Genomic DNA, 68,133 nt, shown 5'->3' with positions numbered 1-68,133 from the left:
GCTGGTTTTCAGCCTCCATGTCCTCGTGAGCCACCTTGGGTGACTGAAATAATTCTTCACGAAGCTCGTTTTGGTGTTTGGTTTCGTGCTGCTGCTCGTTCTCGTGGTCGTGATTAGCAGCGCCGTTGTCGTTGTTTTGCTTCTGTGGCGTGTTAGGCTGCGAGCCCGGTATCAAGGACAACAAGGTAGACGCGAGCCGGAAATCCCGCCACTTGCTGTTACCGGTGCCGTTCGATGACATCGATGAGCTGCTTTGCGACGATGATTCCTATCTCATTCGAAGCACACGGATGGAAGACGTGTAGGGTAAGGTGAAATTGGAAGAAGGTGTGGGGCGTCACGAAAAAAACTGAAAGCGCAGCTAACCTAGAGATGTTTGCTCGCGTTGTCGTGACAAGCAAGCTATGTCCACGTGACCCACATACTCACCCCTTTTCTGTTACCCCGGAGGAAGGCAAGTGCAAGCAAGCCAAGCCACTGTTTACTACGAATACGAAGCACCTAAACTGCATGCATAATACACTGGATGTTGTTTTCGATATCGGTGAGAAAGTACTAATTGTTGATTAAGATACAAAGAAAAACTAGTAGTAATACAGCCATGTGCAATGTTGTTTCGACATGTGTCAAGGAAATCTATTTATGTGCGGTTAGTTGTTGTACAGGTCGCTTCATCAAGACCCAAAATATCCATCTACTTCATCTCGCTCATAATATCTCTATGCCCTCAAACAAAACAGTGAATGCAGTCGTTAATCTCGGTGTGGTGGTCCCTCATCTCCAGGAAACCACTGTTCTTCTTGTGGCTCTTCTCCTTCCTTCAACTTCATCGTAATACCTTTTCGGGTTTGCTCCATCTCGTACTGGCCGCCAAGGACTAAATCTTTGGTGACAAGCTCGCGGGTTCGGCCCAAGCTTTCAATGGCGGCAATTCTCTCTATCGTGAGCTCCAAGTGTTTGTCAAAGCCAGGCTCGGAACATATTTCTCTGAACGCGCGATGCATTGGTACGCTGCTTGCTCGAACATCTGCCTGACTTGTGATGCTGAAAAGGTTCAAGCTGTCAAGGTCTCGAATAAAGTCGCATCTCGTCATGATTTGCTGAGCGATATGAAATTTGTACGTTGGGAGCTTATGACCTTCGATCGGGTCAAATGTCTCGTGGTTCGCCATATCGTCTTCTTTGTCGACCAAAGCCTTAGCCAGACTCATAGCAGCAGCCTTGTGGTTAGGTAGTTAGCAAATTGTTTCCTAGTACAGTGATAGTTGTTCCAACTCACAGCCCATTTTTGTTGATCCATGACATCGTCGTCCATCTCCTTACCAAGGATCCAGCATTGGTTGAGAAACCACTTCTTTTCGGTGTCCTTGATACTTTCACAAGTGGCAATCATATCCCTGCTCCGTGCTACCCTATTGAGAAAGCTCAAGCGCCCCCCGACCCTTTCGTAGACATCTTCGAGAATGCTATGATCAATAGCTTCCTTCCAATATTTCTGCCGATACCTCTTGAGAGCCGATATAGCCTGCTGTCTAGGAAGATCGGTAACGGGGAGAACCTCCATTCTAGTAGCCAGCTGTTTCAGACGTTCGTATACCCAGTAATCATCCGAGTTGAAAACCATTGTAACAATATTGGCAGCAGCCCATTGCTCGGCTTTTTGCTGAAGGAGTTCAATCAGATCTCGTCCATCGTCATTATGGCGGAGAAGATGCATCTGGTTTACAATGACCACCAGAGGCTTGCCTCTTTCTCTCCGCTTCGTCATAGCCACCTTTTCCAACTTGTTCAGAGCACGTTCGATATCCAGCAGAGCCGTAGTCTCGCGAGGGCCTCTCTCACTGAAATACCCACCAATATAATCCTCATGGTACTCATAGTCAAGGGCTTTGCCAAGACGAATGCGGAAGATCTCAAGGTCTGCGTGCGCTTCAAACATAGCAACACCGTCGCCGTCGTTTTTTCGCATGGCATCGATAAGCATACTGCTTTTCCCACATCCTTTCTCGCCTATCAAAAGGTGGTAGTGTCCTGCGACGCTTCCCATGACGATGGCGTCAACACGCTCCTGCTCGGGGCGAAATATCCAGTGTTCGTTGCTACCACCAGGTTTATGAGGAACATCTTTCCCGATCGCAGCCAAGTCGAGGACCGGGTCACCTGGCTCAAAAGCATGTGTCATCTTCTGAATGACGAGCCATTTATAGGACTTGTGGTAGATGTAACCTGCAGCAGCGAAACCCAAGCCCAAAACCAGTATGGAAGCGAAGGTTGTGGCCGCGGATTCACCCATTTTAGTAAGAAGTGAAGGCTCTGATGAAGGTCTATGACCTTTTTGGCCCTCGGCATCACAGCTACGAGTATCATCTATTTTAGAAACATTAGTAATGGTTCGGGTCCAGTTTCGACTGTAAGGAGTGGCTCAATAAATGAAGGTTTCCCTCCTGACTAAATACTGTGTTTAGGGACATATCTTTCGTCAGGAAACCGATCGCGTGCACGATGTTTGGGTGCTGGATCTTGAACCAGTGAAACGCTTTTTTGCCTTAAGGACAGATGGAACAATTGACCAACTTGCCGGGTTACAATGCGAATGAGAAGTGTTGGATACATACCTCTCCTTTTGTTAGATTGGGTTGAGAACCGGAGCTTGTCATTGCTGACAATGCTGGGATTTCTGTTCGGGCCCCAATGCCGAACCTGAAGACCAGCTGAACGTGCCAAGTTCCAGGAGCTGACAGGCTGGCTGAGGTGACGCACCAGGCGTCCTGAATGTCGGAGGATCATATTTGTTGACATGTAGTGAATATTAGTACTAAGGGGATAAATATTAGGTCCACAAATCAATTGACGTGGGAATTGAAGTTATTCAAAGCTACAACGATGCCAAAGAACAAAGGAGAGGATGAAAAGAAGGGAGTTGGAATTGGAATTGAGAGGTTGATTCGTGGCACCAAACAGAAACAATTTGGGAACCAATTCAGGTCAGGTCAAGTCAAGCTTGTCAAGCTTGGCTTGGTCCCGACTAGAAAACAAAGTTAGCTTCGGTTCCTCACAGTGACAGTTAGCTGCCCTGAAACTGGCCGCGATTGGCCTTGGCACTCAAATTTAACCAGATCCTCGGCGACAGCTTCGAGAGCTCCCCTGTAATTTCAGCGAGAGGGTCCGCTATACTTGGCGCTAGTCTAAAAATCGATGCAATCTTAGTGGAGAATGCAGGAGGCCTCGTCAATTGAATGGAGACTGGCACTCAGCAGGCCAGGGGTTGCGGTTGCCCGGGGTTTGAGATGCATGTCACCGTAGTTCTTGGTTCCAAGATGACCTCATGAGCTGCAGTTAACAACTTCGAGACGGTGATCTTATAAAATAGATAATCTGCTCCTACTAAGAACAGGTTTTAACCACCAACAAACTGGCACGCGATTCATAACACTTTCGTGTAGTCACCTCGATTCACACAAGGAAGGCGAGATAGTGAATACCTGCCTCAAAAACGATTCTTGATATTAATCACCCACAATGCAAATGGGCAAACACCAAAACCACAAGTCACCGCTCATAGGCGCGGGGGTGCAAACGCCGTTTGCAATGGCGAGGCTAACTCAAACGCTTAAACAGAGAAACTGCACTGCTGCCTGCAAACTACAAACGCTCCATAGCCAATAACAGACTTTCTCCATGGCGCTTCGTCAACCTCAGTCGTCGGTCACTACGATCCAAACATCGCAGTACCCACATCATGCTTTCCTCGCTGTATGAGACATAGGCCCTTTATTATCAACCATTGCAAAGATGCCGCCCTACGCCGCCGACCTCGAAACCTGGTGGCTAGGGAGTGGTTACCATCTCATCAAAGAGTTGATGAACACCGCGACAAGCGGCCTCGACCCTTGGCAGTGTGGGTTTGCGCCACAGATAAAAAGGCGATTGGTATCATTCGACCAAGATACAGCTACTATAGCTCAAATCAAGAAGGATTGGCCAGCGATCCGTGCAGCCAGAGGTATCGACTACGATGCGAACAGTCGCAAATATGCCAAATACGTCGCTTCCACCATCTTTCGGAAGCCTGAGGACGGAGGCATCAATTTTGACCTCGCAATGAATGGCCTAGGCTACCTCGATGCAATAGAAATCCGCCGCCTTCGTCTCATCGAAGCTATGGATGTTGCCATTCAGGCTGCTTCGGAAACATGGCCCCCAATGCTTCAAGAGCTTGAACGGACGTCCTCTACCAACTTCAAAAGAATGCACGGAGGGCTTAGGATATGCGTAATATATGCTTTACCCCACGAATACAACACAGTAGCTGACAATTTCAGATTCTGACCGAGGAGCTGGCCAAAGATGCCAATCACAGAAAGGAGGCCGCTCAGATCATGGCACTACTCAACGCACTCATGCCCTCAGCTGTGTTTATGGGGCCTGAAGATGATGTAGACCCGACTCCGCATTCATCAGGCGTCCGCGATAGCGTTCGATTCGCAGTTTTTGAACACCTCATTTCCGAGGATTGCTTCACACAGGAGCGTCAGGAGGTCACCAAAATGAAACTGCGTTGCTGGTCTGATATCTCTGATTACACAGGGGTCAGAGACGCCATGGTGCGCTACTGTGAAGAGTTTAAGAAGGTAGAGGAACTCTCTCTAAGGGTTATGAACAAGCTGGAGAAAAGACCAGGTACGGTATCTTATCATGCGGTGTCTGCCGACTCCCCTATGGTGTCCACTACAGACACATCATGCAACTCAGGTCGACAGCGCAATTTTATTCAGGTCGAGAGCACTGTTCTTATGCCGAACGCATCACTTGACAACAAAGGATCTGCAAAAACACCGCCCACGATCCCTCAACCTCCTTTGTCATTTCATCCCCTACTAAGAGGTATGCCCGGGCGAGAACTGAGCGCTGCAAAGACAGACATCGCTCTCCTTGCTAGAGATACCAGCCAACCACCTGTTGCTTGTTATCCTAACGACCTATCCAAAACCTCTTTTTACCAGCACCCCTTAGCCCGGGAGCTCGAGATGACTACACTAGAACAAGTGAAGCTTGGTCTTCTCTTACCCGCAGAACTCGTTGATCATCGAGATTACTAGTATGATGTCGACAGCGAAGATGAGGCAGATGAAGATGTGTCACTGGCTTCCCCCCATGCACCAAATCCTGACAAGCTCAAAATGCATCTTGCACCAGGCGTTTTGGACAAGATCAAAAAGGAAGAGCACTATCAACCTGCCCTGGCAGAAAGCACAAGATTGGAAGACACGCATTTACAACCACTAGACGAGTGCATTTCCAATTCCAACAAAAGCCAGCCAAGCCATGGAAAGCATCCACCGATGTTCACAGGCAACGTCCCGCAATTTGAGCCATTTGCAGGCACAGATCATCAGAAATTAAGCTTTGATGACACCAGTCATGAAGCCTCTTCTGTATCACAGGTTATTGAACAGAGTCCCAGACAGTCTACAGCGCAAGACACCGAAGAGTCGCACAGTCAGCAAGAAGAACCCGAGAGAGAGAACCTCCCTCGACTGGTGTGTAAGCTTGCGAAACCCCGGATCTCGCCCATGGAATACGCTCGCATGTACCTGTTGGAGAAATCTGCAGCCTCTCGCGAGAACCGAGAATGTGAACTTCCGAGACCTGACATGCAGTGGCATTGGACCCCTGGATACAAGAAGTTCCTCATTATTCCTCGAATACCCGAGACGATTCAGCGTGATCTAGTTCCCGGTGATGCCAACTCTGCTCCTAATACAGATGTTGAAGAGTCCAACAGAGGACACAAAGCACCAGAGCCCACTGATGACAAAGACCACTTCGGGCACATGCGTCTATCGCTGCACCTCGGAGAAGCCGTTCTCCTTCCTGTTTTCCCGGGAAGTACAGGTTTCAAGGGGAGCGATGAAGGAATCCCGTATCAAGGATCTAGCAAAGAGACTGAAGCCCCCAATTCTATTGATGCGCGTGAAGGAAAAGATCCAATAATGCAACATCGAGGTAATGTCCACTACTACCATGCGGCCTCAATTTCTACCGTTCGGCACTGACAGAGACAGGACCAGCTGGCGGCAGAGTTGAAGATTGGCGGCCAATGAGCGAATATGAAACGGAAGTAGATGACGAAGAATCGGACACTGCCACGTCAGTTGGTGTTGGTGACAACAAGAGTACAAATCTCAAGCCAAAAAAGGCCACCCAAGGAGATACACCTACACCTACAGCCCCAGCACTCGAGGTTCAAGGCAGGCCTCGTGTTCATATAGCTACAGAAGAACTTGGAGAATGCTCTTCAGGTTCACATAAAAGCTTTGAAACAGCAGCTCGAAACGAATTTCCGGGCCAAGCTGACGTGAAGGCTGAGGATGATGCTGGAAACCTCACCCTCTCGGGACAACTTTCACGTGTCTGTACAAAAGACATGTCAGTTTTGGACTTTGCCACACCGAGAACCAAGGGTAAGACGATGGATGACACTTCAAACCATCTGAATACTATTTGTGGGCGTAGTCCGCTTGCTCGCTTTCCTATAGTAGTCCAGCCAACTGACCGATTGACGCCAGGGACTCTTACAAAGCGTGTCGTTGACGGTTCTGGCGGCCAGCTCCTCTCCGAGAACATTCGGCAAGCTCAACTTATTTCCAGTCCCTGGGAAAAGCCCCTCCAGGGACTGAAAGCAGACTTGTGGGATATCGATGCAGAATCAATGTTGTCTGAACTCAAACCAGAGCCGCTACAGATTAACCGACAGAGACCACGCGCGAACACGGATGATGATCGAAGATGGTCGAGAATGTTTAATGGACTGAATGCCGATGTGCCGTCCTCACTTGGGATGATTGGACTCAACACCTCACTCGCCGTGGACCATGAATTCGCTGTTGCCAATGACGACGACGACGACGGTTATACGGCAACGGAAAGCGATCTCACTCCACGTGCTTCGGGGACCGATATCAGGAATGCTGCAAACGCAACTCCAACACCCAGAGGTCTTCAGCGGTCCACTTCGACAATCATCACTCCCACGCAACCCAACAGAAGACTCCATCATCAAGCTTCATACAATTTGGACAATGTAGAGCACTCTGGATTCACGCCTGAACATCGCCGTGAAAGTATCACTTATGGAACATTTCCTAGGTCAGGCGTAATGCTTAATCTCCGGGATACTCAAGCACGCCTCAGATATCCTCTTCACAGCCCCGAGGAAAGCCAACTCAGTAGAAGCTTGGACGACACGACCCCAAAAGCTAAACACCTCAACGGTGCATCTGAAACAGATCGATACAAGCAGAGTTCGATCAAGGAGTGGGTGAAGTCCATTGCAATAACACCACGAAAACCTAAGATTGCGTCACATGCCAGAATTGAAGACCACAGAGATTCTTCTGCATCAGGGGATCAGGTAGCCTCGTATGGTACTTTCGATCAGCAGAATGCTCAGCCTTTTCTGACAACCTCTACACGGGATTTCTCCAAATCTCAAAAGCTCCAAAAGCAGCGATCGAAACCGAAACATACTCCTAGCAGTACACATCCTTTTCCGAAACAAGAAGTTGACACACAAGGCCGAGCTCAATCCCCCGTATCTCCCACGAGAGAACAAGCCTTGGCTCATCGTAGAACGCCGTCCCCATCAGAACAGGGCAGCATTGCCGTTCCGTTGACCCCTTCAGGAATCGGTAGCGTCCTTCGCAGGCGTGTGCGTTCTGGTTACAGCACACCAGGAACACCACGAACACCACGAACTCCGGCTTCACCTCAGTTGGCCTGGCGGCCGTTTGATGATGACCAGCCCGAACCGCCTTGCGTTTCACCTTGGTTATCGAACAATCGTGAAGTGAAGCGGGAGAAGGAGAAGCGAGTAGCGTTCTTCCGTGAAAAGGCAGAACTCGAGCTTGAGGACAAGCAATCTCCCAAGAGATCAGGCCGCAGGAGCTCTTTTGGGAGCACCATTCTTGGAGACCACACGAATCGGGACAATCCAGCGGTGGTCAATCGCATGAGCAATGAAAGTCTTGTTACCTGGACGAACTTCATCCAGGACGCCCCTGAGCCGCTCTTTTCGTCTCCCCCGCCACCTGTGCCACCGCTTCCCACCGAATCTCAGCTGAACATTGCTCTCGGCCGACTTCAGCAACCGCAGACACCATCTCGTGCTGCTTCAGGTGTTGAAACCCTTCCTGTTTCTTCTTACCGGGCCAGGAAGCCTCAAGGACTCAAGGTTGATACGGACTGGGCGCGTAAAGCAGGTCAAGATGAATCACGAACACCGGGTCGACACAGAGGAACGAAACCTGCTAGTGGAAGCAGCAACAGAACTGCACTACGTTTTGATGGTAGAAAGATGGGCCTCGGACAAGCAGAGTCGGAAGAAGAGCGTCAAGGCAGTGGACGGGATGACGAGGTCATATCACGACGCAAGTAAAGTCATGAAGTCGTTTTTTGAGGTTGTATTTCGAGGGCTTAATGTCTACATGTCGCAAGGTTCAGCTATTCTGTACATTAGCTGTAAAGCTGACATCTGAATCACATTGTCAAGGTTCTATACGCATTTGAGAACATGTATGTAGCTATCGCGGCTATTCACCGACCTGAGTCGAATTGAGAACTGATGAGCCAAGACTTGATGATATCAAAACCCTCTGACAAAGGCTGAATCAAACTCTAATGCCACACAACCAAGGGTGGAAGGAAATACACGAGTCACTCTCAGATAGCCCAATGCAACATCAAACGAAGGATCCGAAAGAATGGGACCTGTTGTAATCGATTGCGTAGCCAAGTTGCCAAGATTTCATGGTAGTGCTTGAGACACGTTTCTCGCCATGACACAACCAACATGTACTACCTTGCAGGGTCTTTGTTATCATGAGCTTTCATCAAACACCATTCCCATGAGCACATGTTGCATGCTGGATTCCACGTCAACAACTTTTTTTTATTTATTAAATCGAGAACCAAGTCGTATCATGCATGAATCACGGTGTGCTGCAGAACAGAGCATGAAAGTACGCTAGAGACTACATACTACATCCATCATGCCTGAAGAAGAGGTTCAAGACAAGCAGTGTTGCGACACGTTCACACTGGTGCAGCCACGCTATACCACACCAGGGATGGGACGACACTCGTTCGCTTCATCTCGGCATAAGACACACAGCAGCATGGAGTGGTTTTCCCATGCCAGTGGTTTATCAGAGAGGGAGAGTGCCCAATCGCTTTGCCGATTGAGGATGCGGAATAGTTACTATCTTGGACATGGGGTCCAAAGGTAGTTAGGGCGTTGGGCTTGATAGCAGACCCGTGACGACGCACGAGACTTGGACTCGAGCAACGTCGAATCACCTGCAGGCAGAGGGAACCGAAATCTACGAGATCCCCTTTTAGGGAAGCCATATGGACCAGTCAACTAACGTCTAAAGATTTAATTTAAAGCTGGTGACCAAATGCCGAGCGAGTCAAGAAGCCGAATTCCGGGGAGGTGTGGTAAAGTATGACAGGGATGTTGTGTAATTACTCCAGACCAGGCCAGACAATTGAGGCCAAGAAGAATACCTATGTAGAAAATCTTGTTGCCAAGGTAGCTATTTGATTATGAAAACGTAAACTGCTATACCAGAGGCCATCGCCTAAGGTTGGGTGATGTCGATTGAGTGGGATAGTGCTGCGCTACAGCTGGTAGGGTGGTATTTCCCATTGCAGTCTCCATTGCTCATCTTGATAATGGCGTCGTCTTGTGATGAAGCCATCCACACATATCAAAGGATTGACACACCGCTCCCCACGAAACCCCCCACTAGTCGTCCGCCCATCACTCTTTTGTTTCTCTCATCAACAAACACCATGACACGATTTCGCTTTGCGAAATAACCAGCCCCGCCTTCGAATGGGTATCCGTCGATCATCCCCAGCCTGTGCGTCTGGGGTATGAGATGGCTATGTAATCAATTGACTGCTCTTCATCTTGAACAAGTAAAATATCTCACCTCGGGTTTCGGCTAATGCCCGAGACGCCTTATCTTTATTCAATATTCATTCGAATATAGCCTGTAGCCTTCGTGTCTTCGGACCGTCGGGATTGGTCCTGACATTGCCATTCGACGCGCTGAAAACAACATAGAGGCTATTAAATGCCTTGGCTCTGGTGTGATCTGCACTAAGTCGGCTATTGTATTGCAGCGCTGCTTTGAGAAAGGGTCCTAGCAATCCGCCAGAGCGTTGTTGATATGCCTCAAAAGTATAACTGGACTATTTGCTCCGGTCATGATAGATTTAGTGTGACCCAGTGAAACCGCCAACACCCGGTCGAGGCTTCGAATGCTGGCTGTTCTAGCATGAGACCGACACATTCCAGAATATCCATCGCCTCCTGAATATACCAGTCGTGGAGTGAGTACAATAACCTCCCCACAGCAAAAGCCTCGTAGGCTTAGCTCTTCTCCAATATCTACAGCATGCAAGTGGTGGTTGGTGCATTGAAAATCATAGTCCGTGCATGCCATGTAATGTACGTCGGTTATGCTAATCCCGAGCAACGTTTACCTCGTTCATCTGGATCGTCTTGGCCCTGAGTTCTTGCACAGAAAAGGCGAGCCCAAAATCAGAGACTGGGTAGTCTTGAAAGACTAGCCGGCGATGCCCAAAACTGTCAACGGAATTCGCAAAGGAATTGCAAAGGAATCTGCTCTTGCCCGCTAGCACTTCGTTGCAATTTGCCTATGTGGTCAGCAGTGGAGGATCTCCGAGTCCATGCCTCGAATTGACGCCATGGCGAGCCAAAACTGTAATTCTGCATCTGAGAGGGCCGTTCATTTCCATGTCCCTGCTCTAATTGAAGACCGGCTCACCGCACATCTCAACTTAGGGCCTGGTTCGATTCATGACGATCGTTACCGGCCCGATAACGGGAGATCTGCTAGCGACTAATGTGACCTGAAAACCCCCTTCTAGGGGGATTCTATGCGCACGGGCTCAAGACAGGAGAGCTTCATGTGGGCTTTAATTCCGTGACAAAACGCGTACCAGCGTGTGGCACAGACCCATCATCAATCGCCAAACAAAATAGCTATTTCGGTTGACGATAGCTGGCTGGGCTTATTGGTGAAGTACTGGACCCTGCGTGATAAACGGCGAGCATAATCTTGCGTTCAGCCTGACCCGCCTCCAGGTGTTCTAGCCCGCTCGACCCGTGTGCTTGCTGACGACTAGGCAATAAGAATCCCCAGTTCAGGTGGTCTAGCGGTGTCTTAGTAAGGCCAGCAGGGTACGTGGAGTTATTGCTACGTACTACTTTATAGCTTTGTAGCTGGGTACCGAGATCCAGGTTATTGATAGTAGGAGGGATCGCCAGGGTCCTCACGATACTCGTCTAGGTACGAGATATACTGCACGACAGCACAGTAGTACCCGTTCCAGACTAAGCCAGGTGCAGTACAACTTCATGTGTGTCAATGCTGCATGCCCGGTCGTCCATGCCCTTGCGAAGAATTCGTCGCCTTCTCAAAGTAGATTCGTGATCTCTCAACGCGATCATTCTGCACCAGAAGCACTAGGCGCGCCAGCTGATACCAGGGGTACCAGAATCGACGAGAATATCGCTGTTGTATCTGTAGAAGTCCTTTGCTTAGTGTGATAAGGTCGGTCAAGTCCCTTATTTAGAGCCAACAGATGGCGTTAACGATGACGTTTATTATGCCAGATGCGCACGTTTTCAATTTGTGCTAACGATTTTGGTTGGTCCCATTGATCTATCCAGCTGGTCGGACTAGGGAAAAGACGGGAATCAGTCAGCGGACCGCGTCTCAGCCGGCGCACCGTCGAACTCAATTGTTGGGCATCGTCGAATGTCCCATGTACCAGGGCGGTGTAAAACCAGAGGAATGTTATCAACAGTAGACGTTGGGCAAGAATGCAATATGTCTCCCAAGAAACAACTCAAAGCAAGGTGCTGCTGCGTGTCAGCAATACACTCGGGTCTCCCACAGATATTTAGCTCAGCCATGCTAATCCAGAAAGGGAATGACAACGACATCTTAACCTGAGCAGCGTCGCGTACAATCGCAATGCTGTATCAAGATACTGGTTGACGCGGATACCGAAACTGTTAGTTTATAACCGTATGCTCGACGATCTCCTGAGATTTAGGTTGAGACATTCTGCGGATAAAGATTAAAATTGGTGACGAAACCGTTGTGGCTTCAAACAAATCGCCAAATGATACGTAGAATAGTAACATCAAGCGACGCAAAGGCTTACTTGTTCGGGTAAGCCGAGTCATGTGCACTCACTCACACAAGAAAGGGTCAAGGCGCTTCCAATCGAACGAAAAGGATCAACAAAGTGCTCAACTGATCCAAACAGCACCCAGACTTGCTCTACAAGCTAAGGAAACTTCAATACAGATGTCAGCACAAGGTTTAGGAGTTTCAACGAACTGAAGGCGGGTGCAGGCTGAGTAAAAAGCTCAGCTCGCTCATAAGAGCCAGGGGCTTTGCCAATACTTGTCCCCTCTAATAAGAGTAAGCGGAAACTGCAGTGATTTGACATGTCAGCTTTTGCTTGTTGTGAGAGACTCATTTTCCAGCAACTCCCACTGCTTCCGAAGTACTTGACAATTCGTTTTGGTCGAGGCTAAGCCTTACGTACAAGCTGGTGTGGGGGTAGGTTGGCGGCCGGAATTTACTTTGGGAAGTTGCCAAAAGTTATCGATAGCCTTTCGAATCCACGACAGTCGTGCTAGGCTAGAGAGTGATCGTAGCCAACTATGGTAACGATGTCCTAGAAAATACGTATGTCGAACAGGGGTTCAGGGTGAATCCATTCGTGATGATCGACCAACCTAGACAGGCATTGTCTCAGAGGAGTCATGCTTTGACCACCAAAAGGTCCGTGAGGAGACGGCTGGCTGCGGAGGATGTGAGCTGGGCTGCTCATATCCCTACCCGTTCGGCTACAGAGCACGTACCACAACGTAGAGAGACAGAGTCCCTTTACAAAAAGCAAAACAAGATAGCAAAGAGAGTCGAATATGGCACCAATGTGTTCGTGTAATTGTCCATATAATCCTCAATGATAGAGTTAGTGGTTTTGTATATACGGTTTGTGAAAAAAACTCACCGCCAACTCTATTTCGAGCTCAGACCCTCAAGGTAATAGAGTAGCTGCCCAAGCATTTTCTTTCTGTCAGAGAGCCCAGAATAGGTAGGAATGATTCTAGGCCGTCGATTTCCAGCCTCCAAAATGGCGCGTGCGCTAGCAGCGCATTGCAGTAGTTCAATGCATCTATTCTACTGAGTGATGCCAACATGGAAATACCATGTCAGTCAGCTTGTTCTCGATAGGAAAGGGGGACTAGAGGTTCTCCAGAGACCAGGTGCGGAGATATCATTCAAAGTAGTGCCTCCGCTACTGTATGTATGCAAATTAATGCTAACGATAAATGGGCGAGTCAAATGTGGCAGCCAGGGATGCTACTATAGAGATTCTGCAAGACACTCGAGGCCGATGCATTGGGCTGGCGGTCTGGATCAATAAACCCAGCCAGACCGAGCTATGACCTATTCTTGTCGGCAGCAGGCGTTGCAGTGAGTATCAAACGAGTCGATATACTAGTATTGAGATGATGGTTTTGGATGAAGAAATGCTGGAAGCGAGAGCTGAGTCGCCCAAGCTTACCTACTTGGAATCCCTGAGGTACTCCCACAGTGGGGGTAGGAACGGGCTGTGCTGTGTGTAGGTGAGTGAGAGTACCTTCCCACAACACGACCTACCATGAAGAGGGAAGGGACGGCAGGTGCCCTCTCATGCCTGCCTCATAAGACATTGATCTACATCGTAATTCACGTATTTTGAAATGCTACTGCACGTAAATTCGATCCAATTCATCCGCTGTCAACACTGTCGTCTTTATCCGCCAGAACAACCGCACCTCATTTGTCTTGCTATTGATACAGTCAATGTCAATGTCCTCCTCCTCAACAGCCTCCCCCGCTCCATCATATTTTCACTTGATGCCCAAAAGCAAGTTGGTCCCAATGCTACGGCACAGTATATGCATTTTACACCTCTAGCCATGTTCTGTTCTTGACCTGTCGACTCGGGCAGGTTGAAACTTCTAGTCGCTTGTTCAAGGGATCAACACTGAGACGTCTAATACCCACTAATGTCACCCAACAAGACTTTCACAAACACAAGGGACCTTTGATGATATCATGCTACAGCTTCGCTGCAACGTCGCCCGTTGGAGACTCGGGTTTTTAATACTCCAAAGTTAGTCGGCACTTTGTCGTGTGACTCCGAAGAAACAGATCAACAATGTCGAACCATACATTGTCACTACTGATCCACCTGTTGCATGATGGCACGACTCGCCGCCATTGGTGTTTATAGGGAGAGACGTCAACCTGATCGAGATGCTCGATCGGTGGGTTCTTCTCATATCTCATAGCTGCAGTTGCTCGCAAGTGAAACCCCTGCTCTCGTATCTATTTCGCTGACATATACTCCGTAGGCAGTTATAGTACGATTTTGTCTGCAACACTCTTGTCAATCCAGAATCTAGACAAGGGAAGGTCCCACTCAAGCGGGCCTGCTGCGTACCCTGAAGCACCTCTGTCAGGGCCCTGGAGGCGCTAAATCTACAGAGGGTGGGTTTACCAGGCCATGTCCTTGTCAATCTATCCATGTCCTCCATCGAGGCTTGATGGAGACTTTCGCCAAGATCCAGCATCCTCCACGTCTCATTCACCATGGTCGTTGTCCTAGAGCTGCTAGTCGAGTTAGCCCCCAGTAGTTGGCCCCAGGCATAACAGGGTCTGGAGGTGACCATCTCTGGCATCGCGCGGCCTGAGTGACCCTTGACGGGACCGAACGGTGCATGTTGGTTGAGGGCTGTCAAAGCCCCTGCGAACCCTCTCACCTTGACCTTGACTTGGCCAGTAGACCATGAGGCCAACCTGATCGCTAGTCCGCCGCAACTGTGGGGAGATGGGGTCGACAGGAAAGACAAGCAGAAGCGAAGGGTTCTAGTGCTGTGCTGCATCTTAGAACTCCTCCACACCTTGACTTCCAAATAAGACCTCTCCACCCACATACATAGCCCCTCCATTCTCCTCACCTTTCCCTCCCTTTCATCTTGCGAGTTTGGAGCCGTCGTCTGTCTTGGGCGACTAAACGAGCTTCGATCAACCGTTGGTGTGCTGGCGTCCAAGACTAGTCCACCCTAACGCCCACCGCCACCACCCTCTAGTCTCCACAGCTTCATGCTGGGTCGTCACGTCCAGCTTCTAGTTAGAGACTATACTGCACTGTACTGTCCCATACCATACTCGATCGGCAAGCTATTTGGTTATCTATCTAAGCCGTTACCGCCAGCCTTGAGACGGTCGTTGCAATAGATTGCTCTCCCAACTCTTCTTTCTCATTCCCAGAGGGGCAAGGTCATATTAGTCGCTAAATGGCCCTCGAATATTCATTTGACTTTTCTCGATCTGAAAGGAACATAGCCTGGTGCGACAGACATAACATATCCCCCGAAGAACCAAATAGCATGATGCCACCGTCGCCTTTACCAATGGACTCGCTATGGATGTCCTCTGTGGCAAATCAGCTACAGCCTGGCCAGATATCACCTCTAAGTGTAGGAATGGACAATTCTTCCGCACCAACAATGATTCACTCGGCCTCCTCGTCTTGCGCCGATTCCTGGAGCACGGAGTACGTCGACCGAGATGATGTTGAGATGGACAACAGCTGGGAGCAAGGCTCGGACGACATTCTCACAATCCCAAAGCTGGAACCCATCGAAGATGACATTAATATGGACGACCTCAAAGCTGCTCCCCTTGCGTCAGCTTCCATCGAATCCGCAAGCACCGATCCGAAGCCGAAACGGCCACGAGGACGACCAAGAAAGCACCCCCTGGCAACCGCTGTGAGCACAAGTAAGGTTACCAAAGGTCGATCGAAGACTGGTTGCATTACCTGCCGTAAACGCAAGAAGAAGTGTGATGAAGCTGTAAGTAGTTCCCAGAAAGACTATTGGTGCTACAGGCCAGAACGAATATGCCAGTTCATGTTCATCTTGCTTGGCCAATGTACCAGCATGCTCTTTGAATTTGGGTCAGGCGGCTAACATCAAGTAGAAACCACGATGTATGACATGGAGAAACCAGTCTAACTTGCGCATAAAGTCTAACATTCTATTCCTAGGCATGAATTGTGAGAAGAACGCTGTCGTCTGCGAGGGTTATCATGAGAAACAGATATGGAAAAGTGGCAAAGAAAAGGCCGAAGAAGGTGAGTGCATCGATAGGTCTGCCAGTTCACTTTACTGATCGTTACGCCAGAGCGCTTGCGCCAGAAGTCATTGCCAGTGATCACCATGCAGCCTATATTTCATGGCGTCGAGACAGTGGAGGACAAGGTCTTCTGGAAACACTACATCACCAATCTGAGCAATATCCTAACCGTCGAAGGCGAGGCAAAGAATGCTTTCAAGGACATCATTCTTCACCTTGCCAATCAACATCAAGGGCTGATGCACTCTATTTTGGCTGTCAGCAGCAAACATATTGACTGGGACACTCCATATGGTGCCAAGCTCTTAGCAGATCATCCCCATTCAAGCAGAGAAGCATTGCAACAACGAGCAGATTATCACCACGACGAATCCATGAAACGACTCTACGAGGATATGGGTCGACCCTTGAATAAAGATGATCCCGAGTATAAGACCATTCTATCTGCACGATATGGACAGATGCTCTGTTTGCTTCTTCAGACCAGAGCAGATGGAAACCCTCGAGGTGAACACCGAGTTCACCTTCAAGCTTATCAGACTTTAATTCAACATTCACCCCCTGAGGACCCAGTATTCTATAATTTCATTACCGAGTTCTTTCAGTACCATATCTTTGCCGACGACCTCTTCTGGCATCCCGAAAACATGACAGCCCGATTATCATCGGAAGACTGGGAGCCTGCCGACCCAATCCAACCACCTCGATTATTGGGTGTCGGCGATGGTCTCTTCCAGTACCTTTCCCAGATCACGACCATTCGAAACACGATCCGAGCCAATATAGCAGCTGCCGTCGACCCAGTTGTGGACTACACCAGCTTATACCAGGCTGCTGAAATAGATGCAGCCATCCGTGAGTGGACGCCGAATTGGCCATGGGGCGACAGTCGCGATCGAGTCGGGCTCCTTTACAAGCAAATGATGTGGGTATATCTCTTCCGGACTATCTACCCACCTTCGGTATCCTCGATGCGCCGTTCGACGTTTAGCACATTACCGATTTCAGCTTCAGCTTCGGTTGCGCGTCCACCACCACCACCTCTCAGACGGGCCTCCATGATGGCCACAGTATCAGGGGCCAACGGAACCACGGGGATTTCAGACGTTCACGTGGCTAGCAGCTGTCCAACATCACGCAATCCTTCAAGAACCAGTTCCATGCACGAACAGGACTCATCATGCCAAGAGAGAGCATCTTCACCACCACCAACCCGAAGACCAGCGTATCACGATCGCCGTATCATCCTCGCCGTCGAAGAGTCGCTGTCCCTTCTAGAGTCTTTCAAGCCTTCCGACCCTTCCCAGACTTTGCTCCTGATACCTTGCCTCATTATTGGCACCGCCTGCTTCGAAAAGGCTCAACAAGAACGTGTTCGCAAAGCTGTTAGGGCTGTTCGCGGCTACACAGGTCTTCGTAACTGTGAGCGTGTCATGGAATTGCTTGAAAAAGTATGGGCCTTGATGGAGCAAGGTGACTGGATCTCTGTATGGGACTGGCAGGGCATCGCCCGTCGGATGCGACTGGACTTTACCTGCGCCTGAGTCCACAACAACTATTACGACTGATCGAAATGTTTGCTTTCGTTCCATCTTCAAATTATTAGCATGTTTCCAGGACACAGTACCTCATGCGATTCTTTATTTATTTATATAATATCTCGAAACCAAAGCTCAGAATGACTTTACGGGGAGGCCTTGTCTCGTTTATCATAGCAAGCATACTGTCGACATCAGACCGATAGGAATTGGGTCTGACGATTCGATGGGACAACGGCGTTTGTGTTTAGGCTGGCAGTGTTTATTTTTGCAAGTTGGACCGCTATCTCAGCGAGGGATTAGGCAGGGATGTCTTTTTACTGTTTTTTTGTTTTGTTTTTCTCATGATAACTACCGAACGAAGTGGACGAGGCGTGTTTGCATACTCAGAAGATATGAACAGCATGTATAGAACCCAGCTACAATAGGTACGCTGAAGTGGCGGCTCCCTTTGATTTATATGACAGCAGCTTGCATGAAGCGATGCACAAAGTCCAATGTTTAACGCTTACAATTTGAAACATTACATTTATCATTCAAACTTGGAACAATCATGTGTTACTTTCGATAGCTCAACATGATCCATGAAAGATCTTGCCAGAGATTACGTGGATTGTGCGGATGTTATGAGGGTTCTGACTGGGCAGATATGTCACATTAGTATGTTCAATATTGAGCATCGGGAACCCCTTTTGGTGTGCGAAATTGAATACAAATCAATTTGATAGCGACGTGCATGCATAAATCTAGACAGCATCGGAAAAGCGTATAGTAGCTTAAGGCAGGGTAACATCATTCGACCCGGAAATCAAGACCCTGACAACTTCAAATTCCAAACATGAAATCGCACTGCACAACTCGTGCTTTACACCCTGTCGTACTCATTTGATGTCGCCCTTTTTTATTTTAGTCTTCGCGCTTTTCGCCCTCAAAATAGAACTTGCCCAGCGGCTCATCGCCTCGTCCAGGTCCTACAAGACCGGATGCAGGAGCCCTTGTCTCACCCCTGTCCAACCTCTGCACAATTCTCTCCGCTGCCTCTTGAGCAGCAGCAGTTTGCGCCTGGGATTGTGACGCAGAGACTGGGCCACGGGAGGTTGTGTCAACAAACGAGTCGTTCTCAGTCGCTTGCCCTGGGTTCGGGTCCATTGCAACACCATCCATCATGCGGGCATCACGGCGTTCCTGTAGAGCAGAGGCACTCACAGGAGTGTCACCACCGACATGGGTCTCACGATCACGTCTAATGTCGCTAAGCCCCGAATTGGTTCTCTCCAGACCCCAAGCTTGGGGCGCCGCTCGACGATGATAGATAGGTCCGGATACGGTGCTTCCTGCACCCTCACCAAAGCCCACGAGCGAAGCGGAGCCATCATCGCTCATACGATCGTCATAACCACCAACAGAGCGAGCGGTGGCACCATCAAGATCCTCATCCATAGCATCCGGATAACCGCCCATGCTTGTTACTGACCCGGCTTCACGGTAGTTGGTGTCTGTGCTAAACATATCCTCATCTCGATCTCCAGCAGCAGTACGCGCATCGTCATTATCACCCACATGACTCTCGGTTGCGCTCGCTGTTCCCACGGTACTCATTTTGGTGATGGCCATAGGTTGACCATTGCTATCAAAGTAGGCAGGCGTGAGGTGCTGCGAGGAAGGATAGTTTGGTGGGAATCCAGTCGTTGAAGTAGGAGTGGTCTGTGGTGACGCTGACGAAGCCCCAGGAGCGCTCGCCTGGGGAGGTGCTCGGAGAGTCGAAACCCGCTCCAGACCAGCAAGGCGCGAGATACGGTCGGCACGCTCAGCCTCGAGGCTTTGAGTAGAAGGGTTGTGTTGATGGCCGCGACTGAAGTGGCCCTGGGGGAAGTGGCCACGATGGCCATCCTTGATCGCAGTGGTAGATAGCGCGGAAAGAGAGGTAGTGGTGCTCGTAGGAGTGCCGCTGAAAGTAACGACGGCGTCAGTGTTTAGTGTTCATGTAGAGAAGCGCCATTGACTTTATAGCAAGTCAAATCAAATAGAAAAAGGAATAACACACGGCATCTCTGATGGGGTCTCTGGCCTAGAGCCCGGAGGAGGAAGGTTGATAAAGGTTGGGGTTTGTGTTTGCGCCATGGCGATGGTTGATTGATTCTATCGAAGAAGTATCTAGAGCGCCGATGCTCGAGTTGATTCCCGTTCAGAAGCTAAGAAGCGGGATGGTCGCAAATGAAATTATGTAAAGGTGGTGGTGATACGAGGCAACGTCAGGTATCAAGGGCCTGGCTGTCAAGGGCTGCTCAGGAAGTCTGGATGCTTGTCAATAAGCGTTGCTGCCAAAGCAGAAAGCGTGGAATGAACAGGCGCGCGACAGGTTATATGCGTTGGGAATTGCCGGGTATAGGTGGTTTGTGCTTGTAGGAAGAAGAAATGAATTACTGGCAAGGCGGGAGGATGGGAGAAAGGTGTATCTACATTATCGCAAGCCCATCCCAGCGCAGTTCAGCCCCAGGGTATTAATCCGGCAGAAGGAATGTGAGGCGATTAACCATGACTGGGTCCATAGCTTCTTTCCACAGCTTCACCCACTGAAAGTGCCCTATAAGGCAAGCGCAACAAGCGCTGGAGACGTGCTATTGAAGAGCCCGATGCTAGGCTCAGAGGAATGAGGGGGAGGGGTCAAGTGATTAGGGAGGTGGACATGGGCGAATTATGACGTCGGTTATGGTTGCAGTCATTGGTTATCTCATTGACATCTTCAAACTGGACTTGAGCAACAGCAAACACATGCCTACAGTAGGTCCTATTAAATGTCGATTAATTGGATCTTGGAATAAGCTATTATGTACCCATGATTTGTAGGAGCTTGCACGTGGTTTGGAGGTCTATCAAAGCTTGATATTTGACTTGTTGATATATTGTCTCAGACTTGGAATTCGTTAGTTTTGCTCACAATTCAGTAAAATCAGATCATGGCAAGGAATCACAGGCAACGAATAACTGACTCCTTGTACCCAAAACTCTTATATCTTGATATTGACCCCAATTATTTATATATTACTCCAATGCAATGCTCATCCCAAACGAATTGTCAGATAGGTGGATTATATATTTATATGTCCCCATGAACCTCGCCCCTTGTCAATTTCCCCGTCATTTTTCTTGTCCGAGACAAAGGCTTGTCTGAGCGCCACAAATAGAACGCGCGCCCAACTAGTTACAGGTCCCAAGTCATTCAATCAACATTGCCATTCCATATAGCGCCACAATCATGTGAAATAAAATGAACAAAACAGTTCAACAGCCCAAAGAGAAACGCTTGTGTAGAATAGGGGCTTTACTGGAGCGAACCTGCAAGTGACCCCGTGAGCACGGATACTCTTATAGGAGTGCCATGCCGATAGATGTAATGCCGAGAACCAGAGATAGAACCACGACACCGGGAGTCATAGGCGAAGGAGAGCCGGCATTGATGTCGGGAACGGTAGTCTTGGGCGCAGGAGGGTCCCAGGTGATTGTAGGTCCGTTGCCCTTCTCAGTCGCCGTCTTGGAAGCAGCCTCCTTCTCTCTGGTGTTGGTGCTGGTGTCGGTATCAGACTTATCGCTCTTGGAGTCTTTGTCCTTCTTTCCAGTGGCAGTGGCAGTGGCAGTGGATTCCCCTGTCGCGTCGGCGGTGTTGGACTCGTTGGCAGTTGTCTCGGAGGGCTTGTCGTCGGTAGCCTTGGACTTTTCAACAGCAGTGGTAGACTCCTCGTCCTTTGCGGCAATGACTCCGGTCAGAAGCATAGCGATGGGAAGGATGTGCTTGGAGAAACGCATAGTGTCGGTTGTGGATTCGAGAGCGACGTGAAGCAAATAGTCGTTGAAGAAAGAGCCGATCGGTGGAAGTAATAGGGGATATCGCCAAGGCAACGATCGAAGAAGGAAGGAATGTCAAGTAGATCCCAACTGTCAAAGAAGATGCAAGCGAGAGTCGGTAGACAAAGTTGGTAACACTGACAGGACTAAGAACGAGAGTGAAGAATAGCCAAGAGGAAATTAGTTGGAGATGCAGAAAGCAGATGGAAGACCCGTAAGCGTTGAGAAACTAGGGGGGAACAAGGGAACAACAGTCGGCATGTTAAGCCTTTTTTCCACGCTAAGGAATTATGCACCTAAATTTGGAAATCATAGGGTGCGCTAGTGGAGGTCCACAGTGATCTATCCCGGAGTACTTGGTATGGACAGTTCTGTTGTCGTTCTGTCCGATGCTACAATACATGGACTCGAGGGCATAATGGGATGACAGTGGCAAGAGAGTTAGTTGCTGTTCTTCATTTGAATGTCGGTTCTTCCAAGACAAAGGCTAACATGGTCCAGGATGGAGTGAGTGCTAAGCCAATCCAGTCCAGTCCAATAGACTATTCATCACTTGATTTCTGTAACAGAGGTCAACTGCCGCCATTGTACGGATAGAAGAACCCAGAAAACTGCACGCATATTTAGTCGTTACTCGAGTGATGCTATTGTTTTGTCCAATTTGGATTGCCTTTTTTCCAGCACCGCCTGAACCTCGTATTTCATATGCACGCACCGGCCCCATTACACAGCGAAGTACCTAAACACACAGCACCACCAGCTGACGTACGCGGCCCCTAGCAAGGTCACGCTTCCAATATTTCCCTCGCTTTTTTTTTTACTATAGATCAACATACCATACCAAATATCAAGGAAGGGACGCGGTATTAGGAATGGCTGGGCACCGCATCATTGATATTTCCTATTGCAAATCTCATCCACGCACAAAGTATCATTGCGTTGCGTCTTTAGTGTCTATTGTGAATTTGTGAGACACCCCGGCAACGAGGCTCTGAAGATGCAGCTGAAGCCACTAGCTTAGTAGCGAACGCTATTGGTCACCAATTGATGGAACCAATACTACGTACGCTTGTGAGGCTCTGCGCTATCCCAACCGCAATCCTGCTTGATATAAAGAAATAAACTCGGCTCCATGTAAATGTCTATATTATAATCCAATAGTCGCTTTTCAACTCTTCCTATTATTTTCCCTCCATGTCTTGGATTTATCTCTCGTAAGCCCAGTGGTCATACTTCTCTTCATCCCGGATCGGCTTTCTAAATAGTAAACCTATAACGAGGGCTTTCGTCACCAAGCTCGGCCAACTCATCTTCTCCCATGCCTCGATGTTTCTCATCCATGTGGCCTGCTTGTCGTCGCTCGTTCTCACGTCGGTACCACCACCACATGTATCCATAGATGGCAGTGCCCAACGCGACCATACTGAGCGTCACAGCGTGACCCTTGATGTATCGAGGTCTATCCGAAGCAGGACTTGGCAATGGTTAGTATGGTTCATGCCATCACTTAAAAAGGGTACTTACTAGATGAACGCAGACATGATGCCTGCCGCGTTACCCCATGTCAGCTGCATACCCGTACCTGTAGTACGCTTTCCATAACGAGGTGAGTTTGTAGGCAACTATTCAGGTCAGTCAGACAGTACCGTGACAAATCCGTTCTCTCGACTTACCCAAGCCAGTGGCAAGCCTACAACCACGTATAAACCTCCAGCTACGAGGAAGCAGCCAAAGTAGTGCGCACCAGAAGACACATCTGCCAAAAGAATGGCATATCCAACACAGCTGATGAGTCCAAAAATGACGCAGAAGAGTCCACGGCGCTGCAGCTTATCCGATAGGAATGCCGTGGACATGTATGCCGCTGCGCCGAGGAAATAGCATGGCACGGTAAGAAGCTGCGTCTCTGCAACGGTCCAGTCACCAAGATCCCTGATGATGGTTGGCAAAAATGTAGAGAATCCTGCGAGTTTGTTAGAGTGGGTGTTGACAACCAGGCGAGACGTTCCAACTTACCGTACAACATAGTGTCGACTCCGAACTGCGCAACACAAAACGCCCATACCTTCCAGTCTTTGAAGGCGCACATCATATCCTTCTTGCTAAACTCCCGACTCGACGCTGTATTTCCATACTCGCGTGCATGTCTCATACGCATAAGAGCCTTCTCGCCATCGTCCAAAAAGTACGCCGTCTCCGCATCGTTGGGCAACGCAAAATACGTGACAATGCCGACCAAGAAGCTGGGAATTCCCTCAATGATCATGATCCAACGCCAGCCGCTCATACCACGCACGCCATCCATGTGACCGATTCCGTACGCAAGCAAACCACCGAGAGCACCAGCAACTGCAGCGCTGACGAAAAGGTAGCCTACGCGGAGTGCGAGTTCCCGCTTGGTGTAGAAGAATGTGAGATATACAGTCAGGCCAGGAAAGAGACCAGCTTCCACGACACCTAGGAGTAGACGGCAGGCAAGCAACGCTCCGTATGAGTTGACGAGGCCTGTGAGCGTGGCAATGATTCCCCATGCAGCAGCGATAAAAGCGAGCCATCGGCGTGGAGTGAAGAGCTTGAGAACGAGGTTGGATGGAACCTCGAATAGTAAGTATGTGACGAAGAGAATAGACACGGCAACCTGGAACTGGCTCGACGAAAGGCTGAGATCCTCCTCAAGGCCATATAGTCGAGCGTTGCCAATATTAACTCTGTTTAGTTTCGAATTAGTCATTGCGACTTTTTTGTTAACTATCCTTCAGAGAGCTTCCTGCACGAACCTGTCTAGGAAACTGAAAAGATAGAGGACCATGACAAGAGGAATGATGTAAAAGTCCAACTTGGCAACAAGTCTCTTCTCATCAGCCACCGAGTTGGGATCACACTCATCATTGAGACTGTGACGCCTACTAGGCGTAGTATTCTCGCCGCCGTCCTTGGAGGCCATACTGATTGATAACTTTTCTAGTGGAGTTGTTGAGTAAGTAAATTTGAACAAGGGTGTCCGTCCCGCACAAGACTTACAAAATCTTTTCCCCTCTAATTGATAAATGAAGAGAAAGAGAAACCCAATAAACCTCTGTTTAAAGAAAACAGAAAGTCGAACAACGAAAAAGGTCTCGGACGAGCGCGACGAAAGGGATAAAAGACCGCGCCACTCGTCTGGAACAGAGAAAAAAAAGAGCTAGGCTAAGCTTGGCGCATAAATGACGAGAAAATCCCGATGAGAAACAAAAGTATCAAAAGGTCTCGAGAGCGGCCCGACAAGGGGAGAGAAGATTTCGAATTTGTAAAAAGTATCCGCTAAATCAGCTCATCCGAAACCTGTCCGGTTGCACAAAAGATGAGAATTTTATTCCCCCTCGATCTGGGTGTAACTTTGAGTGTTGCGATAATAGGCTGAGTGATAGTTGAGAAGTGGGACGATGATTGGGCACGTCGTAGATCTGCTCAAGGTCTTGAAGTTAATACTAGGTTCTATATGTACATATTATTCGATTGACAATCTGAGTGTGGCGAACATTGGTTAATAGAAGCTTAATATTAGAGGAGAGGATCATATAACAACTGGTCTAGGTACTTGAAGTATTTTCCATCATGGAATTCAAGGTTGATCTGTCGATGCACGACATCAAGTGGCGTCACCGATAACGGACGTTTAAACTCAACAGTCAATAACGTTGGTTGAACCCGAATAAAGTATTTAAACTAGATTATTCAGCACTACGTAGGCAACGGATGACATGTTCAACGTTGACAAGGTATCTCTGCTGAGTATCGTTAAACTGCATAAATGTTTACCAGGTAGGTAAAACCGAGTACCACAAGCATCCTATCCCACAACCACGGGTCAAATATCATTGTGTTGCATGTAGTAACAGTCAACCGAAGCTTTGGTGACCAATCAGTAACCTCTTTAAATCCCAATTGACTTGAATATCGTTTGATTGATGCATATCTACCTATAATCAACACCTTGAAATCATCCGCAATTCTGTCCTCGCCATAATGGTAGGAGTAGAAGATATACAACGTCATGCAATCAATGGGAGATGTCATCTCCCGCTCTCGTCCGCTCAACCCAAGCTCATAAAACGCAAGGAAAAAAAGTAAATGGGTTCACAGTATGTACAGTATCTGACATTAATTAATCTCCTCTATCTTTAACGCGGAGTCTCATCAACCACCTTCGAGTTTTCTGTCTTTCTTCATTCCATCCAATTCCTTGCCAGTGACCTCTGTGTTAGTCACGTGGCATCATGTTCATTTACCGATAGGGTTGCGCTGGCATCTCGTATACGTGCTCAGGTGGTGCTGTACCACGAGCACTTGAGACTTGGTTGCCATCAATCTCGGCAGCATCGTTTTGATGCCACTTGGTAGCAGCGCTGTCGGATGCCAGCTCAGCTGTATTGGCAGGGCTGTACATCTCAGCAGCGTTGTTGTGTGGCGAGTGGCCGGCAGTGTTGGCGTAGTTGTTCTCAGGGGTGACGGCTGAGAAGGCCTGGTCGCTGCCGGCAGTACGAGAGTAGTTGGTCTCGGGGCTAACAGCCGCGTAGTTACGTCCATACTGCTGGGGCTTGGCGAATCCGGCACGTCCATCGCCAAGGGCAGTACCGCGGTAACCCTCAGACATGGTAGTGTTGCGGCTAGGGGCCAGAGTGGAAGCGGCGGCAGGGGAGGTCTGGGACATGTGGGGGCTGGTACCGACAGCAGCAGCGCCGCCGCCGCCACCACCACGACCTCCAACAGGAACCTCGGATGCGCCAAAGACATCGTCGTACTCAGCCTTGTTCTTGGCGTTGCGGCGCTTGCGGAGGCAGAAGTAGATGAGACCACCGATAACAATTAGACCAGCAACACCGACACCAGCACCGATACCAGCCTTGGCGCCAGTGGAAAGACCGTCATCGTCAGTGCTCTTGCTGCTGTTGTTGTTGTCGTCGGAGCTGGCACCACCAGTACCTGCGGGGCCATACTCTCCCGAGGGAGCAACAGTCGCTGTGCGAACAACTCCAGTAGTCACTCTAGTAGAGGTGATAACAACGGTGCTCGTAGTAGTGACAGTGGTGCTGGCACCAGCCTGGGCGGTCTTGGTAAGGGTCTTGGTAACCTTGGTCTGGCTGCTGATGGTGGAAATGACGGTTCGGGAGATGGTGTTGAAGACGGTGGTGTCGCTACCGTCTCCTTCGGTGACAGTAGTGGTCTCAGTGACGGTGGCACGCTTATGGAGGCCTCGTCGGAAAGCGCGGAGGCCGTACTGATCACGGCGGATCTCAACGTGGAAGTCGTAAGGAACAGAGGTGGTGGTAGGCGCGGCGGGAGCGACGAGCTCAGCGCCTCCGATGGTTCGGGGAGCAAGATCAAGAGCACGCTTCTCGTTGGCCCACTTGGTAGAAGTAACGAATTCCGTCTCGGTCGCGGTCTCAGCGTCGCTGCTAGTAACAGTCGCGGTCTCGAAAGCGGTAGACGTAACGACGACGGTGGATGTGATGGTTTTCATCACGGTCGTCATGCGGCTCACGGTTTTGGCGTCAGCATCTGTAACAGTAACCGTCTTCGTGACAGTAACGTCCCCAGCTGAGGTGGTGCTGGCATCTGTAGTTTCGTCGGCGGTTGTGGGATCCGCGGCAGTAGTGGCATCGTCAGTAGGCTCGGGGGCGGTGGTAGGATCAGCAGCCGTAGTCGCAGCATCTTCGGTTGGCGAAGACTCGGGTGCAGCAGAAGACGCAGGAGCGGAATCGGTTGAGGGCGCGGCGGCAGAGTCGGAGCCAGTGTTTTGACGGACGACCAACCTGGAGGCTTCGGCTCCAACGAGCATGCCCAGAAGCAAGAACTTTCGAAGCTGCATATTGAGAAGTTGTCGATTCAATTAAGCAGGTGATATGGAGGTTGTGGTCTAGTTAATAGGTCGTAGAGATGGATGAAGTTTACCCAGAAGGGTTCGGCTCGACGGAAAGACAAAATCCAATAAGAGAGAAAACAGCAACCGTCTCAGATTTTTTTTAATAAAAAAAAAGTCTCTGATAGGGAGTCGTCGAAAGGAGCAGAGTAGATTTGTCGCTGATTGTCTCGGGCTTGTGCGATGTGGATAAGGAGTTACGCGGCAGCCAGGAACGAATGCGCGTGAAGCAATGACAAAAAAGGCAATGCTTCGATAATAATAAAAAAGAGACAAGGAAATAAAAAAGAAGAAAGCGTTTATGAACGAGTGTGAGAAACGGTAGGTAGGGGTTAGTAAAAGAATACAAGCAGTATTCCAGTGAATAACTCCTCGATCGTGTGTGTTGGGTGAGATGGGAAAAAAGGGAATGGAACGAAGGACGGATGAAGAAGATGGATGGGAGGCGTAGTTAGTCTAGTTGCATTGAGAGTGAGAATTGAATTATGAGCAGTTGGGTCCCTTTGGGTCCCTTGGGGCCCATCCCTGGAAGGAATGGCGCGGGAAGAGCGGATTTGAGCGGCCAGCGAACGAACAGTGGGTGACCACCTACAAGCTCCAGTAGGTCTAGCGGCCACTGCACTACTGCTAGAGAAGAGAAAAAATTACTGCAAGTGCGTCCTCTACGGGGAACGGACTTTTACAGTGACAAGGTATCGTGTACTTTGCGGCAAAGTAGCACGAGCCCCTGCACATCTGTTAGAAACCCAATGCGATAGGGAATTTCTATTGGAGGAGATGCAGGAGAACACGAGACGAGTCGTTGAGAGCCAAGCATTTGTGACAGTTGGTATAGGCGAAGGTTTATGAGATGGATGCAAGTAAAACAACAATTGAAGTTCTATGTTGTGGTTGTGATTAGGTATAACAAACGCAGCCTCATCTTTGTACTCCCATGGTCCCGTCTTGACTTCTCCAAAGTGTAAGTGTCACTGTCACTGCTTCCCGTCCGCTTGTGTTTGCTGGCATGACCTGGACCGGGACAGGGACGGGCAATGATTCATTCACTCATTCATATTGTGTGTACACGTCGAGATACGTACTGTATGTACAACAGAGAGATGAGCACATGTACAAAGACCCCTGACAAGTTTCCTCTTTGCAGACTAGCTCGTTTGTCATGGCGCTGCGCCTCGGCCCCTTTGAGATTACTAGTGTTCTATTTACGAGATGTACGCGAGCTACAAGTATCTTGGACTCTTTTCCAACGGTGGTGTTGATGTTTTTTGACCATGTTCTCCTGCTGATCATGGTTGATCATTTACAGAGCGAGGCAAAAACGTGACCTATGCCCAGAAATGATGTCCGCCTGTAGTTTGCAGATTTTGACGTGTCAAGACACACATGAGATATTTTCTCAATTGCTATGGGTTGGAGACTAAGCATAAACTATCTTGATAGCTACCATCCATCAGGGAAGTGGCGTAGAGAGCTAGAGAGAATCGTTGAAACGTTGCTGAGGGCTGTACAGAACTCTATCTGCCCGTTGATAGGTGGCAGGTAATCTTTAACAACTGTGATCTTCCTTTGAGTGCAGTAGAGTAGAGTAGAGTAGATCAGCAGATCTAGAGTGTCGCTTTGACTCTTTGTGCAGATTCACATCTTTAATTGTCCATTAATGACATCAATTTGCCCGTGGTCAAATGAGCTCGTATCTGCCAGGTTAGACGAGGTCATGCCGGAGCTATGGCTGTCTGGCCGACCTAGAACCACCATAAGTAGCGGGGCAATGTCGGGGCATCGACTCCAGGGCGGTTTAGCTCAGGGTCGGGCCCAAAGTGCCCGATGAGTCTCTATATTGTGCTGAATAATAAGTAATAATGCAGATGCAATTCAATATGAGATGACTTTCTTTATAGCGAAATGCACACCTACCTACCCATTCAAGCTCATCCATCATTCACTGTCACGATATCCCGCCTCACTAACAACCCACGATCTGCAGGGTCTTCTCTAGGCTTATACCAAGACCCAGCCAAGAAAGGCACTTGCCGTACCTACATACGCGAGAATCGATGACATTCAGAAAATCAATTGAAATCAATCCATACGAGCTAGCGAAATTAGTCTCTCCTTCATCACTATTGGAAACAAAAAAATGAAAAGTCGTTCGGTTTCGCATTCTTTCTCTGTGTCAATTCATTTGGATGGTTGCATCGGCCTCACCGTAAGCACCAACGCGCGCTGCTATACTACGGATGCTATGCATTATCAATGGAACATGCACTGCATCCATCCATGTTGGCATACCCTCTTAAAAGCCATTCCCGCTTCTATATCGGTAACTCCCTTTCTTGGCTTCTCACTCATCAGCCACTTTCTGCACTTCGACACGTTGTCATGTGGTGAGACATGCACATATCAGCCGTTGGGTCTGCTTGCATGATCGTGGCGCGTACAGAGTTAAAGAATTCCAAACATTCGTGACTGTACCGAGGGTGGTTTTCAACTCATCAAACATACCTATCTTTCCTGCTATTCACGATCGAGAATGAATCACCCCTCTCTCTCTCTCCCTCGACCGCTATATCTGCAACACTGATCGTCGTCATCTACATCATCCGCAGCCTGTAGGAGTCCTCCATCCTTGGTCATAAGATGTGGCTATAAGTGACTTTCCGTGCATGTGAAACGTTTCAGATGAATTCTGATAAGCAAATTCAGCCATTGTCCAACGTCAGCACTTCCAAACGGTCGGTACTCTACTCTACGGATACTTGCGCCTCCTACGGCAACTTGCAGTTGCGCATGAGGCTGGCAACATTCCTCCGCCCTTCACGAGATCTCGTATAACTAAACAAAGGGCTAGCAAATGCCAGCAACGTACTTGATTGAATGTTCAGAAAATGCTTGCATCATATTGGTTTGGTGAGGTATAATATCTGTTTCTACTGTATTAAAACGACAACGCCAAACAAGACCTCATATTATGACTGGTCCCTCAGAAAAAGTCTACTCAAATGGTTGTCTCGCTTTTGCTATTACAAACCTAACTATCCATCCCCCTAAGCTTAAACAATGGTCATAAATACGCAGGGCTTAGAAGTTCTCCTTGCCCCAGACGAAAGAGAATCTGGACACACGTTAGATAATGATATACAACAACACGAAATGGAATAGACTTACCCAGGCTCAGTATACTTGTTACAATATGTGTGCAGTGAACTTCCAAGTCCCTTGGGACCACAGAAGAACACACCCGCCTCGGCAGGGCTGTGAATCTTCCTGATACCTCTGAAGATCATATCCCAGTTGGGTCGGCCAAAGTTGGTCGGGCTACGAAGACCAGTGATGGTATCCTTGTCGGCGTTGGCGTCGTTGATCATAATGTTTGTCGCATCGTCGGCCTTGATTCTGGCTGTGAGGTACGTGTGAATCTCAATGCGGTGGTCCAGATCCTGAGCTTCGACGGCGAGAAGAAGCGAACGGAACCACTCGAACGAGTCAAAGTCACGGCAAATCCAGAAGAAGTAAACCTTGGACAGCCGTGTCTTCTTCTGGGGGTAGTTCATTCGGTACCAGATGGACTTGAGGATGGAGGCGAAGGGCGTCACACCGATACCGGCACCGACGAGAACAGAGACTTCGTACTTGAAGACATCTTCAGAGGCAGAACCAAAGGGGCCGTCGACATAGACTCTGGGGAGGACACGGCGGATAGCTGGGTCGATTTCGGCCTCGCGACCTGTGAGACCAACAACCTTACTAGCATCGCCAGCATCCTTCTTCTTGCTCCAATCACAACCCAGAGACTTAGCAAGCTCCTTGGTGAAGTCACCGACGCAACGCATGTGGATGGAGATGTAGTCCTCCTCGGGGGCGCTGGTCAGAGTGAAGGGATGATACTGCCAGAGAGACACGGCAGGACAGCAGAGGAAGATGTATTGACCAGCTCGTGTCTTTGTGTGCTCCTTCTTCATCTGGATCTCGCAGACGTTGCTGGGATGCTGGATGACCTTGGAGATGAACGTCCTGTGACGACCTCGAACCTCGCGTGCAATACGCTCGGCCAGGTAGCAGAAACCACTGTACATCCAGAATTGCCAGAAGACTCCAATGGCTGACGATCCAATGCTGGTACAGAAGGGAGCAACGTCAGGCTGGATCATGCAGAAAGCTCCATGAATCGACCAGAAGAAGAAGAAGACGATGAACATGTGGTGAGTGTACCAGAAACGCTCAAAATTTGCTCGTCGGGGCTTCTCCATCGACGTAAGAACCATGCCCATCAGTGCAATGAGCATCACGTAACCTGTCCATCCCGGGCCAGACACAAAGTTGGCAAGTAGCCAGCCGTAGATACCGAGGTTGTACTTGATGGCGACTTGGGCAAAGTTGTTCCAGTGAGCAATGGTGTGGACCCAGGACCAGAAGACGATGGACCAGGCGGTAACGATGTGGAAGGTGATGTTCTTGTCGAACTGGAGGATTCCATTAAGCGGCGTCTGGCGCAGAAGAGAGATGAGAGTTCGGCACACGGGGAAGAGAATAATGGCGACATCGACATGGAGAACCAGCGCGGCTGAACGAGCAATGATGAAAGTGAAGCCAAACGTCTGTCGTGAAGTTTCGAGACTTTCCTTCTGAGCATAGTGCACGCAAGCGAAAGAGAAGATGAGGGCGTGCAGAATCATAAAGACAAAGACGAAGCTTGAATAATGAAGTTAGTAACCCATGTGAACTAGACCATCTTAACCATTCGACATGTGATTCTTGGACTTACAATCTTCGGTAACCCTCGTTGATCATCCAGCGATCAAACTTTTCTCGCGACGACAGTTCCTGTTGCTTCTCCTGGGTCATCTCACCAGAGAGAAGCATGCGCGTGAGGGGAGTCCATCGCGATCGTTCCGACGGTTTCTCGGACCAGTCCTGCATTTGATAGCTCATCTTGAGCGAGACGATGTGGTTGAATCAACCACCGGGGTCGAGTTTTTAACCGTTGTCCTTCGTAGATGATGTGTTGAGTGTTTGATCCAGTCGCGATATCTTCTTTTCTTTTTGACCTCGTTTTACCAGGCTCTTCCAACAATAAATAATAGATTTCAAGCGATCGTGTTGATATTCAGAACCAGCTGAACAGGTGAGTAGATGTAACGGATTCCGGTCGGACGATGAAAAAATGGGGTTTCCCAACAGTATAAACAAGAAGCGAATAGAAAGAAAAATAGTTGCTGTCTAGAGCCTGAAGATTAAACAAACATATAGAGAAGAGATATGCTTATCTCACCGTCACGGCCCAAGCAGTAAGAAAAAAAGAATGAATGGGAGAGAGAACAGGAGGTGGAGGAAAGAGGCAAGGGTTTCTAAGAACTAAGTGAAAGCTCAAACCACGAGAACCCGGGTCTTAGCTGCTGTAATAGTACTACGTAAGTATGTCTTATTTCTACAACCCTTTCCCTTTTCTATGGGATATGCTCCAGGGAATGAGAGGGAAAAAACGGAGTTTGGTGGACGGACTTGATACCAGGCACAGACAGCGAGTGTCCGGGGTTAGCGCTTGGCATGCACCTATAACATTCTAGCGAGAGGCTGTAAGAACTCTCTTCTCCTTGTGAGGATCGAATTTGAGAGTAAAAACACGCCATTCAAGGAGTTGTTCTGTGTCAGGCATGGTTCAACCGAGGGTCCAGAAGTTGGGACTGCATCAGATCAGGGGGCGAACGTGACAAAACACAACCACGAATTTTGGCCTATGGCAACTAGATTTCTGTACAACTTAGATTAACGAGTTGTTCGTCATTCAGTCAAGAATAAAAAAATCCCTTCACAAACTGCAATAATCACCCGATAGCCAGCAAGATGGCATGAGTCTTTTCCTCAAATATCATCAAAAACCCTCAATGATTGGCTGTTATCAGTACCTGGCCACGTCTGGTCTGGTCTGAAACCCCGGTGTTACAGGTTTGACAAGACCTGGCTCTTCCTGGCATGTCGCACCGAGAGTGGAGTCGCACTTCGAAATCTCGACCGATGAGTGGCACGACCAGTGAGGCGCGTAACTATCTCCAGCTGTTCATATCCAGAGATATCCGTACATCCTAAGGACATGTATACTATCCGTAGGGCAAAGATTAATTAATCTATCTGCTTGCAACTTAATTACTTACGCGGGATCGAGAAGCAAGGGCTTAACTTGATCATCTCCATAAGTAGGCGTTGACATCTAGTAATATCCTTGCTAGTGCGAACCCAGAGAGACGCGGAGGCCTGCAGATAGTGGGAGCGGGAACTTCATCTGCATATGACAGCGCCTGGGAGACATCACAAGGCTTAGTTAGTCTCTATGTATGAGAATACGAAAGGGCAATGAACCTAAAGGACCGATCTGTAGCAGCATAGACAGACTGGGTTGCTGCTTTCGTCTCCTACCCTCTCAATAGTTGAGTGTCTTAATCCTACCAGGAGCAAATTAACAGCCGATATCAAAAGTCAAGATGACCTTCCGTATCACATCCAAACAAATTCCAAAATTCTCCGATCCAGAATTGTTTCCAAAGGCCACAACAAGTCTTCGTATCCTCAAACTTGCCTCCCCAAAGTTTTAGAAACATCATGAACAAACCTATGGCCTATACCACCAGCCCGTTGCAGCTTTGTCTCATTGCGTTTCAGTCCCTCACCCAAGACAGTGCCATCTCGGCACTTTTACCGTCTACGTGGGTATCTTCACATCACGTATTCTCACGAATCGTAAACTCAAACCTGGTACTTCTTAGCCAAGAATGTTCTCAGCTCGCTATTGTAACCCTCCATCCCCTACACGTGGCCCAAAACCACTGCGTTTTCGCGTCCAACGACACCAAACAGATCAACCACACAAGCATTGTCGTGGTCCCCACATTGAATCTCGAGACATGTCAGATGCCCAACTCTGGGTCCCTGACCAGTAGCACGCTTCATGTTGCTCTTCTCGTCATCAATCATGACCCTGTCGGCGCCTACTCCCGTGCATCATGGGTGCCAGCTTTCTCCACATAGTATTCTGGCCATTTGCTGGACTCCATTGGGTTACTGTTCGCGCTTGCACATCGATTATTCAGCATGTCACTAACATTCACCGTCTTCACGATGCTTTCACAGACAAGTGATTGTTGGTCAAAGAGACAAATTGTATACGCTGCCTGTTTCTGGATGCCAAAAACACATCGTCAATGCAAACCTAAAATCCAGCTGCATGATATCCCTTAATAACTAGTCTGTTTGTCTGGTGTCTTTCCTCCCTTCAGCGTCGCTTGCTGTCTCGTCAACCGTAGTTGAAGCCTCGATACAGGCAAAAACATCCTTCTAGGTCACGCCGACTAAAGCCATATCGCAACGCCGTGCGAAGCTTCCACTCGATCGTTTCACGTCGCTCATGATGGGGAAAACAAATCGACCCAAGGTCCAACCGCCTTCGTCCATATCGTCATTTAAATGGCGTACTTTCGAGTCCACTCTCGGGCTGTGGCCTCGTATCGGGGTCGGTCAGTCTTGTAGACATGGGCAATCTCGGGCACCAAAGGATCGTCAGGGTTGGGATCCGTTAGCATTGAGCAGATGGACAGAAGAACTAGTTGACGTATTAGTACTCAGTAACTAACCGAAGGGGTTCTCAGCGTGTAAAATACCTTTAGAGATGGTCAGAGCAGGGCTCCACTGGTCACGGAGAATGTCCAAGCAGATACTTCCGTTAGAGTTGATGTTGGGGTGGTAGATGCGTGTGGTGAAGTTGACCTTGGGAGGCTTGAAGGGGTAGTCGGTAGGGAAGTGGATCGCAAGGAAGAAGACACCGCCAGAGTAGGGGGAGTCAGACTAAGATTTCTGGTCAGCGAAAATGTTCCTTTTCGTTTGCTGGTTGAAGATGAGAGTGAGGATACGGATGCACCGGCATGCGGCTGAGGGCTTTGTACCGCCCATAAGCCAGCCATATTGCTGAGCAGCGCATCCTCATACCACGTTTGGGGGAAAGCTTACAGGACCCATGATCGTAGCTTGCCAGTGAAACTATTCATATATGTTAGTCGCGTGATCGAATATGTCCTGCAAGAAGCAGGACGGAGGCTTCCCGCAGCCATGATGACTTTGACAGTCACAGGCTTATCGGTGTAGAGGGGAAGTGCCTACCAAATCCTCGCCAACAGGGCCGGCGGAGCAGGATGAAGGAGGGTCTCTGTGGAACAAAGTCAACATATATTCGTCAAGACGAGATAGTTGTGAGGGCTTCAACGCCATCGAGGGTTTTCGGTATGGTATCGCAGGTCGTCACTCAAGACCCCGCTTACCAAGTTGCCCCCACCTGACGTCTTTGGGCTTCCAGGTTGACCCCTCAGACTTTGTACGAGAGCGAACTTACCGGCCGAGATCAGTCAACTCCTTGTTGATACGCTTAAGAGCCATTTTTGATGTGTAGAATGGGGTATCTAAGATAGGTGTTGCGAGCTATCGCGATCGTTCTAGGGTTGAAATAAAGCGTTAGTCGAGGGGTTGTCAAGACGAGCGGTCGGGAGAGAAAAGGGTATGTAGGATTTGAGGAAACGCACGATAACTATAGAGACCGTCTTGAGATGTAATAAACCAGGAGACAAAGTCGTATCTGGTTATTGATGGAAGGAGGTTTGCTGGATAGTTGAATATGTAAGCGTCAAGAAATTCAGTCAAGGCTGAAAGAGTAGAAGAGGCGGGATTTGGAGGAAGATGGTTCGTTCAGAATGGGGTCGGGCAGGTAGGAAACCTGAGAAGTGGGAGGAGCAGGCAGGAGGGTGGAGGGGGGGGGAACAGGAGCAAGAGGGTCAACAAAGACCGAACGGAAGGAGTGAGTGGCTGCGTTGGCACCTGCCCTGGTAGCCCGGTTGGATTCTGGAAGCCCGAAAAGTCAGGTTTTTCAGGTGCTCGAACGCTGTGACTGGGCCACACCTGGGCCTCAGCCCGCTGAAATGGAGGACACCGCCACTAACTTTTAGGTCGGGGAGCGAATCATTGTTTAGCGGTACCCGAGCACTAACAGCTGGCTACAGATTTTTACGTTGGGCTTTGATAACAGTGGAGGGCATCATAGTAGCAGCCAGCGTGCAGTAGGAGGTAGGCTTGGCTTGGCTGGGTTTCCGACTATCGCCATATCCTTCGCCCGGTTTCGATGGCTTCTAATTATCAAATGCTTATTTACCATGACTGTGTAGCCTGAGGAATGGTCTAGACATCGTCCAAACTACCTACACAGCTGAAGCGGCCAGGCCCAAATTCAGCAGTGGTGAGTAATACTGGATGGACTACTTGTACAGTACCTGGTTATCCAAGTGGCGGCCGAGGTCGGCAACGAAAACCATATTCTTTGCCATGGGGATTCCACATGATTCCGCCATTTTTCCTGCTCATGATTCATTTTACGATGAACCTTAGCACCTGCGTGGTTAAACGCTCTTGTAAATAGGTATGCATACTACACTGTTCTAACGGTCCCCGCTGTGTTTATTTGGCATGGGAATCACAGTAAGAAGTAAAGTGCATAATTGGAGCCTCCCGTGCCTGGACCCGGATGCAAATGCGGCTGCGGACGCCCGAACGGCATCGCCGGTTCGTTCCCTGCATGTGCGGCGTTGGCTTCAAAGCTGTGGATGACATGTCGCCGACGACGTCACTTGGTATGAGCTGCGGTGAGTGTCGAGAGTTTCTCTTTGATAACGAACCAAGTGGGTATTCAACACAAAGCATTGGAGGTCAAAATAAAGGAGGAAAATCAGACGTCCATGTCGGCTAGTGATGCAGCTAGACATGGCCGTTTTTCATGCAGCTCTGTTTGAGAACCATCAAGATGAGAACGTGAATATGTGATTGGACAGTGTACGTTTGCAGATTATGTTTTGATTTCCAAGCATCTATAATACGGGTATGCATATTTATATTCGCCCCCTTACCAATTATTTTGTCGTTTTACACAAACGCTTGGATACCAGTAATGGCTCGACCAAGAATAAGACCTGTGATATCTTTGTAAGCAATTGTCAAAATATCAAATAGAGTAGTCAAACGTACTGTGAATGTCGCTCTGGCCCTCGTATGTCTGAGTCACAAACAGGTTTGCCACATGGCGACCGATCATGTACTCATCGCTCGCCGCATTACCTCCAAAGATCTCCTGGAGGAGACGTGCGTTTCGCAGAGCAGTATCGCAGTTCTGTCGCTTCACCATACTGATCATCTCGGGCGTCGCCTTGCCCTCATCTTTGAGACGCCCAACCTGGATGGCCGCAAGTGTGCCGTAGGCGGCATCTGTTGATGCGTCGGCGAGCTTCTTCTGCACAAGCTGGTACCTGGCAAGAGGGTTGCCCTTGAATTGCTTTCGTTCAAGAGAATATGTTCGAGCGCGGGCGAGACAGTCCTCCAGAGCACCCATGACACCCATTGCAATGCCATATCGAGCATTGTTCAAGCAACTGAAGGGACCCCTGAGGCCCTCGACTTCGGGAAACATGTTGTTTTCTGGTACGGGGCAGTTATCGAGTTGAATCATACCCGTGATGGAAGCACGAAGACCATTCTTATCCTTGATGGCTGGGGTCTCGAGGGTACCTGGTGGGCAGTCCTTGCGCTCTACTAGGAAACCCCGAATCTTGCCAGTTTCTTGTAGCTTTGCCCATACCATCAGCACATCCGCGATGGGACTGTTGGTGATCCATGTCTTTGCGCCGCTTAGAGAGTAGTAGCCCTTCTTAGTCGGATGAGGCTTGGCCACCGTCTCCATGCTTCCGGGGTCGCTACCGTGGTTGGGTTCTGTTAGTCCAAAGGCACCGAGCATCTTGCCTTTGGCCATTTTAGGGAGAAACTTTTCCTTCTGCTCAGAAGATCCATGCTCGTATATACCGCCCATCACCAATGAAGACTGAACGGACATGCCAGATCGGTAGCCGCTGTCGACTCTCTCCACAGCTCTGGTGATCAGACCACCAGCAACAGAAGAAACGCCTGCACAATCATAACCCTCGATTGTGGCACCCAACAGTCCAAGCTCACCCATCTCCTCGAGAATCTTGGGGTCGTAGGATTCGTCGCGGTAGGCCTCTATAAGACATGAACATCAGCGCAGTCCCGATGAAAATCGACTTGCAAGTAACTCACTCAGAACGCGGGGCAATAATTGCTCCTGGCAGTATCTCTCTGCAGTATCTCCAATTGCCCGTTCCTCCTCAGTCAAGAGGTTATTAGAGGCCAAGGGATCCTCCCAGTTAAAGCTCGGTCCTGATGCCGAGGCAAATGTTCGTGTAACGCATGGCCGCAGAGGAGTGGCGGCTCTTTTAGCGCATTGTCTAAGAATAGGGCGAAACATTTTGTAGGAGAGGCTATATGTCGAATTGGTTGATGTTTGCAACCAAACGGGATCGCAGGGCGGGATCGGGTAGTTATTAAAGGTGAAGCAATTCGGGGCTCAAGTTGACTGGTTAAAGGGCGCCGGCAATAGAAGTCCACTTGATGAAGTCATCCGACGCGAACCGGAGCCGGCCCCTCAGTAACTAAAACCCCAGCTTTTGGCTTTTGACCCCGGAACCGAGGTATCCCACAACCCTTCAACTATCACTAATTGGATCAAGTGCATACGAGTGACACTTGAATGCATGAGAAGCATTGCCCTAATTTGGAGGATGTCGGGTCCATAGACAATCTTGCCGATAATTAATTCGGGGTGTGTTGCTTGCATACCGATAAAGTTGAGCTATGCTACGTACCCAATGAATCGAGGAATCCATGTCTCATCCAATGATCGACAAGAGTTGCAGACCAAGCTGGCTCGGATAGGAAACCCCCCTTGACCCCTTGACGTTATGCCTCTTCTGTACCTGACTTTTGTTTCTGTTTGGACTTGGACTTGGATCTGGACCTAGATCTGAATCTGCTTTTTTCTTCGTCTACTCTCGCCATGAGGCTCAGCCGGTCGAGCTCTAATGCCCCCAGGACTACCCCCGCTACAGCCAACTGACGAGTTCCTTGGTGAACTACCGGAGCCGACATGATCGGTACCGATGCTGAATCGTCGGCTGACGAGTAGCCGTCATTTCGATTGGCTTCTGAGTCGCGTGCCCTTCGTCTACGCTCTTTGCCAGCTTGAGATCTGGAATCGTCTGCTGAATCGTCCAGCGAAGAAACGGATAGTGATCGACTTGATCCAAAGGGAGATTCAAAATACGCTTGTCGAAGGCGACCGTCCAGCCTATGCAGCAAACTCGTCGGGGTTGTTGGTTGAGACAAAGGACTGCCTTGGCAAGTGCCGCTGTGAGGGTCTCTGGATGCTGGCGCCGAATGCTGAATAACTCTGGTTTAACAAGAGATCCTGCATAAACTACAGTCAGGTATGCTTACCCACGAGTGACTGTGCCGATAGCCCAGCTCTGGACAAGACTGCATGGCTTGGTCTTGGCTCATCAAATTGAAAGACGGACCATGCAGAGCAACGTCTATCTCTTCAGAACCGCATTCAATCTTCCGCTGCAGTGATTTTGAAGCATTTCGATACCCTGATGCGCGACGGCGTATTCGGCTCACCCCATAGCCAGGTGTAAGGTAGGTGTTGGCTGTATTCGAGGTCTCCGTGGTCGGCTCTAGGTTCTCTGCGCGAGTTGAAGAAGAATTCATATCATCGACGTCGGACCGATTTGAACATCACATACTTGGTAAAGAGATCGTTAAAGGGAGATATGATGGAATGATCAGGTGATAACTAAGGTCGGAATTGGGTGATATCAGGAAATCGAAGGCTTTGCAGTTGGAAACCCCATATCCGTGGTTGACCGCCAATACATCATGCTTTGAGTGCTCCTGCTGTCTATCCTGGGAAAGTGCATCGTCAGTTGCTCCTTGCCATAATCATGATCACGGTAGTTCAAGTCCGTTCCTTATCTTCCTGATTGAATCTTCGGAACGATTACCCGAACCTCCCGCGCAGGATCCGAATCATAAATAGAGGACTGCAAGCAGAAAGAGAACGCGATGGCAAAAATCTCATCTCTCATATGCCTATTGTCTTCCTATAATAGATCGTCAAATCTAAAGGTTCTTATTTTAATAATTGATGACGGAAGGATCGCCGAGACTAACACACATGACCAGGGTCTTCGGGCGTTCGGTACTGAACCAGCTCTCTTTATACGCTCCCTCGATGAAATATGACGAGTTTAATGTCTGCACGCACAGCAAAATGACGGTAAAATCCAACGATGTTATGCAATTGGCTCAAGCCATAAAAATCGTAAGAACACCATCTTTGAAAAGAAGCTCATTTCTAATTACGGATACAGGCTGCCAAAAACAACAGCACCAAACTCCTGCGTGCTTGGTCCTATGCACCACTGGGGATCACAGTAGTGCTCGCTGCCTGTTTTGGGATTGATTCATTATTTCACAAGTTCAATGTTGCATTCCCTGCTTCTGTCACTTGTATGATGTTGCTCTTCGGTGCACTCATCGCCAGTGAGTTATTACTAGGTACTCATAAGACGAGAAAGGTGGTTAATATTATCGATGTACCTGTAAGTCGACGAACATCTCACTTACAATGCAATTGGTTCTGATTTCTCTAGGCTGGTTGGTCACTTCGATGGATGGGCGTCTTTTTTACGCCATCATTCGTCCTTTTGCCTCTGAGTCCGCCCATAGGAATTGTCGAGGTCATGATCATCATTGCAGTTTTCAGTAAGTCTAGAATGTGGACCAAAGTCTTTGCCTATATCTAACTTGTTCAGTTATTGGCTTCTTTGTCATGATGGCTCTGGCAGCCTGGATCACTCGGAGTCTTCAACTTGCCCTCGGTGCCTCAAGGCGTTCCAAGTCTCAGCGTGCTGAAGAGCTCGGTCGTCAGACTCCAGACATTCCGATATCTGAGATTCAGACTCCTGGTATCTCACGCCGTACGAGCATTTCCCATGCTGGCTTGCAGATTCCTCTCATATCTGCATCGGCGCCGGGTTCAGGGCCAACCTCGGCGGCGCCATCCCGTCCTCAGACTCCACCACAGTTACGGCTCCAGGAACATCACTACTCGAATGGCAACGCTCCTGATAATGCAGTTGAATCTCTCAGTATGCCTACCGTCCTTCCACAGATTCCTTTGCCGCCGCCAAAGGCCGAGTTGTGGGCGGCGCGTATTTCAGCAAACATCGATGTAGCGACATTCGTGGGACTGTTCCTCTTTGTTGGTATTCCGCTATATTACTCAACTGGTTACGCCATGCCTATTCATCTGGCTGTCAACGTTCTCGCCTGGTTTAGTGCCATGGCAATTCCTCCCAAGTGGAAACAGTACCTCCATCCAGTCCTTGTATCGTCTCTCGCAACAGTGCTCGTCGTATGGGCACTTGCAGCAATTCGCGGCGATAGCTTGACATCAACCCTTCACGCATACCGCACCGGAGCAAAGTACATAGAGTTATGGCGCCATGCAGCACAGAAGCAAGATCTTCTCCCCGGTGCAGGAGACGTCTTTGGCACTCTTCTCGACGCCAGCATCGTGGCCCTTGCCTTACCCATGTTTCAGTACCGCCGTGAGCTTCGTACGCATTTCATCTCCATCGTCGTGCCAAATGTTGTCATCAGCGTGGGTTCTCTCCTGGCATACCCGCCCTTGTGTTACGCATGCGGCATCTCGGCAGCCCGCAGTCTCGCATTTGCATCACGCAGCCTGACGCTCGCACTCGCCGTCCCCGCGACTGTGAACCTCGGTGGCGATGTCAATACAGCAGCTGCGTTGGCTATCATCAGTGGAATTCTGGGCGCTGTACTTGGAGGGCGTATATTGCGCTGGCTGCAAGTTCCCGAGGATGATTACGTGACTCGTGGAGTCACACTGGGCGTTAACTCGAGCGCCATCGCAACGTCCGTGCTGTTGCGGACTGACCCTCGAGCTGCGGCTTTGTCGAGTTTGTCCATGAGTCTGTTTGGAACAATCACGGTTTTGTTCACTTCGATACCGCCTGCAGCGACATTTGTACGAGGGCTTGTGGGTTTGTGAGTGATCTCGTAAGTCTTGGTCTGTTACTCGGCGCTCGGAGCAGAAATGGGTGGGAACATATAACAAGCATGTTTTCTTTGGCATCGTATCTCAAAATAGGTTAGAAACGATGGTTTTTCTTCTTCATTAGAGGGCTGGAGGAGCGATTCTGGCTATAAGTCTGTATTGGCGTGATTGAATCAAAAGATACAGACGGTTCCGCGCATATGAGAGTCGCTATTTCAATTATCCAAAAAGGAAAATAATAATGCACGACATTACGATCAACGAACCCATGACGATAGTACGATTCCATAACCTCGGTCAATGAACCGACTACCATATAGTGCGCGCGCTACTCATCACATTAGTCGGTTGTACACCGTCGTTTTGCATCAAGGTCCCATGACAAAGACTCCACACGATGTCGTGCCGCGTGGCACATGGGGGAACAAAAAACATGGTTATCGGGAACTCGTTCAACAACGACCATCTTGGGTATAGTAAAGAAAATTACAAAAAAGTGAGCCAGTGTTGTATACCTGTTCCACCGCCGGGGTCATAGACCTCTCCTCCATACTCCATCTAAGTCGCAAACCAAAAATCCAAAGTGGGCATATACCTTGAACGCCGCCGTGAAAATCGTGAGAACATGAGTCGTAAAGCGTGAAAGAGAACCAGATAAGAAAAAACTAGTGTGCGGTATGGTCCCATTCTATGAGTGTCGGCTTTCGGACGGATATAACCATGTCGTGGAAGCTGAGTCCCAAGCCGGACCATTTACCTCAACTCTAGTTCATAGAGCCTGAATGTCATCCTTGCTTGACACGTCAGTCCAGGGGTCTCCTTTTGCCAATAAGGTGTAAGCAGAGCTTACCATTGTATGCCACAGCAAGGTGAGGTACCTTGCAGATAGATGACTTGGAGGGTATGGTCCAATGGATTGGGATAATGCCGCAATGCGTCACTTGCTAAAAGCACGGTTGAGCCTCGTGGTGAGTTGGGTCCTGTGCTCTTTTGCTTCGCTGCAGACGCCGCATTCACCGCTGACCACGGTGCCAGTGACGCGCGAGACGTATTTGCCGCAGATAGCGAGGCAGGGTGAAGTTCCCACGGGCTGCTCGCCTACACGACGACCGCAGGCTTGGCAGACGAGAGTGCCAAGGTCGGAATAGCACATTTTCGGTTTGGATGAAGTGACGAGAAGATGAGAGTTTGATGTATGAATCAATAGGGGGAACAGTGTAATGATATAGCACGGAAGAAGCGGGATGCAAGATGGTGGGGAGGCATGTAAGTGTAGACAAAGTCTTAGATACAGAGATTGGGATCAACAATAGTCAAGAAAAGAAGTACGGATTAAGAAAGGGTTGTTAAAGAAGGGGAGGGTCAAGAGCTGGAGAAGCAGAAGGGGAAGAAGACGAGAAGATGGGGCAGTTATAAACGCGAGGGGAATAAGAAGAAGAGGAGGAGGAACGAGGTGAGATAAGGTGGATGCTACCTTGCCAGGTTAAAGTAGATCGCTAAGGTACCCAAGTTGGATAGATATACCTTGATGAAGGATATACCTTCTAGTAGTAGAGTTGCATACATACATGACCATTCAGGCGTGACACGAACTGAGCTGTCGTGTCGTGATAGGGATCTCTTTTAAAGCGAGGCACCCATACATGCATCCATTCGTCCATCCATTGAGTTCCCCATAGTGTTTCAACTTGACTACCATTACAACAGAACGGAGCCGTTGAAAAGAGGGGAACGTTCGGCTTTTGCTTTCATGGATCCATGTGAGGGTCCCCCCATTGCTTAGTTACCTATGTTATACTGCCAAGGCATAAGTACCGTAGAGCATGGGTCGCTTATCCAGTCTGTTTTTGGGTTGGCTGCGGTACATGTGCCGAAGTATATTAGCAGCCGTTTGATTATTTGAAACATGACGATATTTGATGTGTTTATTGTATGTATGAACGATAGAATAGCGCAGTGTCTTGGTGGGCTACTGGGTATTCTATGTCAGTCATGTCAATCAATGGCTTTCAAGATTGCATTATAAATCAATCTCGATCTCTGTGATAAACAGACACGTACCTACGCACCTACATACCTCAACACGAATGAATGAAACAATAAATGAATAAACATCTGTCGTGCTTTGACCATTTTCCTTTGCAATCCTCACCGACTCCCTCCATCCTCGCCCTGTAAACGAGGCGGTGGTGACAATTTATTAAATGATCCCTGACGCCAACCCCAAGCTTCTCGAATAAAAGAACCCTCCATTTCCGTGCGCCCTTCTGCCAAAATTCCCCTAGTCGCAGCGATGATCATTGGTACTTCCAATCAGAATGGGAACAAGCCACCAGACTTGCCCCTCCCCCTCTTCTTCTCGACCTCTCACCATGTTGATCATTTTGCCCAATGCGACCTGACACAAGCCAGATTGACAACGAACGGCTGTGACTTGTACAGAGACAAAGAAAAATGAAGCTTGCTGATGAAACTCGATGCCCAATTATTAATTGACGTGATTCTTAGTGTCGGGTTTATCAATTAGCTTCCTTCATCGCATAAAGACACACACACATGCCTGTCTATCCATGTATGTATAAGCCCAAAGTCATCTGCCTCATCATCACGGATCCTCCGGGGTTCAAGACGCCAAACCACAACCAACTTAGCACATAACATGGGGTCTCCGACGACTCACATCTAAGTCCATCTATAGAGAGTGTGTGGCTATGCCCAGCTAACACGACACAACATAACACATTCAAAACCAATGTTCGGGGTGGTGGAAACACACACATATTACAAACTCGGGCTCATCGTGATCAACAAGCATCCATCCATTCATTGCACTATGCCAAAGCTTCGAATGCATGCCTGTCTGCATATGGCAACTCAGCTGCAGACCACCCCTTACATCGTAAGCTGCTTCTACAGCACCTTTCCTGTGCAGACATGAAATCGAGACCAATCACATGGCTCTATCATACCAGAGTCCTTTCCATGAAAACGCCCGCATAATGCCACATCCGTATAATATTCTGCTCCTCTTTGGCTCACAGTGAGACTGGAGCTTCAACTGCATATCGCCACGCTCTTCTTGCACAACCACCAACCCGCTCCGTCGTCCTTCCATTCCACGAGTCCATCACCCTAGTTTCCCCCTCAATGCATCTACCTCCCTTTGAAGGGCGTCGAGATCAGCTAGAATGTCAAAGCTCTTTCCTGGCTTATTCGTTGATTTCGGTGATGTGTGACCTGAACCAATCATCTCTGGCACCGCGTCAGGTTCCTGCTCGGGAACTTGACTAGATCCAGTCTTGCCTACACTATCAATACTTGTCCTTCTTGGCCCGTCTATGCTGCCTTTACTGCTGCCTCGTTGCCTTCGAGGAGGTGGAGGTGGAGCCATTTGATTGTGAGGTTTTGCTTCAAATGAAACTCGTCTGCTGCTATCAACACTTCGAATACTAGCAGGTCGCCTGACAGAAGTATTTCGCGCAGGTGGTGGTGGAGGAGCCGAAGACTTTGATGTTGGATAATGTCCATCTCGAGGGGAGGCCAGGTCAAGCGTCGAGGTTTGACGCAGCTGTGATGGAGTCGAAGTCGTACTCAAGTCAACGTCCAGAGACGGGGCTGGAGAAGAGGACGATTGGCTCAGATCCGCAAAGCTGGAGTTCATACCTAACTGAATGGAATGCTTTGAGACATGCGACCTCCGTGGTGGCGGTGGAGGGGCTCCGGCCTGAGAATTCTGACGTTTGTGTTCTGGCCGAGTTCTCATAGACGATGATCGTGACAGATTCTCATCGTTCTGTAGGGATTGCTGCGAGGCATTCGCTTTGCTTTCTGCCCTCGCATGCCCTCTTCGCGGAGGTGGTGCTGGGACTGCTTTTCGTTCACCTCCTAAAGGTCCCGGCGATGTATCAATCCCTGGGGACTTGCCAGCCTCCTCACGGTCAAATGGTGACTCGCCATCCTCATCCAAACTTCTTCGGATGGGAGCAGACGGAGGCGGTTTGTTAATTTCTGATGGCGATAAGGTCGCAAGAGCTTCTGGGGGTGTCTGGTTTCCAACCAAGTTCAGCTTAATCGACTTTCCATGCCGTGAGCTAGGTGGCGGTGGTGGTTTCTTGCTGCTTTTTGAATTGAGCCGAGCTGACGCACTAGAGTCAGAAATACTCTCTTGGCCAATCTCATCTTCTGGGATGTCGGAAGCATATATAAGAGATGCCTCTTGAATTTCGTGTGATTTTCTACGAAAAACAGAAGGGTGATGTATCGAGTCTTTTTCTGACTGTCCCAAAGCCTTGTCCGACTCGGAGTTGCCCGTCATGAGCAACCGCTTGAAAGAGTTGACATCCAAGGATTGTTTAGCTTTATTGGCAACCTTGAGCGCATGTCCTTCTTCTTTGCGCTCTTGCTCGAGTTTCTGTTCGGCAACAGGCGAATCAAGATCTCGCATTGTCTTGCTGAAAGGATTTCCCGCACCCTGACCGCCAGTCAGGGCCTGGTTACGGGCAGCAGCCGCCACCATCTCGAGATCGCTCTCATCCGTGGATGTCGCATCGAAAGGGTCGTTCTCGCCACGCTGGTCCGCAGCATATTGCGCAAGGGAAGGCGATGTATATGCCCATTCGGGAGGGTCGGGGGAGAGCGGCGGAGGGGAAAGAACCCGAACCTTCTTAGTGACCTTGGAGCTGTGGTCAATCGCTGAGGCATCCGCTTGCTGGAAGCTAGTCGGCGGTGGTGGAGTAGAAGCTGTTTCGAACGAGTCGAGAGCTGGGAAACGAACAGCGGCGGAGGATGTCGAGTTTGGAAAGGTAGCTGTGTCTACCGTAAAGGCAGCACTCTTGCGGAATGGATTGGACGACGCCATGGTGAACTCTCTGCGCGGGGCTTAGGGGTCTTATTGGCGTGTCTCTTCTCTATTTGCAATAATTCAAGCTTATCGTTGCGTCACGCGGGGAATGAGAAATAGTCTGATGCGATAATAGGTCAAGGCGCATGCGAACAGAGACTGCCCGCCATCTTCGGCAGAGCCGGGCAAGCACTTGATTAGGTAGGCGGCCAAGGGGTGGAGGAGGTTAGGCGGCAATGGAAGCGACAATAAAGAGCGCAACGTATAGACGATGCAGGGCGAGAGGTTGAGGTCAGGTAGTTAGTGGATGAATGCAACTCACAGGTAGCCTTGTGAAGAAATGGCGTTGCGTTGAGATGAGGTGTAGCACAGCACAACACAGCACAGCACACAGAGTACTAAAAGAAGATAGTAGCCTTGGCCCCGGAACGATCGGTCGGTCAAGAGCTGGAGGGTACCTACCTAGGTACCCAAGGTAGCAGCAGTGGGAAGGTACACGATGCAACGCTGGCCTGTTGCCTGCCTGTTGGTACAGTACCAAGCCCAGACCAAGGTTTTATCAGTCACTGTGAAATCTGGCGATGCCACTGAAGATGCGTTTTAAAGTGGGCTGAAGTCGTCAGCGCCTTCAGGGCTGTTGCGTATTGGATTTGATCGCTAACGGTGCTTGGGGTTCGCTCCGCACCAACGCAACGAAACGAAACGGACCTAAAGGTGGGTGAGGTCACTTTCAGGGGATCCCTTGACCGAGCAAACAGAAGGTCTGTGTTCTGGATATGTAAGAGATGACAGGGAAGCCTGGACAATAAGACTTGACTGACTGACGGAAGAGATTGAGCGATGATCCTGTATTACAAGCATGAAAGGAGCACGGGCCATCCAAGTCCAAGAGCTTACCGTAGAACGAGGGGCAGCAAACAACCACTGACGTTGGGCTTTTTCTCTCAATGCGTTGTCCCACAGGCGGGCAGGTCCCTATAATCATGTACGTATCTCCATAGCTCTGGCCTCGGCAATCTGCGTCTGAAGCAAGTACAGGTACAAGCGTTTAAGCTTCACGTTGGTCTGGGACCTGGGGCACGTGAGCCGTGACGACAAAGATAGCTGAAATGTCTCATATCACACCCCTCCTACTAGTTCTGAGTCCGAGGTCTGAAAGACACTTGAAGTGTATGTTGCTGACAATGTGCGAAGACTACTGTATAGGGGATCTTACCAAAGATAGCCTATATGCCGCATAATCTAACAAAGAAGTTTATCAAAGTCCCCAACATGCTTTTCTTTTCTTTATCGTGTCAACATCACTTATTTCATCCTACTGCATCAAGCAAGCACCAAGTGGTTGAGGATGACTTGGCCTCCTATAAATAGACGCCGCGGGTGCCAACTCAAAAGCTCTATGGTTCCACTTTTCTTGACTACAACTCATACCAGCTGGTCAGCAACACACTCAACCACCAGATAGCGGTCGAACCAACACCTCACTCAAGACAGATGACACCTATACTCAGTTACCAGGAATGAGTCTTGTTTGTTAGCATTGAAGATATACCGTAATTTGTATGCTGCTGCAATGTTAAATGTAGTGCAAATTGCATATGCTTCTGACTAGGTCGTGACATTCTGACTTATACGCAGAATCCCTTTAACGCGTAATAGAGTCTTTGTCCGCAGACCAGACACTGGGCTGAGAACGAACTCATTCAGTATCGGGCCCGGGCTCCTCAAGACCGCCTTTCCCTCTCATCTATTTGCCTAGTCTTGCTGCCATAACACGCTTGTGACCCATGTTGTATATACCCCTGGCAAGTCTGACTTGAGACACGCTTCATCGCTGCCCACGTCAACAAGCCCTAAGCCAGCGCGTCAACCATGCGCGCACGCAGTTTCATCATTCACCAGAAAAGCTCAACAGTTTTAAAATTTGATCATGTTGGTAATGTTCATTGCGTACTCTAATAAACCAGATAACTCAAAGCAGCGACAGTGGTATAACCGCATCCCTCCATGCCTTTCCTCGCCCAGACTTTTTGCCCTCACCGTAAAAACACGTCGACCTTCTACCGCTCGCATCGTCTCAAAACCTGACACGCCTAATAAAAAGATGCCATGTTATATGAGATATAATACAAAGAGGCATGATCGTGTAGAAGTGACCCTCAATTCGAGTGTACCATCTCCAAAACATGAGATGGCTGAGGGTAGAACCATACAGACGCGAGTCTTGTCTTTGCGTACGTGCGCAAACAAACAGCCAAATAACCCCGCTCCAAACCAAACCATCGAAATTCCAGTAACCGTACTTCCCGTGTCCTAGCCGTGAACAGATCCTTTAACGCCGTGGTAGTCATTAATTTAAAGTTCAATACTGCTCAGCATCAGATTACGCCTTGGCAGCAGCAGCAGCAGCAGCCTTCTTGGGCGCGGCCTTCTTAGGTGCTGCGGCCTTCTTGGCAGGGGCAGCCTTTGTGGTCTTTGTGACGCGGCCAGCCTTTGTCTTTGTGAGAGCTGTCTCGGGCTTCTCGGGCTTCTCAGCGGTCTGTGACGGAGGTCAGAGTTGGGTCAAGAGTAGTCAGATCGTAAGTACACACCTTCTTGGGAGCAGCAGCCTTCTTAGGAGCGGCGGCCTTTTTGGGGGCAGCCTTGGCAGGAGCAGCCTTCTCGGCCTTCTCGGTCTTCTCAGCCTTCTCGGCAGTCTTCTTCTCGGTTGTCTTCTTCTCGGTGGCAGCCTTCTTGGGAGCAGCGGCCTTCTTCTCGGTGGCAGCCTTCTTGGGAGCAGCAGCCTTCTTGGCAGCGGGCTTCTTAGCGGCAGGCTTCTCAGCACTGTCCTTCTTCTCAGCAACCTTCTTGGGGGCGGCAGCCTTCTTAGGCTCGGGCTGTTTCTTGGCAAGCTTGGTACCACCGGAAGGCCCCTTGGGCTGCTCAAAGACACCCTTGTCAACGCCAGCCTTTAGGGCCTTGTTGAACAAGGAGTCAAACATGTTGTCGGTGACATTGAGAGCGTTGTTGGCCTTGACATACTTCTTCAAAGACTGGCGGCTGTGTGACAAGTTAGCAACTGAAAATGAAATAAGGAGCGGTAGCAACAGTGCAGATGCATTGTTGAAAGACAATAAGAAAGTGGAAGCTTACCTAGAGCCTTTTCGGTCCTTGAGCTGTTGATGCGAAAGAAAGCACGTTAGTGAGTGAAAATAAAATGAGAAGAACAGGTTGGGTGGGCGGTCGCGTGGCGATGGCGATGGCCTCATGCGCGACCGAGAGACGAGTGCGCGATGGTGTACGCGCCAGGAAACAAGGAGCGTTCAGAATCCACATACGTTGACAATAGCATCAGTGATCATGTCCTAAAGCGAGAATGTTAGCAACTCGAACCAATGTATTGTCACAAATGAATTGGGCTCACCTGGTAGCTGGCATGGCCAGAGGCCTTCTTGGGAGCGGCGGCGGCTTTGGGAGGCATTGTAACGGGTTGTTGAAGTTTGTGCGGTTTGTGTATAGACGAGTGATATTTGCCTTCAAGATGAGATAAAAGACGCGAAAGAGACGTTTAAGACGATTGAAAGAACTGGAAGACGTTTAATGGGTTAAGGATCAGGGAACAAACGGAATCATCTCATCGGGCGCGAGGAGGGGACGGGGCATGTTTATATATTCAGCGGGGCAGAGCGCAATCAGTAAAGGGACGGACGGTAGCTCTTGCTCTAGTCTGTCCCGCGCTCACAGCTTCGCGACGGGACTGGGGACTAAGGACCTACTGAGCTGCATTGCACTGCGCTGCACGGCGCCTGTGCACACCCGACTCACCTGGGCTGCTAGCCTGCCCTGCCATGGGTCCACTTGCCTCAGATGGGAGGAGGGGCATTTTTCAGAGCGCCACACTAAAAAAGCTCATGCATGCTCAACACCCGTTGGCATGCGATTGCACAAAGGGGTGCACAAGGCCAAGAAGATCGTCACAAAACACATGAGCCTTGTTATCGCGCTCTTGGATTGGCTAGAGCTCTCTGCATAACTCGGGCCAGCCACATCCAGCTGGTCAGATTTGAGGGGATGCCAAGCCTGGACCCTCCAAGATATGGCACTTAAGGAAATGGGGCACCAAAAATGCCAAAATCATACCTGGGCAGTGACCGATTTTTTTATTGGTCAGTCCAGACATCACCTCGGGTGAGGTGTACCTCTGTGTGATCTAGAGTCTGGCAAAATGTGAGCGCAACTCATGCCCCCGAACATCCATTTCCTTGGATTCTCCCGCTTCTTCGCTCGCCGTCTTTACCGAGATGAATGGGTCGATCTCTTCGTCTTCTTGCGAGTTTAGGGCAATCTTTTCTGCTCGGAATTAGGTGGAGATTTCGTCGAATTATTGCGCGTGATAAATGAGGCATCCCGCACCCTGGACGACCGTTGAGAGACGATTGAAAGAGCCATGCTCATTGTCGCATTCCCGATTACGACAGATACAGTGATGTTTTTGCTTTTGCAGAGCTATTCAACGTCTTGATGAGAAAGAGCGACCCTAATAGTGTAGTTTCGGCGTTGTTCCGAGTTCCTTGGATCGACATATAATCCATATCGCGCAAAGTCACTCTCAAGTCCAAATCACATCCTCGCGCGTCGCATCTGAAGCTATCCACATCCCACCACTGTATGATCGTCAAACACGTACACACCACGCCATGGCCATGAATTTGCTAATTTAAATGATTGAATATGTGCGAATATAACTTGACTAGCTTTTGTACTTTTTTTTATTCAATAGAAATCCTCCATTGTCGCTGGAGAGAGCAGAGATGTTGCATCACGACTTACACGGTCGGAGGCGTCCAACAATTACTACCAGATGAAAGAATCTATCACGCGTCACAACTACAAAATGAATATTAAGACCAAGTGAGCTACTCCGATCATGGACATTTCGATTATATTATTTAATTCAAAATGAAATGTTGATAAAGGACTTCGTGCAGGCTGTGGTATCGCTTCTGCGTTAAAGGTTAACATTCTGCAGTGTCAATGTCGAGTCAGATCCATCGTTGCTATTTTACATTTATGAAACAACACTCTAAATCAAAACCGCACCAAATAGATATGAGAGGCAGTAGACTCTTCATTACTCATGTTGATCAGTATCAATCTAACTTGAGCTTCCATTTGACTGCGGCCTCTCTTTCTTTAACAGTAAACGCGTTACGTCAGGTGAGGGGCACAACGATGTGGTTTCGTGATTGCGGGCGTCTGTCGCAGCAACTTTCTCGAACCACTAGAACACATATGTATACTATTGTACGTGCTTGTTTGTTTTCTAGTGCGTGTGCTTTTCTTCTCCTGGCGATCTATAGCTCGAGCTTGAGTAGGATGTTGAAATTGTCTGATCCCACAACTATCCATCCAATGTAATTAGCAATTACGTTCTTCAACTACAAACCATGCGGACGACCGTCGCGACCCCCGCCATAGTAGTGTTGTTTGATTTCTCGTTGACCATGTCATTAATGAAATTTATTGAGCATACAAGTCAACATAAAATCTAATTTTGGTACGTGCGTGGGTACCCTGGAAGCCGTTATGATGCACCGAACCCAACGTTCAAAGCACCGTTGCATTAAGACAAACAAACTGAACGTTGAAGTATATGAGACGATAACGTGAGAATGTGGAAAACATATATGAAACCTCTCAAGATCCTTTGGAAATAGAGCATATAACTTTAATTATAAAGAACAAGCTAGCAAGTCTCCTTTCGTGCATCTACTCATGGTTTACATAAATTAATGCCACTCATACCCTACGGCTTCACTTACACCTGCGAGGCTGTTACATCACATGACCCACTCGATAGATCACAGTGCTGTATTACAGTGCATCGGCAGAATGAACACTAGACGCTTTGCCAATCAAGGCAAGGCGGGATACGGAACACGATCGCCTAGAATGTCCACTCGGAAGGAGCAGTTAGAAAAGGCCAGCGAGGCAGGACACCTATCGTCGAAGATAGCAGTTCGTTTCTAGACACTCCTCAAATTTATGGTGAATGCATTATTCCCAGCTCAGGAACGGTTTTGAGAGATCATGTTCATAATTTCCGGCATATAATTATTGTTGATTGATTTCTCTTGCCTGTCTTTGAGCTTTGCTACACATTATTCTACATCCCATCCATAGGTTGCCCCACGTCTCCTTAAACTGGGTAGGCACATGCTCGTCCGATAGACAGATACTCAACTTCGATCTCCTCGCCCTTTTCGCATCCCGAACTTCGACACCGCCATGGCCGACTACGCTCAGTACCACGCCCTCGGTCAGGGCGAGGTTATTGATCCGAACGATCCCAACCGAACCTCGCAGCCTAATGCTCAGCAATTCCAACCACCCATTGCTCCATCGCCTTACCAGCAACAAGCATCACCATATGGTGCACCTCAGTATCTCGGAGGTCAACAAGCTCCTCCCCCCATGACTGGATCCCCTGTCCCAGGTTATGGCTATGCGCCTCCCTCCGCCCAGGGACCTCCAGGCCAAGTTGCGCCTCCACAAGACGCTTCACTGGCTGCTCAGATGGGTGGGATGAGCTTGGGAGATGGACACGGCACGGCGAGGAGAAAGAAGAAGGACCGACACGCCTACCATACCGTCGAAGCTACCGGATCTTCGCAAGCCTTCAATGGCATGCCTGCAGCGGGAACTTCTGCTACACAATTTCTCGACAGCGTTCCAGGTGGCCCTGGGTTTGGGGGTCAATTCGGAAGCCCCCAGGGAACCCCCCATATGCAAAGCCAGAGTCAGTTCGGTGCACCTATCAACCCAGCCTTCAGTCCTGGCCCTATGGCGACTCAGCCTCCTGTCGGCGAGGGCATCGATGCGGCATCCATCTCGACCAGCGGGCCTAAAGGAGTATCGCCCGATGACATGCCCAGTGTACCGGCCTCGCGAGACGCTTTGCAACAGTACTACCTCAAAAACGTATATCCGACATTCGAACGACATGTTCCGCCGCCATCCACGGTTTCGTTTGTTGCCCACGATCAGGGCAACTCGTCCCCGAAGTACACTCGACTCACCATGAACAATATCCCTGCGACCCAGGATGCACTACAAGCCACAGGCCTGTCGCTCGGACTTCTGCTGCAGCCTCTGGCTCCTCTGCAGGCTGGAGAGCCCGATGTTCCAGTGCTTGACTTTGGTGAACCCGGTCCCCCACGTTGCAGACGATGCCGAGCTTACATGAACCCCTTCATGATGTTCCGCTCGGGCGGAAACAAGTTCGTCTGTAACCTCTGCTCGTACCCGAACGAAACCCCTACTGAATACTTCGCCGCGACCAACCCGCAAGGCGTTCGAGTCGACCGTGACAGTCGTCCCGAGCTGTGCCGGGGTACTGTAGAGTTTGTGGTGCCCAAGGAGTACTGGACCAGGGAGCCAGTTGGACTGCGATGGTTGTTCCTCATTGATGTCACCCAAGAATCTTACAACAAGGGTTATGTTGAGGCGTTTTGCGAGGGTATCCGTGTCGCTCTTTATGGTGGCGAGGACCAAGAATTGGACGACAACGGAGAACCGAAACGTAGAATACCAGAAGGCGCCAAGGTTGGATTTGTCACTTATGACAAGGATATTCACTTCTACAACGTCAACGTAAGTCTGATCTCATAATCGCCCAGCTGTTCTCACTAACTGTTTACAGCCTGCCTTGGATCAAGCTCAAATGATGATCATGCCCGATCTTGAGGACCCCTTTGTGCCCCTGAGCGAGGGACTATTTGTTGACCCATACGAGTCCAAGGATGTGATTACATCTCTGTTGACTAGATTGCCAGACATGTTTTCCACCATCAAGAACCCTGAACCCGCTCTTTTGGCTGCCCTGAACTCAGCACTTTCTGCGCTTGAGGCGACGGGAGGTAAGGTTGTGGCATCATGCTCTGCCCTACCAACCTGGGGCCCTGGCCGCTTGTTCTTGCGTGATAATGGCAACCAACCTGGAGGCGAAATCGACAAGAAGCTCTACACAACCGAGCATCCAGCTTGGAAGAAGGTCGCTGAGAAAATGGCAGCCTCGGGAGTAGGCGTCGATTTCTTCCTCGCCGCTCCTTCAGGCGGTTACCTTGATATTGCCACCATCGGTAAGTTGAGTTCTCAACATTCTAACAGAAACTGTGTTAACCGTGCCTTTGACAGGTCATGTTGCTTCAACTACCGGCGGAGAAACATTCTACTTCCCCAACTTCATTGCCGCAAGGGACAGCCGAAAACTGTCGCTTGAGATTTCGCATGCTGTGACCCGTGAAACTGGCTTCCAGGCTCTCATGAAAGTTCGATGCTCCAACGGACTTCAAATTGCTGGCTATCATGGCAACTTTATTCAGCACACGTTCGGTGCTGATTTGGAGATCGGCGTTATTGATGCTGACAAGGCGATGGGCGTCACGTTCAGTTACGACGGTAAGCTGGATTCCAAGCTGGATGCCCACTTCCAATCCGCTCTCCTTTATACCACAGCTTCTGGCGAGCGTCGTGTGCGATGCTCCAACGTCATTGCTAGCGTCACCGAGACATCTAAGGAATCAGGTGTGCGTGAGCAAGGTATTCGTGAGTGCCTCAAGTTTGTTGACCAAGACGCTGTAATCGGTATGCTGGCCAAGGAAGCTAGCACGAAGCTGGCGACGACGTCAAGTAATCTCAAGGATATTCGCCACTGGCTGAGTGAGAAGGCCATTGATGTTCTTGCTTGCTATAGAAAGCATGCCTCTCAGCAGCATCCTCCGGGACAGCTTGTTATGCCTGAGCGACTTAAAGAGTACTGCATGTATCTTCTCGGTCTCATCAAATGCCGAGCCCTCAAGGGTGGCATTGAGAACTCCGATCGCAGAGTACACGAAATGCGCATGCTTCGTTCCATGGGAGGTCTCGAGCTGAGCTTATATCTCTACCCACGCATGATTCCTGTTCATAACCTGGCACCCGAAGAAGGTTTCGCCGATGCTGAGACAGGCCATCTGAAGATGCCACCTGCAATTCGCACGTCATTTTCTCGAGTGGAACCCGGCGGTGTTTATCTTGTGGACAATGGCCAACAATGTCTCCTCTGGTTCCACTCCCAAACATCTCCTAACCTTATATCTGATCTCTTTGGCGAGGACAAGGACTCTCTCAAGAGCTTGGATCCGTATACATCGGCTCTACCACAGCTCGAGACACACTTGAATGCTCAAGTCCGCAATATCATCGAGTTCCTTCGAACAATGCGAGGTTCCAAGGGTCTCACGATCCAGCTTGCCAGACAAGGTATTGATGGTGCTGAATTTGACTTTGCCCGCATGCTCGTGGAGGACAGAAACAACGAGGCTCAGAGTTACGTGGACTGGCTGGTTCATATTCACAAGGGTGTTCAATTAGAGGTAAGTTTCGAATCACCAGTCGCATGAACCTAAAACTAATAATTCTTCAAGTTAAGCGGACAGCGTAAGAAGGAGGGCGACGAGACCTCCTCAGCAGCCTTGCCCAACTTTGCAGGTCTAAGACCATCCTATTGGTAGGAACAGGTGGTGACTTTGTTAATAGAATAGGGTGTTGACTAGCGGTCATTTATACGGAGTAATGCAAAATCAAAATTTGGTGAAAGAGACAGGAGAAAGGAGGATGGAAGATGTTGAATAACAGGTAGCACGAAACACACCGACCTACATTGTTGAATCCACCTTAGCTCTGTCACTTTCCCGAAACTGTTTGCTTCTCTCTTTTTTCTTTCTTTCTTTTTTTTGGGTTGCCGTCGCTCAATGATATTGGTAGACATTTGCAAGTTGAGTATTCCTCAGACATTTGCCGGTAAACACCACAAGACCACGAGCCACGAGCCACGATCATGTCATTGTTTGTTAAAAGGGAAAGAATATGATTCTCCCTTGCAGTAGTCTTCTTTTCTTATTTCTCCCTCCCATTTCCTCGTCATCCTTGATTCCGTTTTGGCGGTCAGTCAAATTTGGTGTTACTGCATGTCGCCTCTCTGCATAACTGTTCTGAAACAAAACTCCCCACTCCGCAGTTTGCCCTTTATTATCGATATCCTTGCTTGCTTCTGTTTTTTTGATACTATCTCCCTCACCGTCTTTACGCCATTGTAGCGCCTCTTCGTGGCAGAAGCGTCTGCGATGCAACACGATGAGAGCACATGCTGTACTATGGTGTCACAATCGAGATATGTGCAACGGGGGATAACAAGAAGAGGAGTAAACAAACGTTTATTTGAGGATTTGGCTTACGGGATACACGATGCCTAGATGCGAAGAGGCGGTGGAGAAGGGGAGCACAAACCATGTCGAGGCTTGGGATCGTGCATGGTCGAACCATAAGAGTCATCTTGGCCTGAGGGGAGAGTATTTTACATATGAGCCCTTGCTTGCGTAGCCCTATCTTGCTCATTAGACATGCATGAAATGATCTGCCGCTAGTCCTGTGGCTATGATCTTCGACGTGCATCTGGTTTCTGCAGTTGTCCAAGTTCAGTGTAGTCTTCTTCCCCCCTGCGAGTGGCCGCGGCTGAAAACCTACCTATCGCTGTTACACGCGAGGACAAGAGCCGTGTAAGCGCTGTATACTTGACCTACATCGATATAGTACCGTACTGTGTCGATGAAGAGAGATGCTTTTATCCCGCATGTGCAAAGCCATGGCGACTTGGAAGTACTCTTTGTGATTGGCGATTGATATTGAGGAAAACAATGGTAGTTATCAGACTTGACCGACTAAAACGCTCTCGGTACTCAATCAAGTTGCTTGACAGCACCCACTATGAGTTCTGGCTTTGTTTCTTAAAAAGTACGTATACAATGTACTGACTTGCCACCATCAAAGGATACCCACATGTACACGTTATGACAGCATATCAGGGTTCAACTGTGTTCAACGCGAGTTGATAGGTGGCATATACTGGGTAAGGAATCATTGGCTCATTGCTTTGTCTTAAGTAGAAAGACGGAAGTCAACATGGAAATAGGGGCTACCAATGAATTCACATTGAGCAAGATTTTGAGTCACGCTCCTCTTTCCTCATCACTGAAATGTCATCACAGTGTTCTTTAGAAATAACGATGTCACTGCTATCGTCCCGGCCAAATTTGAATCGTCGAATCCGCAAGTAGCATTAGAGACAGGGACAAAAAAGGGACACTCAGTAATCCAATGTGTAACATGAGAGACAAAGAATACTCGTTCAAATCTAGAGCTAAATATATCTGTGATACAGCCAACGCCAATATCATCTCTCATTCGTCGTGATACAGAAGCCTGACAGGCCACTTGTAGATCGGGAATCAATAAGGCGCCAAACGTCAACCCAAAACACCAAAAAAGAAATTCGCCATTAAACTGAAAGCAATCCACAACAGGTAATGAAACAGACAGAATCTTCTGTGACACATCATTCATCCTGGCTTGGCTCGGTTGCATCCCGGGGATCCTTGATCAAATTGTTACAAAACAATACATCCTTCGCGGATCCTTCTAAGCGCTCGACATTTTTTTCTTGTTCTTTAGCAGACCGATAAGATGCGGAAAAGTGCAGTTGAGTCGAAAAAGAAACGTTTCGCAGGGGTCCCACGAAGTCGGTTGGTTTCAGAAAGATGTACTGCTAGATCTGTCATATGGGCACATCTGAGACACTTGTTTTTCCTGTCTCTGGCCCCACTCGAGACACTGACTCGGTTGGCTCTGAGTCTTATGACGGAGTGTAGGATCTGTCTTGAACTGACACAAATCAGCTCATGTTGTAATCATGCCAAGTCCGTAACGTGGATCCGGCTGTCGAAGAACTCGATCTACCTCCGCGGCATCAAAGACATGTTCGAAGATTTGGCGATCAGTAGGGGCATTGCTGTGACTTTTACTAGTCGTAGATGAGGATGACGATCCGGACCTGGATTTGTTCTTTGAGCCGCTTTCCTTTTTGACAATCTCGTCTAGAATGTGGCGCATTGTACTTTGTTGAGGGTCTTCGAAGACAAAGACCACGTAGGCAAATTGCCCTCGAAGGTCAGGATCGAAAAGAAAGACATCTCGCCATAGCTCTGCCAGCTCCTGAGGAGGGTTGCGATATCCATTGCCTAGACCAAAGTCCCCAATGACCACACGGTCGTATCCGTTGTAAAGACATATACGGAGAGCGCCACGAAGTTTGTCGCGAGTCATCTCACGTTCCTCTGCGAAAGAGTATTTGAGGCCGTTGTCCTTGAGTTTTGGCCACCGAGTGGGTGGTACTGACACGACGGGAAGGTCATACCAACTGTCTAGCCTATCGTAACGATCATGAGGACCACGACAGACCACTACAGCGTCTGAAAAGATGCCGCCTTGTGATGGAATGGGATAGTTATTGGACTCTGGAGAGTTTGGCCAAGGCGTATTCAGTGTGGCTGAGAGGTTGCTTCGTCTGCACAGCTTTTCCTCATACCCGACGCATCCAGTTTCCCAGTCTCCTCCAGGCCTGCGTTCATTGGCAGCGCAAATGAAAGGAATACGCACGCGGGGGCCACCCATGGCCTCGCTTTGTTGTGTGTCCATACCTGCATAGGCCAACGCTTGCATAACCGGATCTCCAACATCGATTCTGAATGTGGGTGGCCGCGTTGTAGGTTTCTGACGCTGGATGGCGAGCTGTGCAATGGGCTGCCGGTAGAGATAAGAGTATGGCGGAAACATCTCGCCATAGTTCTTTTTCACAAGCGGTATGAAATTCCTCTTGGTATCAGCCGCAACCTCGGAGGGCCGTACTCGGCTGGATCTTGGAGGCGCCATAGCGATATTGGTATGTTTGGGCTAAAGGTATGACTTTATTATGCCTTAAGGCGGACTCAAGACGAGAAGATATCAAGAAGTCGAGAGCAATAGAGTGAAAGTATAAATGTTTGGTTCAATATGCCTGGTTTGGCAAGAAGAGCAGTGTGAGTGAGTGTCAATGGTTAGATGGGGATAGAAGGATACCAAATACAAATTACGATGAAGGGCGACAGGGTCTTATATGCACACTTGTCATATAGTCTGAAAAAGCAACACGGCGAAGGAAACTGTCACCAGACAAGACTCAGGATCTCAAAGTCTGATTGACTGGCGACCCTAGGGCAAGCGAGAGGGGAGGTATGGACACTGGGTTGTGTGACCCAATATGTCCAAGATCTGAACCACTTGTTTAGAAACAGACTCGGCCTGAGGCGAGGCAGCAAGCCAAACAAAGGGCAGAAGAAAAGAGACCAGCATCGCTTTATGGGTACGGCAAGACGTGGGTGCTAAAACAGGGTCGCGTCGCTTGACGACATATCCTAGCAGGCATAGCTCTGCTAGATGAATTTAAGGATGTACAGGCTGCAGATAGCACATATAGACAAAGCAAACGCAGAGCCAGACGAATCAAGAAAGGCATGAGCAGGTACAAAGTAAAGACCCATCGGATTGGGGGGACCAGGGACTGGGAAGCACGTATCGTAGTCGGCCGGGGATCTGTGCCGCGCCAGATCTTAGGTACCATCGCAGACGTACAGTGCAGCATAGGCCCCGGCAGCCAAGTTGACGGAACCAGGGTGGGCTACACTGCGAGGTCGAATGTCGGGAACCGTGGAGCATCTGCAAGATCTCACGGGAACACAGACGGCGCCGCCATCTCAAGACGGAGCGAGCAATCACGCTGGTTGGGCTATTTGACGACCAGGGCCATAGAGAAAGATGATCTTTATCGGCGGGCCTGAGACACAACTGGCCGGGACATTGTTGCGAATCAAGATCTGTGGCACCCTTTCATCTCGCCTGGTAGAAGCTTGTGTCCAAGCGGATACCCGGGGCGGTGGACCAACGCCAACTCCAACATCAGCTCCTGGAGGAGACAAGATGAACGTGTGTGAGATGAGACGAGATGAGGTGTGGTTGTGGGGGCTTGTGACGAGGAGGCTCAGCTGCTGGAACCGAGGACGTGGAAGACTAAAGAAATCGACCGCGCATTGGTAAATCTGACGACATAGACCTTGTCGGTTTGTTGCAAGTGGTATCTGGCTAGCCTCATCAAGTACAATCCTGCACAGGATTCCACATGTTGGGCGGAAACTGTGCGGAGTGCGCAATCGATCGGTTCACGATGTGAGACATGGAAAACCGCATAAAACCCAGTCACGGTGTTCAGGCTGAGACAGAGCGAGAGCTGGGGGGAACGCTACGATACGGAAGGTTGCGGTGTGGGTTTGCTTTTTTCAGGCCCCGAATGATGTCGGGAGCTGTGTCTTGTTGGAGTGAGGAAATTGGTGAAATCGCATTTTGGCTTTAGGCTAACTAGTTGAGAGAAACACGCTTGTTTCGATTGGGTGGGATGGTGTCTTGTTGTGTCGTGTCTCGTGAGAAGTGTAGACGTCAAGTGTGAGTGGGTGGGTAGTGGTTAATTGACGAGACAGTCCCCATCTCCATCTGTCACTCGCGATTTGTTTGCTTGATTCGACTTGGGCTTGATTTTGATCCAATATGAAATGGACTTGCAAGCATGTGGTGATGTGATTGATCCTGACTGAGGCTGAAGCTCAGCCTGAGATTTAGGCGCCGTTAAGGATGAGTGAGCTACTAATGTTAGGTAAGTTCAGGTAAAGACAGAAAAATGTCTTTGACGGGATATGAAACTATAGCAGGAGCCTCCTGAATCGTATGTGGAAAGGAAAGGGCCACCACTATCCCTTGTCATGTTCCTTCCATTATATGGATGCAGTAAGAGTGAAATTACACGTTTCCCGGTCAGCACCTTCTTCCCTTGCTGATGCAAATGAGGGAAGAACCGGCTTGTGTTTTTGACAAGGGAGGCACGACCCAGGACCATGGCTCGGGTCATTAACCTGCCTTACCAGCTCTACAGGCCACTAACAGGACTACGGATACCATGCCATGCCATGCGCACAGAGGCCACCAACTTCAGCCAAGACAGTTGCGGTGCGAACCAGTTGACATCTCCATGGAAGCTTCAAACCACCCTTTGCAGCCACTCTCAATCTCGAGTACCTACCTTAGTAGCAAGCGAGCACGACACCCTTACTTGACCTTACCAGTAGAATGGAACCTCCCCAATCTCAGCTGAAGCCCGAGCTGCTGTATCTAACCAGATCTCGTGAAGATCCGATGCGGTACCTGTTATTAAGGACCCGCCGTTTAAGCATAACGGGAATTACAGCTCGATGATCTGGTTCGTAGCACACTTTTCCATTCGTATTCTAATCGATAGTACCTGACGAGCGGCAATTAAGTTACCCTAGACCAAGTCCGTAAGGTACCAAAACCTCCCCTCCATCCAATTATTTTTCGATGGAAACTTGGCATCCCTTGCGTTTGGCACTGCGCTAACATTGACACAACATCACATCACATTTCGCTCGCCAACGAGGCGTAATCATTTCCCCATTATTTCCTATACGAGCCAAAGATAAGACAGACCTTATTTCCACCAGAGTGGTCCCGTGGCTGGGTGTTCAAAACAACCAACACGCAAAATATTAGCTTCCGCGGTGTTATCCCCGATCGGACTTCTGACTCAACGTCATTCACAATGAGATCGTTCCGTGCATCAAGGGTTCCAAAAACAGTGAGACAATGGCCTCAACGAAGGTCTTACGCGGTTAGGGTTCCTGGCGAGTGCCATAAGGATATCAAGACTGTGGCTGAGCTCAAAGCTTGGGGTCCATCATCTCCTGTGCCTGATGTTGAGGTTTCTGGGTGGGTAAGATCAGTACGAAAGAGCTCAGGGGTACGGTTTGTCGATATCACCGATGGCTCGTCCATGCGACCTGTTCAAGTGGTCGTGGATAAGAGTTTAGCTGCCGAGTATGTAGCCTGAAAATTACACATGAACCAACTTTGGCTGACATGTTCGCAGCATGCGTCCTGGTGCAGCTGTTCGCCTAAAAGGAACTTGGGTTGACGAGAGCGGGAAGAAGACTCTCGCTAGTTACTCAGCTCAGCTTCCTGATACAAAGGGCGAGTGCGAGACTTCAGCAAGCCCAGAACAACCTGAGCTGAAAGTCTCAGAGGTGGAAATTCTCGGTGGCTCTAACCCTATGGTACGTGTAGCAAGATCATTCCAATATATGAGAACTTTATTCTCACAGTCCTAGACATACCCGATTCAGAACAAATACCAGTCTCCTGAAAGCCTTCGAACACTTTCCCATCTTCGATCGCGAACACCTCTCAACTCCACTATGCTACGCCTGCGGTCAGATGCGACCGCCATGCTCACGCAGTTCTTTTTCCGTGAGAGATTTCAACAAACGCATCCTCCTATAATCACTTCGTCAGATTGCGAAGGAGCGGGCGAGGCATTCGTTGTCAAGGCATCTTCTCCAGATGAGTTCTTCCGTGCGCCCAAGTATCTGACAGTTTCCTCTCAACTTCACCTCGAAGCTCTCGCCCAATCTCTCGGCAATGTCTGGACTTTGTCTCCAACTTTCCGGGCTGAGCAGAGCGATACGTCGAGACATCTCAGTGAATTTTACATGCTTGAGGCGGAGATGAGCTTTGTCGATGACATGAACGAAGTCATGAACCTGGCACAACGCATGCTGAACTCGTTGACCAGTGGCTTGAAGGAACTCAATGCTGCTAAGGAACTCGAAAAAAATCGAGTTGATTCGAAGGAGCCTTCAGAGCGTCTTGCGTTCAAAGACCTTGTTGAACAAGAACAGCTGGACCGCCGATGGCGAGGCATGCTCACAACCAAGACATGGCCTCACATTACATACAGTAAAGCCATTGAGATTTTGAAGCCTATCGCTGATCAGTTCGAGCACAAGCCTCAATGGGGCGCTGGTTTACAGTCCGAGCATGAGAAGTACCTTGCTGAGAAGATTGGTTACGACGAGACTACAGATGCCTATGTTCCAGTATTCATCACACAATACCCGCGAGATATAAAGGCTTTCTACATGCGGCAGTCGTCTTCGTCTCCATCATCTGGCTTGACGGTTGATTGTTTTGACCTCTTGGTTCCCAACATGGGTGAGCTGGCTGGTGGCTCTATGCGTGAACATCGACTCCCCCAACTTGAAGAGAATATGCGAGCATTGGGACTCGAGGTCCCTAGCAAACATTCTGCTGGGGGCAAGGAGATGGCATGGTATCTCGACTTGCGTCGCTGGGGTTGTCCTCCTCATGGTGGCTTTGGGCTTGGTTTCGATCGACTCCTGAGCTACCTCTCTGGCGTACCGAACGTCCGCGATGTTGTCCCCTTCCCACGCCACTACCACCGATGCGACTGCTGATCACATCCACATGCACTCCCATCTCCTCTCACTCTTGTCACCTCCCGAACTCAAGTTTGATCTTTGCCGTTTTTCCACGTCTAGCAGAGCATCCTCGTTAATGCCTGCCTACCTTGGATACAACCCGTCTTGGATGCTGCGATCCACCTGCGCGAGCGATATGATACCCGTATGCTTTTGTAGTGATACGTTGCACGTATCAAGGCAAGCGACACTTGTGTATCGTACCAGGGCAAACGGTCACAAGGGAGCATGGAGCGCTTCCTGCTTCCCGTGTAATTGGGCAGAGTCGACGAGTACTGTGTGACACGACGACAGACTCATGGTGTATCTTGACCGTGCGAGCTGGACGCGGTGAAGAGAAACTGCTGGTTCGACTCGGATGAGTGCATGCAGTGCTTGCACAATCTTCTTCAGCAGCGCGTTACTGATGGGGATAGCACTGGATCCTCCGATGGCTGGGGAGAGTGATTGTGGGATCTGACTGAGATCTGGCCGACGGGCCAAAGTTTTCTGGATTTTGGTCCATGTCTACGTGTTTGTTCCTTGGGGGTGTGTGTTTCCCTCTGTACTATAGATCACTACTGTACCAGTTATTTTACGGCATACGATAAACAAAAGTTTAGATAATACATCTCATGAGAGTTTCGAGTCTAACGTTTCTAGGAGTTACTTGACCTGGCGAGCCATATCGGAAAGGGGCATGTGGCTTTGGGTCCGATATACTGGCTTGTCGTGTTTCCATAGGGGCGTGGCACGATAGATAGGACGAGCATATATCCGACTTTGCACATCGCCATTCCAGACGGTAGCGTCTTACAGTCGCCGATTACAGCTATGCTTGCTACGTTTGTACGTTCTTGACACAGTTCAATATGCTTTTGTGCTAGTCTCCTCCATCCGATGTTACGGGATGGATTATCGCAAACACGTCGACCTCATCCCTACAGTAGAAATCTAGGTCGTCGAATCGGACCTGAGTTCAACCCCACGGTTCGTCCTGGGTTGCGATTACGACCCTCTTGGTGCGTGATACTATCACAAGATAGTGTATGGGAGATGTTTGAAGAAACAGCTGAACCATGACAGTCTCCAAGAATAGTAGGATCTATGAATAGAGGAGATAAACAAGCATGAGTTCCAAACAAGAGATAAGACTATACAAGCATATATATACCGCTGAGCTATACTGCTACGAAACACGGGTTCCACCTCGACACGATGGTGCAGAGGGATCAGAATCGATACCTTGACACGGTCCAGTGAGGACCTGGGACTCAGTCACTCGGCCGGTATAGTTTGGTGTTTGTCCGTCAGCACAATTAATTGTCCGGAAGATGGTTTCGTGGTGTTCATGGTCAGTGTATGTCACTGCATGGCCTGCAAACAGGAGCTCCCGAGATCTTCCCTAGTCAAAACAGTTTGGTTTCAAGTCTTCCGATACTCCGTCCCATCGCAGGCACAAGGGAAACAGACCCATCCCATAGTCTGGATGAGACTCGAAGATTAGGCGTAATACGAAGGGGCCATACATTGAAATGTATGAGAAATAGGTGAGTTACGTTAATGGTGATGTTTCCGGTCATTGATGGCTACATACTTACCCTAAAGCCGAAGCTAAAGCTCAGCGAATTCGACAACGACAACAACATGATAATAATAGCTCATAGTTACTTTTCACGAACGCGAATCAACGGCAACTTCCACGCGCAACCCCAGTGCCCGTATAAGGAAGGGTCCAATAAATTAGTCTCGTTCCAATAGACCACATAATCTACCACGTAGTAGTCACTCCATGGCTATTCGGATGTACGGCCCCCCTTTTGAAGCAGAAGCGGAAGCAGAGCTAGAACCAGGGGCCGAGTGCTGGATAAAACGGCATCACAACGGCGCCAAACAAAAGTAATAGGCCGAAACTCCGCCACCACGAAACTTTGACGATATGGGGGGACGAAGGAAATGAGAGATAGCGAAACGAACAGGTCTTGCTTTTGTCTGTCACTGTCACTGCATCAGGGCAAGAGAAGATAGTCGTCATCCACCAGTCGTAATGCTTGTAGGGGACCAGAAACCCCAAACCCAACGTTTCATGAGCAGAGCAAGGCACGGCTTAAACGGCACGGAGATATTGGGGTGGGCACGTCAAGTTAAGTTGTAGTAGGTTTGGAACCATTGGCAAGAATAATAATAAGCATATCTGTTCATCTTGCGGCGCATGCCATCATCCCGTGGCGCAGTGACCCAACGATCGTGCCGACGCAGCCGTTCTGGGCTGGGGGGTGTGAGGATACAACGTATTACGGATGATTTGTGGATGCTTTGGGTTAAGCGGCGGCCTTATTTCCGTTGTCTTTATTGAGTCTGTTATTTTACAGGGACGAGAGATACAGACAAGAGAAGTGAGTGATTGTTGAGGAGTTACAAGGTAAACCTTGAACATCATTACCGCGGGAATACGGCAGGTTGTTCTTTGTTGTCACTGTCACTATCAATATGGATATATTGTGGACTTTGGAAGAAGAGATGGAAGGAAACAACGGGTCCTGGGAAGAATAACTCTGCCGTGCCAAGCACCGAAGGTTCGGCCCTTTGAAAGCCCCATAACCACCGGCGTCGTCGACGGTGTTGGTGTCTGTATCTGTATCAGTGTCAGTTCAGTTGAATGTCCGTCCTACTATGAATCGTGTTGTAGTTCCACGCTCTTGTTCCTGTCATGTCTTTTGTTGGGTCTCTAGGTCTCTTCGAATGAGATATTGTCCGAAGGCCAAGACAATTTACATCCACTTGACCTGAAAGAAAAGAAAAAGAAAAAGGAAAAAACCTGTTACCAAGATCCAAGTTATATCTAACAGATCCATTTGTTTACAACGGCTCTCTCCTCTTTCCATGGATATAGTTCTTGATATTATGTCCGGTTTTGCCGGATGCTTGGCATATTGACGTCTCATATTTACGAAGAATGGCACGTCGAGTTACCTAATTCTATGTCACTGCAAAAGTTCTGCTGTAAACGAGGGTAGAACCGGGGTCTCTAATTACTGCTTCGAGTAACCCCCCTTCACAGTCGTAAAATAAGCTTAAGATGGGTACAAGGGTTGTGCGGAAACTCTCTTTTTTTTGCTGTCAGAAGGAATACAAATGATTATCTTCTTTCATGTTTGGTAGGTATAGCGGTCAGGTATTATACCTTGATGGCCTGTTTTTTCTTCAACGATGCGTGATGATCCTCAAGATGATACCCCCTTTGGATCTGCATGCAAAAGTACTGCAGGTAAAAGAGAAAGGGTCAAAACACACGGCACTCGAGACTGACCACAGGCCACAGACAGTGAGCGAAAGTAAAAAAGAGCGCAAAATGAAGGACGATCAATTGGAGATGCCGACTTATCCATGTGGCCCCTGGTTCGGGAAATGGGC

General features: G+C 49.1%; 18 protein-coding genes across 18 annotated transcripts in view, besides 6 other annotated features; 5 read left to right on the top strand and 13 right to left on the bottom strand.

The window, feature by feature from the left end:
* The window catches only part of FPSE_08861 (uncharacterized protein), a gene marked incomplete at both ends in the record, with an annotated part of 3,207 nt that extends 2,966 nt beyond the window's left edge, over positions 1-241 (bottom strand). Inside the window, one exon of the mRNA XM_009261979.1 lies at positions 1-241. This exon is cut by the window's left edge and continues 2,966 nt beyond it. Coding sequence (XP_009260254.1) covers positions 1-241 — 241 coding nt within the window.
* A 511-nt stretch (positions 242-752) lies between these two features.
* FPSE_08860 (uncharacterized protein) lies at positions 753-2,293 on the bottom strand (the record flags this gene model as incomplete). The annotated part of the gene is made up of 2 exons (XM_009261978.1): positions 753-1,220; positions 1,280-2,293. The coding sequence occupies 2 exons, from the start codon at positions 2,291-2,293 to the stop codon at positions 753-755; spliced, it is 1,482 nt and encodes a 493-aa protein (XP_009260253.1).
* A 1,499-nt stretch (positions 2,294-3,792) lies between these two features.
* Positions 3,793-8,437, top strand: FPSE_08859 (uncharacterized protein; the record flags this gene model as incomplete). The annotated part of the gene is made up of 5 exons (XM_009261977.1): positions 3,793-4,272; positions 4,323-5,045; positions 5,100-6,006; positions 6,066-6,464; positions 6,570-8,437. The coding sequence occupies 5 exons, from the start codon at positions 3,793-3,795 to the stop codon at positions 8,435-8,437; spliced, it is 4,377 nt and encodes a 1,458-aa protein (XP_009260252.1).
* Positions 8,438-15,679: 7,242 nt separating this feature from the next.
* Positions 15,680-17,854, top strand: FPSE_08858 (uncharacterized protein; the record flags this gene model as incomplete). The annotated part of the gene is made up of 4 exons (XM_009261976.1): positions 15,680-16,027; positions 16,155-16,164; positions 16,222-16,308; positions 16,359-17,854. The coding sequence occupies 4 exons, from the start codon at positions 15,680-15,682 to the stop codon at positions 17,852-17,854; spliced, it is 1,941 nt and encodes a 646-aa protein (XP_009260251.1).
* A 900-nt stretch (positions 17,855-18,754) lies between these two features.
* Positions 18,755-19,969, bottom strand: FPSE_08857 (uncharacterized protein; the record flags this gene model as incomplete). Its single annotated transcript, XM_009261975.1, has 2 exons — positions 18,755-19,796; positions 19,893-19,969. The coding sequence occupies 2 exons, from the start codon at positions 19,967-19,969 to the stop codon at positions 18,755-18,757; spliced, it is 1,119 nt and encodes a 372-aa protein (XP_009260250.1).
* A 1,245-nt stretch (positions 19,970-21,214) lies between these two features.
* On the bottom strand, positions 21,215-21,652 carry FPSE_08856 (uncharacterized protein; the record flags this gene model as incomplete). The annotated part of the gene is made up of 1 exon (XM_009261974.1): positions 21,215-21,652. The coding sequence occupies one exon, from the start codon at positions 21,650-21,652 to the stop codon at positions 21,215-21,217; it is 438 nt and encodes a 145-aa protein (XP_009260249.1).
* Positions 21,653-22,948: 1,296 nt separating this feature from the next.
* On the bottom strand, positions 22,949-24,635 carry FPSE_08855 (uncharacterized protein; the record flags this gene model as incomplete). The annotated part of the gene is made up of 5 exons (XM_009261973.1): positions 22,949-23,165; positions 23,216-23,313; positions 23,365-23,654; positions 23,708-24,399; positions 24,469-24,635. The coding sequence occupies 5 exons, from the start codon at positions 24,633-24,635 to the stop codon at positions 22,949-22,951; spliced, it is 1,464 nt and encodes a 487-aa protein (XP_009260248.1).
* Positions 24,636-25,955: 1,320 nt separating this feature from the next.
* On the bottom strand, positions 25,956-27,539 carry FPSE_08854 (uncharacterized protein; the record flags this gene model as incomplete). Its single annotated transcript, XM_009261972.1, has 1 exon — positions 25,956-27,539. The coding sequence occupies one exon, from the start codon at positions 27,537-27,539 to the stop codon at positions 25,956-25,958; it is 1,584 nt and encodes a 527-aa protein (XP_009260247.1).
* Positions 27,540-27,686: 147 nt separating this feature from the next.
* Positions 27,687-27,707: a repeat region.
* Positions 27,708-29,164: 1,457 nt separating this feature from the next.
* Positions 29,165-29,185: a microsatellite.
* Positions 29,186-30,668: 1,483 nt separating this feature from the next.
* FPSE_08853 (uncharacterized protein) lies at positions 30,669-32,519 on the bottom strand (the record flags this gene model as incomplete). Its single annotated transcript, XM_009261971.1, has 3 exons — positions 30,669-30,702; positions 30,756-32,279; positions 32,353-32,519. The coding sequence occupies 3 exons, from the start codon at positions 32,517-32,519 to the stop codon at positions 30,669-30,671; spliced, it is 1,725 nt and encodes a 574-aa protein (XP_009260246.1).
* A 2,522-nt stretch (positions 32,520-35,041) lies between these two features.
* Positions 35,042-36,008, bottom strand: FPSE_08852 (uncharacterized protein; the record flags this gene model as incomplete). Its single annotated transcript, XM_009261970.1, has 5 exons — positions 35,042-35,181; positions 35,240-35,423; positions 35,586-35,615; positions 35,736-35,781; positions 35,965-36,008. The coding sequence occupies 5 exons, from the start codon at positions 36,006-36,008 to the stop codon at positions 35,042-35,044; spliced, it is 444 nt and encodes a 147-aa protein (XP_009260245.1).
* Positions 36,009-37,538: 1,530 nt separating this feature from the next.
* Positions 37,539-38,931, bottom strand: FPSE_08851 (uncharacterized protein; the record flags this gene model as incomplete). The annotated part of the gene is made up of 3 exons (XM_009261969.1): positions 37,539-37,585; positions 37,641-38,666; positions 38,724-38,931. The coding sequence occupies 3 exons, from the start codon at positions 38,929-38,931 to the stop codon at positions 37,539-37,541; spliced, it is 1,281 nt and encodes a 426-aa protein (XP_009260244.1).
* Positions 38,932-39,595: 664 nt separating this feature from the next.
* Positions 39,596-40,232, bottom strand: FPSE_08850 (uncharacterized protein; the record flags this gene model as incomplete). Its single annotated transcript, XM_009261968.1, has 2 exons — positions 39,596-39,889; positions 39,960-40,232. 2 exons carry the CDS (start codon positions 40,230-40,232, stop codon positions 39,596-39,598), a joined length of 567 nt encoding a protein of 188 aa, XP_009260243.1.
* A 562-nt stretch (positions 40,233-40,794) lies between these two features.
* Positions 40,795-43,086, top strand: FPSE_08849 (uncharacterized protein; the record flags this gene model as incomplete). Its single annotated transcript, XM_009261967.1, has 5 exons — positions 40,795-40,845; positions 40,895-41,125; positions 41,177-41,288; positions 41,339-42,599; positions 42,954-43,086. 5 exons carry the CDS (start codon positions 40,795-40,797, stop codon positions 43,084-43,086), a joined length of 1,788 nt encoding a protein of 595 aa, XP_009260242.1.
* An 873-nt stretch (positions 43,087-43,959) lies between these two features.
* Positions 43,960-44,057: a repeat region.
* A 1,679-nt stretch (positions 44,058-45,736) lies between these two features.
* Positions 45,737-47,467, bottom strand: FPSE_08848 (uncharacterized protein; the record flags this gene model as incomplete). The annotated part of the gene is made up of 1 exon (XM_009261966.1): positions 45,737-47,467. The coding sequence occupies one exon, from the start codon at positions 47,465-47,467 to the stop codon at positions 45,737-45,739; it is 1,731 nt and encodes a 576-aa protein (XP_009260241.1).
* Positions 47,468-47,814: 347 nt separating this feature from the next.
* Positions 47,815-47,840: a microsatellite.
* Positions 47,841-49,832: 1,992 nt separating this feature from the next.
* On the bottom strand, positions 49,833-50,909 carry FPSE_08847 (uncharacterized protein; the record flags this gene model as incomplete). Its single annotated transcript, XM_009261965.1, has 5 exons — positions 49,833-49,988; positions 50,041-50,488; positions 50,582-50,604; positions 50,767-50,793; positions 50,853-50,909. The coding sequence occupies 5 exons, from the start codon at positions 50,907-50,909 to the stop codon at positions 49,833-49,835; spliced, it is 711 nt and encodes a 236-aa protein (XP_009260240.1).
* Positions 49,843-49,862: a microsatellite.
* Positions 50,910-53,716: 2,807 nt separating the features above from the next.
* Positions 53,717-56,982, top strand: FPSE_08846 (uncharacterized protein; the record flags this gene model as incomplete). Its single annotated transcript, XM_009261964.1, has 4 exons — positions 53,717-55,081; positions 55,131-55,569; positions 55,625-56,844; positions 56,896-56,982. The coding sequence occupies 4 exons, from the start codon at positions 53,717-53,719 to the stop codon at positions 56,980-56,982; spliced, it is 3,111 nt and encodes a 1,036-aa protein (XP_009260239.1).
* Positions 56,983-57,171: 189 nt separating this feature from the next.
* Positions 57,172-57,205: a microsatellite.
* A 1,998-nt stretch (positions 57,206-59,203) lies between these two features.
* FPSE_08845 (uncharacterized protein) lies at positions 59,204-60,235 on the bottom strand (the record flags this gene model as incomplete). The annotated part of the gene is made up of 1 exon (XM_009261963.1): positions 59,204-60,235. The coding sequence occupies one exon, from the start codon at positions 60,233-60,235 to the stop codon at positions 59,204-59,206; it is 1,032 nt and encodes a 343-aa protein (XP_009260238.1).
* Positions 60,236-63,005: 2,770 nt separating this feature from the next.
* On the top strand, positions 63,006-64,716 carry FPSE_08844 (uncharacterized protein; the record flags this gene model as incomplete). The annotated part of the gene is made up of 3 exons (XM_009261962.1): positions 63,006-63,280; positions 63,333-63,516; positions 63,571-64,716. 3 exons carry the CDS (start codon positions 63,006-63,008, stop codon positions 64,714-64,716), a joined length of 1,605 nt encoding a protein of 534 aa, XP_009260237.1.
* Positions 64,717-68,133: the final 3,417 nt, after the last annotated feature.

The sequence above is a fragment of the Fusarium pseudograminearum genome, chromosome 3 (genome assembly GCF_000303195.2).
Source record: "Fusarium pseudograminearum CS3096 chromosome 3, whole genome shotgun sequence".
In the NCBI taxonomy this organism is placed as follows: domain Eukaryota; kingdom Fungi; phylum Ascomycota; class Sordariomycetes; order Hypocreales; family Nectriaceae; genus Fusarium; species Fusarium pseudograminearum.
The sequence above is the reverse complement of the archived record's forward strand: the minus strand, read 5'-3'. Positions and strand labels throughout refer to the sequence as shown.